This window comes from Gopherus evgoodei, chromosome 1 (assembly GCF_007399415.2).
Source record: "Gopherus evgoodei ecotype Sinaloan lineage chromosome 1, rGopEvg1_v1.p, whole genome shotgun sequence".
Taxonomy (NCBI): domain Eukaryota; kingdom Metazoa; phylum Chordata; order Testudines; family Testudinidae; genus Gopherus; species Gopherus evgoodei.
Window position 1 is genome coordinate 41,298,124 of NC_044322.1, and position 71,488 is coordinate 41,369,611.

Genomic DNA, 71,488 nt, shown 5'->3' on the forward strand with positions numbered 1-71,488 from the left:
AGTGAGTTTTTTTTATTGTATTTTTTTAAGTGGGTAGGCATACCCCTGACTCAATGGCAGAACCTGTTCCAGGAAGATACAGGCTAAACCTGCAGCTGCTGAAGAGATAGGGATTATCAGAGGGGACAGTTTATACTATACACAGTAACTCCTCACTTAAAGTTGTCCTGGTTAACGTTGTTTCCTTGTTACATTGCTGATCAATTAGGGAAAATGCTCGTTTAAAGTTTCCCAATGCTCCCTTATAACATTGTTTGGCAGCCGCCTGCTTTGTCCGCTGCTTGCAGGAAAAGCAGCCCATTGCACCTAGCTGGCGAGGGCTTGGAACCAGGGTGGACCGGCAGTCCCCCTATCAGCTCCCTTATCAGCTTCCTGCTCCCCTAAATTCCCTCTGCAGCAGCCACCCAGCAGGCTATCAATTTCAGCAGTTCAGCTGTCCCTCCCTCACTGCCATGTGCAGTTCCTGCCCTCTGCCTTGGAGTTGCTCCTGGGAGCCTCCTGCTTGCTGTGCAGGGGAGGGGGGAAGAGGAGGGCTAATATCAGGGTGTCCCCCTCCCCTCTACTCCTGCCCCCCGCTTACCCCTTCGCCATATAGAACAAGGTGGGGACAGGACAGGCCTCAGGATGGAGAGAGCTTGCTGGCTGCAGCTGCTATCTCAACTTCCTGATGTTTTTAAAGGCAATGTACTTAGAACGGTGTCAGCATACTTAAAGGGACAATGCGCATCTCTCTCCCACACACACAGGATGTGTCTCTTTGTCTGCCATGCTGTCTCCCCTCCCTTCACTCATGCTGCCTTGTAGCATGAGGCTACATTAACAACAATCTGTTAACCCTTGAGGGCTCAACCGAGTGCTATTTCATCATTTAGCAGTAAGGCATTCCCTGAGAAATATCCCTCTCTCTTCTACCCTCTAACTTCACCACCTCAATGAAGCTTCACAATCATCATTGCTGTGTACGGTATTACATTGTTTGTTTAAAACTTATACTGTGTGTATATATATAAAATATTGTTTTTTGTCTGGTGAAAAAAAATTCCCTGAAACCTAATCCCTTCATTTACATTAATTCTTATGGGGAAATTGGATTTGCTTAACATCGTATCATTTAAAGTCACATTTTTCAGGAACATAACTACAACGTTAAGCGAGGAGTTACTGTATTTTTCAAACAACAAATCTAGAACTAGAACTAACAAGACCTGTGTCCATTCATCTTAATCACTTTATATGAGACTCCCTTTCCTCCATCCTTTGTCCTTTTAGATAACAATGTCTTTGAGGAAGTGACTGTCTCTTCCTACACATATAGAAAGTGCTGAGCACATTTTAATAAATAATAATAAATACATAAATAAACTGTGTTTAGAAACAGGTGGCCAAAACTCATAAGAGCTTTTTTTTCCACTGTGAAAACCATAGATTTTTGAGTCTTTACTATATAAACAATTATGATTCTTCACTTCTGAAGGTCATTAGAAAAATCCTACTAAACAAGAACATTAGACCCAAAAAATGCAGCTCAATAGCTCTTTCAACTAAAAATTGGAGGACAGAGGTGTATGTTCAAAATGAGCATTATAGTAGAACTATTTGTTGCAATCTTAATTTTGGAGTTGTGAGCACTCCATAATATTAACTACTTGATGGATCATTAGATGATTACCTGTTCTGTTCATTACCTCTGAAGCACCTGGCATTAACTACTGTTGGAAGACAGGATACTGGGCTAGACGGACATTTGTTCTGACCCAGTATGGCTGCTCTTATGTACTCTTCCCTGGCTCTGCAGATCATAGAGATTCTTGCCTATTCTCACAATTTTCCCCCACCTGTTTCTGTCAAGAGCATATTTTTCCCACTGATATCACATTAAGACCTCTTAGGCCGTGCTCAGTATTATCCCTCCATCTCCTCCTTGGTCAACCACAAGGTTAAGCATCATAAGGATGTCTATCCAAAAGACACTCAGCTCATCTGTCTTTCATCATTCTAACAACATGCCCTGCCCACTGAAGACAAGTTTTGACCGCTAGGCAAGGTCAACACTATACCTTCTAACTGCAGTTGACCTCATCTACCCACATTGCAGTAAAATATATAGAACCTAGTCTTCACTAGGATTTTACAGCAAGATAACTAATATGCATTAGCTATCTCACTGTAAAAACACACCTCTTTTGGCAGTGAAGACATAGGCACAGGTGGGAGTGCATTTGTGTTGTACGCTCATTGCACTATTGGTCAGGTGTGTGTCCCTGAATGGAGGAACAGAGGGTATATACTGTTGGTTTCCTTAAATTTAAATTTCTTTGATTTTTAGGTTCTGTGTTAAGTCTATTATTGGTAAATCTACTTTACCTGACACCAGGCACAGTGTTTTTGTGTTATCATTTTATATATAGTACATTGGGATTAGTCCAAAGGCAGCAACTCTGTACCTAGCTCCTAATTCATCAGGAGTCATTCAAGTACAATTCTAAGTCAGTTTTATCTCCATAATCTTAACACCTGAAGGAGAAGAAAATTAAAATAGTTTATAAATATTTACAGTAGTTATAGGAGCAGGGGGGAATAATCAGATACTTTGCCAAATAAAGAAAAACTAGATGAGATTTTAGCAAAGACGGATGTTTTTTAGTGCGGTCTCTCTGTTTAGAGGACAAGAGCCTTTCTTCTTTCCTATACTTTGGAATCTATAAGAGTCTCATTGTTAAAAACTTGTTACTCCTTCTCTTGTTTAAGAGTTCTCAGTTGACATTTAAGAAATGTCATCTCACTATCCTCAATAACTCTCTCTGAATCCTGTAATTGTGCTACTTTATCTTATCCCATTGTGAACCAGCATATACATAGTTAGGTTATTTGATGATTGAAAGAAATATCAGTTAATGGATTTTACAGACTCTTTTATACCACCTGAGGCATTTATTTAAGGTAATTCTCAAACGGTAAACAGTTAATAAGGAGATCCCTCGATTTGAGGAAGATCTCTACCATGGATTTACATATGGGTCCTGAGAGAAAAAGGTTACTGAATATTGAACTGCAAAGAGTATTTCAGCTAACAGTTTTTTGTCAAATATATCAGCAGTAGACAAAAGGCTGAAGAGAAAATGTGTCCAATAAAAAATGAAAATAGGAATTTGGAGTTAAGAATAACGGAACAATAGATTTTAAAATCATTACTGCTTTTTGTCTTTAGACAGCTAAAAGAAGATGGAGAACTGGCTACGAAGGAGATCATATTTCTTGAGGGAGTCAGTGTATGCGTATAAGAATGGATATCATTATGAAAAGAGGTGCTCATATACTACAGTGATAAGAACAATATAAAAACCCAGGCCCTGATCTTGCAATGATCTCTACATGAATGGACCTTGCCTCCCTGTGGAGCCCAGTTTTCTTTAACATGGTTCTGGTCTGCATGGGTGCAGGAGCTTGTGCAGAGCTCATTGGAAAAAGAGGACCCTAGGTACATAGTAAATAATGTTGTCTACTTAAAGTATTAAAAGCACCAGTTTCAGTTACAGTACCCTCTTGTGTTTTATGAAGGGAATTTGGTCCTTATTACGGGTGTCAGATTAACAGCTCTGGAGACCAACATCCTCAGAACAAGCATAGCAGAAGCCAGTGACAGGACATCTTTTCCGCTCAAATCCTTCCAATGAACTTCAGCCCTAATTTAGAAGAACTGCTGCTGGGGAGGAGTGGATGGGATGGGATGATGAAGCCCAGGACTATTTGGCCCTTTTGCTTCCTTCCAGAACAGCAAACAAAGGTGTCAATTGTAATGGTTTTTGTGGTGTGGGTTCTGCTCTGTAAGAACTAGAGTAACAACTCATTTCAAATAGGCTACCAAACAACTATCATGTAATAACTTCCAGTCATTACGTTTGAACTGGCAACCTATATGTAAGATGTTTTTTACACTATTCCAGTCCCTTGAGGCAACCAATTCCCTTCAACAGTTAGGTCTAAAGGAAGTGGAATAGAAATTAGCAAAGTACCATGCAAAATAGTAAGCATTTATACACTGGTAAATTGATCAATGGGAGCATAGAAAATATTGGAAAGAACTTCGCAAGTAAAGTAATTAAAAATGCTTACCATTGACTTCTGATATGTCTCACACGTGCTAATGTTTATTATTTTTGCTGTGATTGAAACATATTCACTGTTAGCCATATTTTGTTCTTTGGCTGATTGTAAAGCAATCAGTTCTTAAACACTGCTGTCTTTGTTGTCAACAAAAAAGTACAATCATTTTGATTCACTCTCTCAGAAGATTTCTACCCTGGAAAATTAGTAGCTTCCCTGATGTACTTGCAGATGGCCAGCTGATTTAATAGCCCCATCTAGCTATACTTATAATTTTGTTTTTTTAAATAGCCACATACATGTCTGATAACTATGAACTCACCACTAAGGAGTAAATTCACTGAGAACAGTGTTGCTGAGACCCAGGGCGCATGTGTGAGAGAAGGGGCAAATCTTGAAATTCTTGCTTAGGTTTTATTGAGTCCTTATTTAGACCAAAGTCATTATGCCAGCTCTCATGATCTTCTTGCTAGTCTCAATATTTGTTGCTTTTCTTAAAGCCTCCAGTTTAATTCTTAGAATTATTTGAGAATCTCCACTTTAATTTAAAAAAACACAAATATGCTTCTAGCCCTCCTGGTTGCTGAGAAAAGCTTGAGAATGTGAACCCTGAAGGCAATGACACTAGAAAACAAAACAAAAGAACCTACACATTTTTTTTTTTAATTACATGATTTTTAAGCCAGTCTCATGGTTTCTAGTGACCGGATTCTTGATTTTTAAAGGCTTGGGATTGGCAATACTGTTAATGACAATGTGGTGTAAGGGCTTCAGGATTAGGACAGACATTTCATAATAACATTTACATTAGAATGCCTTTCATTACACATAGAAAAACTGAGGCACACAGGGCTCAAGGGACAGATCACTGTCCTTTATTGATTTTCACTTTTGCTTCTTTTTAATCCACCATTATTATTTTTTCTCTTTCTCTCAGCCCTACATCTTTGTGTAGAGCAACTGTCGTAGCAAAAAGAAGTGGCATGTCAGAGTGTGGCCAATTCTCACTGTTTTACTGCAAGTCTTCTGATAACTGATGTTTTACTTAAGGCCCCAGTTACTAGATACAAGTGATTATTATCTGAGAATTTCATCTTTCATTCATTTTTTTAAAATAAGTTTCTAGATCATATTGTTGCAGTCCAAAGCTTGAAAACATAGTCTGAGCACACCCTAAGGTTTCAAAAAACTAGAAGACAAATAAAAATAACTCAATGTATTTTAAGATATAAGTATTGTAAAGCCAATCTTATGATATTTTGAAATCTGGTTTATGATCTTTTAATAATTCAAGTTGTCAATACTGGGTATAGCTTCAGAGACCAAAAGTCACCCTTTGTTTTGGAAGGTGAGACTCTGGACTATGTCTGCATAGCACATTAAGCCCAGGCTCTTACTCAGATTTAAGTCCAAGCCCTCCCACCTGTCCACACAGAAGTAAATTTCTAAGGACTCAGGTGTGCAAACCCTGGTAGGAGTGTGGGTCAGAGCCACATTGTGACTGCAGAGTAATGCACACTGGAAAACTTAATCTCAACTATACATACAAAATAATGGGGCCTAATTAGCTGTTACCACTCAAGAAAGAGATATTGTGGACAGTTCTCTGAAAACATCTGCTCAATGAGCAGTGGCAGTCAAAAAAGCTAACAATGTTAGGAACTATTAGGAAAGGGATAGATAAAACAGAAAATATCATAATGCCGCTATATAAATCCCTGGTACACCCACACCTTGAATACTGTGCACAGTTCAGGTCACCCCATCTCAAAAAAGATACTTAGAATTGGAAAAAGTACAGAGAAAGGCAACAAAAATAATTAAGTGTATGGAACAGTGTCCACATGAGCAGAGTTTAAAAAGACTGGGACTTTTCAGTTTGGAAAAGATATGACTAAAAGAGGATATGATAGAGGTTTATAAAATCGTGAACGGTGTGGAGAAAGTGAATAAGGGAGTGTTATTTACTCTGTCACATAACACAAGAACCAGGGGTTACCCAATGAAATTAATAGGCAGCAGGTTTAAAACAAACAAAAGGAAGAACTTTTTCACACAATACACAGTCAACCTGTGGAACTCATTGCCAGGGGATGTTGTGAAAGCCAAAAGTATAACGGGGTTCAAAAAAGAACTAGATCAATTCATGGAGGATAGGTCCATTAATGGTTTTTAGCCAAGATGGTCAAGGATGCAACCCCTTGTTCTGGGTATCCATAATCTCTAACTGCCAAGAAGCTGGGAGTGGATAATAGGGGATAGATCACTCAATGATTGCCTGTTCTGTTCATTCCCTCTGAAGCACCTGACATTAGCCACTGTTGGAAGACAGGATATTGGGCTAGATGGACCATTGGTCTGACCCCGTACGGCCATTCTTATGTTTACATTCTTAAATGATGCAGGTGAAAGCCCAGGCATTTTGCAACATGGATGCAGCTCAAGTTTGGGTCTCCAGACTCAGGACTGGCAAGTCCAGCAACATTATCTCACAGTACCCTGGGCTTTGTTTCTCAGTCCTTCCATCCCAAAACTTCCCACTCACTTCCCAGGAACCACAAGCAATTTCCTGGTTCAAATGCAGCTGCTCAGCATTTATCCCTTCATGTCCATGGAGACTGCTCAACTGGAATAACAGTTAACCCTCATGTGTATTAATGTGACCAGCACTAAGAAGTCATCCTGAATCAAGTGTGCTGCTAGCTGGCCAGAGGAACACAACAGAATTCTGATTAACCTCTGGTGCAAGGTGAGCAAGACATTCAACTTAATCAAGAGCACCTAGGACAGTAGTTCTTAAACTTTTGTACTGGTGACCCCTTTCATGTAGCAAGCCTCTGAGTGCATTCCCCCCAATAAATTAAAACCACTTTTTTATATATTTAACACCATTATAAATGCTGGAGGCAAACCGGGTTTGGGGTGGATGCTGACAGCTCCCAACCCCTCCCAGACAATAACCTTGTGACCTCCTGAGGGGTCCTGACCCCTAGTTTGAGAACCCCTGACCTAGAAGGTACTTGGGAGGCCTTTTGAAGTTATACCCTGGGGAGAGACCCATTGTCTCCTAATTACCTGCTCCTGCAAATTCCAGATCAAAGGCCCCTGAACTACATAAAGGGTGGACTAAATATGCCATACGTGTGCTTGTTCAGAGATGAAGCTGTAATGATCTTGAAACCACGCGCAGACCTACTCGTTAGGGTTATGAAGGACTGCTCCTACCAGAGCTCATGTTAGGGCTGGGTGATCTCTGGTATGTTTATTAGCATCTGTGTAGATTCTTTTGTTGTTTTACATGTTTTCTCTGTAGTGCTTTTTCCTTCAGACTAAAATAGGATTGTATAGGAAGTGCTGTGTGGTAATTTACAACTGTTGGCAATCACTCTGTTAGCATCTGAAGAGAAGGCAAGAGAAGCTTGCCTAGGTAGCTTGTCTTTTGCTGGGAATAACACAGTGAAGGCAGGGAACTGTTTAGCCTGGAGATACCCTGGCCAGGAGGAAGAGACACATGGGTCTCCACCCAAGAAACTGCTAGGGAGCTAGAAACGTGAAAGTGGGTGTCAGACTGTTTTGAGTGGTTCACAAACAAGCGTGCCAATCTCAGGGCAGACTGTCAACAAGCAAGGGAGAAACCCCAAACTGGTTGCATGACCTATAATTAGATTTTACCAAACCAGTAACAAGTGTGAACTGCTAAAGCTCTAGAACAATCTTACCATGGAGTCACAAACAGTCCCCTTGGACGTTTGGATCTTACTCCCCAGGCAATCTTGATTCTGTGATTGCAAAGTAAGCAAAATAAGCTGTCATAGGATAAGAGGGAAGGTCCTCTCATGGACTGGTAACTGGTTAAGAGACTGGAAATAAAGGGTAGGAATCATAGGCGCTGACTTCTTCTGGCACTGGTGGGTGCTCAACCTCCCTCTGCCGCTGGCCCTGCCCTGACTCCACCCCCCATTCTAACCCCTTCCCCCAGTGTCCCTGCCCCACCTCCGCCCCCTCCCTGCCCCTATTGGACTCCTTTCCCAAATCCCTGCCCCAGGCCCACCTCCTCCCCTGAGCACACCACGTTCCCGCTCCTCCCCCTCCCTCCCAGCTGTTTGGCAGCAGCAAGCCAGGGCCACCCAGAGGATTCAGGGGGTCTGGGGTCTTCTTGCCGCTGAAAACCTGGCACTTCAGTGGCAGGTCCCAGGGCAGAAAGACCCCTCGCCGTGGGTCTTCAGGGCACTTCGGTGGCGGGTCCCAGAGGGGAAGGACTCCCCGCAGCCGAATTGGCACCGAAGACCCGACACTTTGGGGGCGGGTCCTAGGGAGGAAGGACCCCCCGCCACCGAATTGCCGATGACGACCTGGATCGGAAGAAGCTCCAGGGGCCTGGGAGAGTTTTCTGGGGCCTCCGGAGCAAGTGAAGGACCCCGCTCCAGGGCCCCCAAAAAACTCTTGTGGGGGCCCCTGCGGGGCCCGGGGCAAATTGCTCCTCTTGCCCCCCCGGGCAGCCCTGCAGCAAGCACTGGGAGGGACAGGGAGGGAGGAGCAGAGACGCAGCACGCTGGGAGGAGGCGGGGAGCTTCGCTGCTGGTGGATGCAGAGCTGGTGGGAGCTGGCGCCTATGGTAGGAATAAATTGTGAGTTTACAGAATGGAGACAGGCAAATAGTGGTGTTCCCCATAGGTCTGTACTGGGATCAGTATTATTCAACATATTCAAAAATGATCTGGAAAAAGGGGTAAACAGTGAGGTGGCAAAATTTGCAGATGATACAAAACTACTCAAGATAGTTAAGCCCAAAGCAGAGTGCAAAGAGCTACAAAGGGATCTCACAAACTGGGTGACTGGGCTACAAAATGGCAGATGAAATTCAATGTTGATAAATGCAAAGTAATGCACATTGGAAAACATAATCCCAACTATACATATACAATGATGGGGTCTAAATTAGCTGTTACCATTCAAGAAAGATATCTTCGAGCCATTGTGGGTAGTTCTCTGAATACATCCAGTCAATGTGCAGCTGCAGTCAAAAAAGCTAGCAATGTTGGGAATCATTACAAAGGAATAGATAATAAGACAGAAAATATCATATTGCCTCTGTATAAATCTATGGTTTGCCCACATCTTGAGTACTGTATGCAGATGTGGTCACCCCATCTCAAAAAAGATATATTGGACTTGGAAAAGGTTCAGAAAAGGGCAACAAAAATGAATAGGGACTTGCGGGGCCGGTGACCCGGCAGTTGGGGAAGGCTAGCCCCTGACCCCACCTCTTATGCCTGAGGCTACTCCCCTCCCTCCCATCTAACGCCCCTCCACCTCAGGAGTGCAGAGCACCCCCACGGGGGCCCCTGGCTCCAGCACTGGGCGGCGCAGCTGCAGAATCCCCAGTGGTGTGGTCACAGCACCCCAAGCCCCAGTGCATCAGATGGCCAGCCTCAGTGTGCTGGATGGCCAGGCGCACAGGCTCAGTGCTCCCAGCTCTGGTGTGCCAGGCAGCCGCCTGCACTCCTGGTGCCCCAGGTGGCAGAAGGCACAGCCGCAGCACCTCCAGCCCCAGTGTGCTGGCCAGCACAGTCTGAGCCCCAGGCGGGCAGCGCGGCCTCAATGCCAGCAGCCCTGAGTCCCTGCAGGAGACAGGCTGGCCAGCTCCAGCCAACCAGCCTGGGCCAAGGCAGAGCACTGGGAATTGCAGGCCTCAGAGTGGGCTTGAGGGCAGAATCTGGGAAGGGCCATGCCAGGCTGTTTGGGGAGGCACAGCCTCCCCTGAGCCTACAATAGCTGATGTCCATGATTAGGGGTGTATGGAACACCTTCCATATGAGGAGAGATTAATAAGACTGTGTGATAAATGAAGGGGGGAAGGTAGCTCTCTTTTACGGACACGCAGCCAGCCAGTTAGCTATAAAATCCCTGTTAGTAGCTGTTCTCTACTTGCCTTACCTGTAAAGGTTAAAAAGTCCTTAGGTAAAAGGAAGGGAGTGGGCACCTGACCAAAAGAGCCAATGGGAAGACTAGAACTTTTTACAATTGGGAAAAAAATTTCCCTTTATCAGAGAGCAGGGACAGGGCTGGAACTATGCTGTAAAAGCTCGTGCCAGGTATGAAAATCATTAGACAATACCTAGAAACCACTCATTTGAAACCCCAGATATGTAAGTAGATCAGGAAATGTCTAGGAAGACGTGAATAGGTTTCTCTCTTATTTCTTTATGGCTTGTGGACTCCTCTATGCTAACCCCAGGTGCTTTTGTTTTGCTTGTAACCTTTAAGGTGGACTTCAAGAGAGCTATCTTGATGCTTAATTTTGTAATTTATTTTAATCTAGCCAAAAGCCTACGTTCCAAATGTATTTCCTTTCTTTCTGTTTTTAATAAAATTTACTTTTTTTTTTTTAAAAAGAACAGGATTGGATTTTTGTGTCCTAAGAGGTTTGTGCACATGTTGTTTAATTAGCTAGTGGCAACAGCTGATTTCCTTTGTTTTCTTTCTCAGCTCTTCCCCAGGGCAGGATGTATGTGAAAGGGTTTGAGGGTACCCCACAGGAATTCCCAAGTGTGCCCTCCTGGGTTTTAAAAGGAGTTTCTTGCACTTGGGTGGTGGCAGCATCTACCCATTCAAGGTCAGAGAAAAGCTGTAACCTTGGGAGTTTAATACAAGGCTGGAGTGGCCAGTATTAATTTTTAGAATCTTCTCAAGCCCCCATCTTCTGCTCTCAAAGTGCCAGAATGGGCAATCAGCCTTGACAGACTGGGACTTTTCAGCTTGCAAAAGAAATGGCTAAGGGGGTATATGATAGAGGTCTATAAAATCCTGAGTGGTGTGGAGAAAGTAAATAAGGAAGTGTTAATTACTCCTTCTCCTAACACAAGAACTAGGGGTCACCAAATGAAATTAATAGGCATCTGGGTGAAAACAAAAAGGAAGTATTTCTTCACACAATACACAGTCAACCTGTGGAACTCTTTGCCAGAGGAAGGCCAAGACTACAACAGAGTTCAAAATAGAACTAGATAAATTTGTGGAGGATAGGTCCATCAATGGCTATTAGTTAAGATGGGAAGGGATGGTATCCCTAGCCTCTGTTTGCCAGAAGCTGGGATGGATACTTGATGATTACCTGTTTTGTTCATTCCCACTGAAGCAACTGGCATTGGCCAGTGTCGGAAGACAGGATACTGGGCTAGATGGACCTTTGGTCTGACCCAGTGTGGCCGTTCTTATGTTCTTATTGATGTTTGTTATAAGGCAACCATCTCAGTAATATTCAGCTTACTTCTAGTCCCAGTGGATCAGTCACTTACCCCAGCATCACATATCTCATCAGGATTATCCACTGAGCCACCTGGGGAAGTCTCATACTCCTATTTTATAACTTCTCCCTACCTAAGGTCTAACTGACTCAGTTCTCAAATTATGAATATTTTTGGCTCCATCCACCATGGAAACTTACTCTCCCAGCTCATAGAAAAACATTGATCTGCACAGTACCTACCAGTCCTTGCTTCCGGGCACTTAAAGTAAACGGCCTTGCTCTGTCTCCTTGCGTGAGCACACAGACAGAGATTAAAATAAACAGAAATCCATTAATTCCTCAACTGCCTTCCTCTGTCTCCAAACAAACAAATTACTGCAGCACAAAAGACATGTGGGTGACATGAGCAGAAGCCTTGCCCTCTTGGTTCTTTTGTTTTTCTGAGGATAGCAGGGAAAGTTATGTAACAACGGAGAAGGAGTGGCCATGTCTAAACAATTTGGATCAACTGGGTAGTAAACTTATTTTTGCACCTTTCTTATAGGCTGCCTACCATGTTTTACTATGCTAGTAAATGATAACAGATTATTGTCATAAATTTGTGTTTTGGGTGGATTACTTAGGAATGTCAAAATGTTTCTGATCAAAATATAATTTTTTTTTTTACTGTTACTGCTGGACTTCCGAGATTATTTTTTATAGTTAAATATTATCAAAAATAGTTGGTGAAGATTTCCTGTTTAAAAAGTAAAATTTTATTAGGCATTTATGAACTTGTACATTTCAAAAGTGATTTTGTTTACAATCTGTTCTGGTATCACACTAGAGAAAGGTTTAAATAGATTTAGATAATCCTTAAGATTATTTTTCCTATAAAATTAGGTTTAGAATAATTGTCATTTAAATAGTGGTAAAAACAGCAGCAACAGGAGGAATAGTTCATTAACAATCTCATTTTTTTTAAAGCAGTGGATGAGTAAGTCAGTGAGTTAAAGAGTGACATTTTTAACCATTTTGTTTCAGAGTCCAGCTTAGATATAAGGAGTTTTGAACATCCATCATCTGCAATGTCTACAACTTCAGAGTCATCTGCTGGTACCACTAGCAGTGCTGCAACTAACATACATTATGAAGTAAATTACCTGTATCAAAAAACAAAAACTAACAGACTTTCTTCCTTATCCAGTAAAACCATAGATGAGTTTGTAATCAGGACTAGCAAATTCTTGTGAGATTCTAAAGATGAAAAGATTGCATGGATCCTTTATGCAACAAATTTTGCATTTCATCTTGTTCAGAACAAACATTTCATTGACACAGCTACACTCCACCCAGCAGAGTGGACATTGCTGGAAGGTTGGTAGATACTTGTAGATGAGCTCTTTTCATGCTTGTGGTCAGGTCCAGCTCTAGTTTTTTTGCTGCCCCAAGCAAAAAAAAAAAAAAAATACATTGACTCCCCCCTGCACTGCCCTGCTGCCCCAGCCCTGGGTTCTCTCCCCTCCCCCCCCCGCCACCCCAGTCCTGGGCTCCTCCCTTTCCCCCCCACCAGTGTCCTACCCCCACCTCCCTGCCACCCCAGCCCTGGGCTCTCCCCCCAACCTGCACCCTCCTACTGTCCCAGCCCTGGGTCACTGGTAACTCGCTCCCAGGGTGGGTCATTCAGCAGGAATTTTGGATGTGCACAGAACACAGACAGAATTGGTTCCCATATGGTTACAGAACTGCAGTAAAGTGGAACCATTTTCAGCTTGTGTGATTGGAGGATATCTGGATGCACATTATAAGACTGTCCTATATAAATGAGGAAAAGTTGAGGTGCCTTTATTATTCTTTTGTTCCACTCTTTCTTTCTGTGGGGAATTTGCCAATGCAATATCACGGTCTTCCTTTTAAACAAATACAACTAAAAAAAAAAAGGCAATGGCTGTTGAAAATAGCAACTCCAGGCCTAAAAACCACTGGGAAGCATTTCTTGCTCAATTTTCTCTTACCTTTTCTACAACAAGTTACAGTGGATCAGTATTTTGATTTGGAAGAAATGAAATAACAGCTGCCCAAATTGAGCTTGAGCACTCCTGATTTTGAGGGTGTTCAAATCTGGAAGGCAGGTGCTAGATTCCCTTTCTGAATATTAGCTATATCTGGAAAGGAAAAGTTAATTTCTGCTTCCATGGCTCAGAAGTGGAAAGCCTCCTATGTGCCTGGTACTGTATCTAAAGCTGCCCAGGTCCAGAGCCTCCCCTCCCCACTAGAATTTAAAATGAAAAGTAAGGATCCACATACCTCCCTTGCTAGGCTTCAGATAGAAAGGGGCATTGTCCATTTAGTCCACCCAGTTCCTTCTTTGGGGGCTGCAAGGTGAGGTCACACCAGTATCCTTAATCCAGTCTGTGGAAGTTTTCTGAAAGGGATATCTGGGACAAAGCCTTCTACTCCTTGGGCACACTTGTTCCCCATTCACAGTGCCACTCCTTTCCACTCACAGCAAGCTGCAGCATGGCTCAGCTACCTCACTCCCTGACCCCCTCCCCTTCCTGTTGATAGCTACCAAGGGATTGCTGGGAAATGTAGTTCTTTCCCTGCTCCAGGACTGGCTCTATAGGCAGGGAGCTAGGCAAGGAACTACAGTTCCCAGGGTCCTGTGGGTTCTCAGCTCACATGGTGGATCCCTAGCTGCTCCATGGCTCTGCTTCTGCAGGGTTGCGAGAGGGGAGGAAGTGAGCTTTTTTAATAAAAAGATGGCCAAATGCTACCCCCTGCAAATGTGCCACCCCCAAGCACCTGCTTGTTTTGCTGGTGCCTAGAGCCAGCCCTGCTTGTGATACAAATCAGGCAGAGACCAGTCTTTTGCAAATCCCAGTACCTTCTATTTCCCTTCATACATTTCCTCCACCACCTATGCGCAGTTCTATACACTTCAATGCTACCCAGGTAGCTACCTGGGAAACAGCTAGCTCCTGTAGCTAAGTGAGAACAGCAATCCCTACCTCCTCCCTTTCCTGTTCCTTCCTGCTAGCTTTATAGGCCTTCTCCCCCATAAAGCTCACAAGTGATTACCTTGCAGTCCTTTAATGAGCCACACCCTGCTACCTCCAATTACTTCACCTTAATGGGAGCTGAACTAACAGGGGCTGGTTCAGTGCCTCTTAGGCCAGTACCCTGTTACAATACCATGTATGAGAAGGAAATTGAATAGTGTGTAAAAAAAAAACCTAAAAAACAAAAAAACCTCATTGAGAAGAAATCCATTAATCTATGTCTTGATAGGCAGTGCAATGTACACAATGATCCAGTAATATGTGCTCCTGTGACAACAGAAGATGGGGTTGTTTATCTTACAGAAACAATTGATACATTGGAAAATACTCATACGACAGAATACTTAGAAGTAGCAGTAAAAGCTATAACAAAACATGAACAAAAATTCATGTGTCAAGTGCATAGTTTTGTCACAGGCAAAGCTGCAAATATTATAAAGATGAGAAGAAATCTAGGAGATAGGGAAGGGAACCTGAAACTTACAACATATGGGTAAAGTGCTCATTTGATTAATGTTTTAACCAAAGACTTAAGTGCTACCCCAGGAATAAAGCAAAATGTTGACATTGAAAAATGCTGCCATAACTATCACTTTGCTTCAGCTTCAATGAAGAGAGCAGAAGGATCCAAACTAATTCTCCCTAAAGATGAATGATGGAATTCAGCAATTGACTGTTTTGAAATATTTACTTAGAACTGGCCAGTTCTGATGACAATTTGTGAAGAAAAATCATGACAAAATACAGGCAGTCCTCGGACTTACGACACAATTGGTTCCTGAAAACTGCGTTGTAAGTCGAAATGTCGTAACTTGGAATGGCAATACACTTCATTATGGGACTGAGTGTTCTAAAGTCAAAGCCAATTGTCTTAAGTAGAAACAGGGTGTCATGTCAGTTCAAAAACATTGTAAGTGCCATTCAGCGTAAGTCGAACGTTGTAAAGTCAAGGACTGCCTGTAGATGGAACTATCATAGCCAAAGCAGAGGAGCCAACTCTCTGGTTTCCCTGGGGGTGCTCAACCCCTGGTACACTCCAGGCTCTGCCCACTCTCCACCCCTTTCCCTAAGGCCCCACCCCTGCTCCACCCCCTCCCTCGAGCACCCTGTTCTTTCTCTTTCTCTCTCCCTTCCTTTTCCCCCCAGTGCCTCCTGCACACCACTAAACAGCTGATCACCGGCAGGTAGGAGACACTGGGGGGCAGAGGAGCTGATCTGCAGTGCTGCCACTGTGTACCAAGCACCCACTATTTTTTTCCCCGTGGGTGCTCAAGCTGTCATGGAGTCAGCGCCTATGAGCCAAAGTATTCAACACTGGACTAAAGAGAAATATAGAAGATATACTAATATAATGAAACCTCTTTTTATAGCTTTTCTGACAAACTTTGGGGAGATTCAATAATACAGTAGCAAGCTATTTAAATTTGGAAAGAACTTCAAGAGACACTGAAGAAAGAATGCTTTCTGCCTACAAAGTTAAACTGTAGGCAATAAAGAAGCATATGGATCAAGCACTTACTCCACCTTATTTTCTTGCTAATATTCTCAACCTAAAGTTCCAGAATAGATGCCTAACTGCTGAAGATGCTGCTGCTATGACTTGGATGTCTAATAATCATCCATCCATCATGCCTACCATAATAAATTTCAGAGTTGGAGGTGAACCATTCAAAGAATATGTTTGCTGATAATGTTTTAAAGAAATTCACACCATTGAACTGGTAGAAATCACTAGCTAAGCACCTGGGACCAGATTTTGTTAAAGTGCCAAACCAGCTTTTGACAGCAGTAGCCTCTTCCACAGGCACAGAAAGAATATTTTCTTTATTTTGACTAATTAATTCAAAGCTGAGAAATTGACTGAGAGTTGTAAAAAGCAGATAGACTTGTCTTACTCTTCCAGTCCATGATAAAAAACACAGAAGGAGGGCATGAAATCTACTAGTTTTTAAAATTTGAAGGACAGCATAATAATTTAGCAGACAGTTTCATTTGCAAGAGAATTGGGCCAGGATCTACATTCACAAGTTAAATCAACCCAGCTATGTTGCTCAGAGGTTGAAAAATCCACATCCCTGAGCACCATAGTTAAGCCAATTTCACTCCTGGTGCAGATAGCATTAGATTGACAGAATTCTTCTGTTGACCAGTCTACTACCTCTTGGAGACATAGATTAGCTACTGATGGGAGAACCCCTCCTCACTGCTGTAGTGAATGTCTACACTGAAGCAAGAAGCACTACAGAGGCATAGACAAGCCTAGAGGCAAGTGCAGCCTTAAACTCTACCCACTTTCACTTTGGCATATTTGAAAATTTTCTCAGACTAATCTGAAATAATCCCTTTAATTCTGACTACAGTTAGCCCATCTATTTAATACATCTTTTAGCTATAAATATGAAACATGTCTTGATAAGAGAAGTTTATGTACCCAAAACATTTTACATACTGTTATGAATATTTAATTAAATTCAAAGTTACCATCCTAATGCAGCTTGACACAACTCATGAGCAAAATGTTAATTATTTAGTAAATGAGCAATATCATTTACCATTCTCTAATATACTAAAAATATACAATAATCATCTACAAATATTAACCTATGCATTTATTTAAGTAATTGTATATAGTGTACCCTTCTAGCTAGCAAAGACATACCAAATCTCATGTAGTCAAGTATCAGAGGGGTAGCCGTGTTAGTCTGGATCAGAAAAAAGTGAGGAAGAGTCCTGTGGCACCTTAGAGACTAACAGACGTATTGGGGCATGAGCTTTCGTGGGTGAATACCCACTTCGTCAAACGCATGGGTACGTTATGTGTCTCACAAAGTGGGTATTCACTCATGAAAGCTTATGCCCCAATATGTCTGTTAGTCTATAAGGTGCCACAGGACTTTTCGTCACCATTTACAAATCCCAGTGTAATGGCTCTATTTAGTTGTAAATCAATACAGTTTAATGGTTACATTGACTAATGAGAATACACTTTAAAGATGTGAAATATAAATAGAAAAGTTGATTACAACTGATTATTTAAATCGAGGCTTTTCCACTTGGCGATATGACTCACAGGCTTCTCTGGAGCCACCCTGACAAGGTTTACAGAGCACAGAGCCTGCCCTGACTTTTAACACAGCGACTAATAACGAACAGTCCACACAGGGCGACAGGAGCATGTTGTTTCCCGCCACGGGGGCTAGCGCGCCAGGAGTCTAACCACAACAGAACACGCTCCCCTCAGAAGACGGACTGAAACCCCTTCCCCCAAGCGCTCCGCCATGTCACGTGGCCCTCCAAAGCCCTCTTCCTGGGCTGTCCACACAGTTGCCTGTTTTCAATCGATAGCGAGGCCCACAGTCGGGTACTGTATGGCAAGTGTCTCACACAGGGCACGACCCGGTAAATCCTTAGCCGCTGTTATTTTCTTGTCCCCACCGCGCCGCCCTCGATTGCTTTATAGTCAGGCAATTCGCGGACAGCCCCTGAGGTCCCCCGTTAAGATCGCCCTGGAGGCCCCTCCTCCTTCCTTTCGGCCTGAGCCGCCATTTTGTAGGTATGTGTGAGATCTAGTGCTCTTGTCACGCTGCTGTAACACCGGCTAGGGAGGTCCGCGGCTGCGGTACCGATGGGCGCTGGGGAGGGCAGCGGGTGGAGGCCTGGCGGGGCTGGGGGCGGGGGCGGCGGCAGCAGCAGCAGCGCGGGGAGGGTGGCTGCATGGGCCGGAGAGGCCGCTGCATGTGCTTGCTACGAGCCGGGACAGAAAAGCGAGGCGGCTGTACGGGCCCGGGCTGGGGGGAGTTGGCGCGAGAGAGGGGAGGCCGCTGCACAGGCCTGGGAGGGGCCCGGAGGTGGCTGCATGGGGAAGGGGGCCCCCAAGTGGAGGTGCGGGGGAGCTGCCTGCGGCCAGGGAGCGGCATTGCCGCCTCCTGCACCCCTGTTCGGGCGCCCCGTTCTCGCTCGGCGGGGGGAGGGGGGCAAGTTTCCAGCTTGCGTCCTAGTAGGTCCGCCCCGGGCTGCGTGGTATCTCTTGTCTGCTAAGGGGCTACATGCCTGTACAGTCCCTTCATCCAGCTGTTAACGTGACGCCAGGGCAAGCTGCCTGCACTGTGTGAAGTCTCTCTCAGAGATCTGCTAGCGAACGTACCTCTCCCTCCGCCATCTTTGTGCTTAGGTTAAAATATTTTTTTCTGACCTAGTTCATCTAGACAAAACTGTCACTTTTTTCTCTGGTGACTTTTATGAAGCTTTTATTGGAAGTATTAAGCAACAAGCAGGTTTTGTCAGGGGTTTCTACAGTAATTTGGAGTATGGTTTGAAACTAACACTACCTCCAAGCATGCTGCAAGACCTGATTAGCACTGGGGGCAAATACACGTGGATAACCTGAGTTGTCTCTTTTTTCTTAATAGCCATTTGCCAGAATGACAAACACAAAGGGGAAAAGGAGAGGGACACGTTATATGTTCTCGAGGCCATTTCGCAAACATGGTAAGTACAGCTTGTCTTAGGGATACCTGCATTCATAGCAGTAATGGGTTTAGCCATTCCTAATACATTTAAGTATTGTTAACCATTTCTCATCAACGTTGTATTAAGAACAATGTATTTAAGAATCAGAGAGGTAGCCGTGTTAGTCTGGATCTGTAAAAAGCAACACAGAGTCCCGTGGCACCTTATAGACTAATAGAAGTATTGGAGCGCAAGCTTTTGTTGGTGAATACCCGCTTTGTCAGACATAATCTTAGTTGTATTTAAGGTGACAACTAAAAATGCAGAACAAAATGGTATCATATCCACTGCTTTTATAGAATAAATTTTTTTTAATGTAGTAGCTGTCTTTATCTTGTGGTTCCTGAGATTTTGATTACCTCCTCTTTTGACTTCTTGAAAATACCCTGCTATGATGCGATCCAATATAACATGGGTTCATATATAGCATGGTAGCAGTGGGGCTCCGGTGGCGCTTTAAAGGATCCGCGGCTCTGGCTGCTGCGGGGAGCCCGTGGCCCTTTAAATCGCCGTTGGAGCCCTGCCGTCACTACCCCAGGGCTGTGGCAGCAGGGCTTGCTGGTGATTTAAAGGGCCTGGGGCTCCCCGTGGCTGGAGCCCTGGACTCTTTAAATCACCACTGCAGCACTGCCACCGCTACACCGATATAACGGGGTTTCACCTATAATGCAGAAGGAAGATTTGGCTCCCCCGACCACGTTATATCGGGGTAGAGGAGTAGGTTACAGTATGAATACAGTACTTGTCATCTTTACTAAAGATAGGATAACTGCTTTGAAGAGGAACGTGAGAAATAGTTATATGTATTGAGAGCACTGACTTAAAACTAGAATTAATTAACAAGTTCAAACTGCACTTGCCAAAAGGCAATGGCAACAGCAGTTACACAGCTGACAGTAGGGGGTGGAAAGCTTACAATGTAGTATTGTCTTGTAACTTCTACATTGATCAGGTTAAAACTGAACTTGAATAAGCCATAGTATCTTAAATTGCACTTTTTTTAAATGTGAGAAGATGGATGGCTTCTCCGTTTCTAGTCACTTAAACTTTTTCAGATGAGTTTGAGAAATACCACTTTTTAGTAAAATTGATTCTTATGAAATGACTTGTATTTTTCCCTCACCAGGAGTTGTCCCTCTGGCCACCTATATGCGAATCTACAAGAAGGGTGATATTGTGGACATCAAGGTATCTTCTAACAGTGTAGCATAATTTAAAGATGAAATAAGGTGGTCTAAAACATATTCAGTGCCAAAACAATGTAGTATACATTTTAAAAACATGGCTGAGACTGTAAATGCTAATTAGTGGACTGTTTTGGTTGCTGTAACAGCTGTCTCTTCAATTGTGCCTGTTCACTGGGAATTGATGTCTGAAAGCTGGACATCTTGAGATTTTACTCTTTGTACAGTGCCTGACACAATGGACCCAGATTCATCATTGGGGCTCCCCTGGATGTTGTTGATACACAATAAACTAAGGGATGTACTTGATTACATATATAATAGGCGCAGTGTGACAATTTCAGTTGCAGTGAGTACTTTGTATTTTCTGAACTTGTGCTCCGGAATCAACTATAGTGTTGCTTCAAATTAGCTTTTTCACTGGATACTGATTTATTCATAGAAGAATTCTACTTTTATCTTCCAGTATGCAAACTTTTGAGAAGATTTGCCTGTTTGAATAAGCTAAGGATTCAAAGTCTAAGCTTCTTGACATTCTGGAGCTTGATGATGACTGTCTCATGTGATTGCTTTGGTAATAGCAAAATGAGCAAATCATTTCACCGGCACTGAAAGCAAGCCAGGATTGTCAGAGAAGTTTAGTAGATTTCAGATATCTTGTGACCATTTGAGTAGCTCAATGCAAACCTGTAAACATATTCCAAGATATCCATAAAATTAAGAGTGTCAAATTTTTTCTCTATTCTCCACATTAAAGCTGAGTAGAATGGTTTCACTTTATTTTAATGGTCTTACTCTATTATGTTTTTAACAGGGCATGGGTACTATTCAACAAGGTATGCCCCACAAGTGTTACCATGGCAAGACTGGAAGGGTATTTAACATTACTCAGCATGCTGTTGGCATTATCATAAACAAACAGGTTAAGTAAGTGTCTTAACTTTCCTCTGTGTGAAATTTGATTTTTGAAAATAACTATAGTGACACCCCCCTCTTTCACTTTGCCAAGTAGACATTTCTTGTCTTCCTTGGTCATTCAGTTGGGGTAAAATAAGTCCTTTAAAAACCCAAGCAAACGACATTTGTTTGGCTTGGATCCTGTCAGGGGAAACACTGGTCTCTGAGTGGCACTCTAAACAAGTTTATGAAGAGTTCAGCTGGCTAGCATATTTATACTAAGTATGTTTTTAAAGGTCATTATGTTTTCTTAATTTTACTGAACTGGGCATAATGCAGTGTAGTCACTACAACAAGGTACGTAGCCTACTTATCCCTAGACCTACTGACTGTGGATTGAACTACAATAGTGGTAGATGATACAACTATTTGTCCCTGTATTACAGAGGAGACAATCATTTGTCTTCAAGAGTATTAGTCCTGAGATGATACAACACTTAACCATGTGCTAATGCATCTTGTTGTAGAAACTGATAAAACTCTGACTACAGTTCTGTGTGTTTTGAGCAACAACCCTTAAGAAAAATGCTTCTGTGACTTTAACATGAGCTTCAATATTTGTTTTAAGTACAATAGATTCAAAACAGGTTTTTTCCCTTAGGGGCAAGATTCTCGCAAAGAGAATAAATGTGCGTATTGAGCATATAAAGCATTCTAAGAGCAGAGACAGCTTTCTGCAGCGTGTGAAAGAAAATGAAAGGAAGAAAAAGGAAGCGAAGGAAAAAGGCACTTGGTTTGAACTGAAACGCCAGGTACTGTTTTTTTTTATTAACTGAACTAATGATACACCCATGACACTTAAGACTCAAACTGCTTGACCATGTAAATGAGCATTTGGTCCTCAGACACTAGTGAAGGAGGGGGCCAATCAACTAATGGTTTTTATGTCAATACTAGACCAGGCCTAAGTGGGAGAAATATTGATAAACACTGAATATTTATTTAAGGTAGGTCTGTACTGGAAAAAGTTAGGTTAATCCAGCTGCATTGCTTTGAGGTATGAAAAATCTGTAACCCCCTGAGGGATGATGTTGAGGTGACCTAATGCCCAGTGTAGACACCAGTAGGTTGACAGAAGAATTCTTCTATTGACTTGGCTACTCCCACTCTCTACAATGTGGGAGCCCTTCCCATAACTACTACTCAGTAGCACTGAGACTATTTTAAAGCAGTCAGATTGGAAATACGTTTAGTTTAATAGAATCATATGAAAAGACAAACTTCACATTACACATGATGGAATTGGTTTACACATTGCAAATGTGACTGCAAACTAAATGTTTTAAAAAATATAGCAAATCAGGTTTACTTTGAGTGTTTGTCACATTAATGATTATTGCTATTTTTGCTTTCAGCCTGCTCCACCCAGAGAGGCACACTTTGTGAGAACCAATGGCAAAGAGCCAGAGCTGCTGGAGCCAATTCCCTATGAATTCATGGCATAGTGTAACTTAAAAAAATAAAGGCGTCTCTTTAGGACAAAATGTGAGTGATGGTTGATTGCTTTCAAGGCTGCTTTCTGAACATATGCTTTAGAAAATTAATCTTCCTTCTATAATCAAAAGTGTAATTTAATCAGTTTTGGGTAACAAAGGTAACAAATTCTGTACATCACGTATACCTTAATTACTATGCTTTGCTTATCCCAATGATTAAGGTTAAGATTTTGTCACAGATGTTTTTAATAAGTCAGGTTGCAAGCAACACACACATTCTGGAAGCCCATGACATGTCCCTGACTTTTTCTAAAAATACAGAGGGGGTAGAAGGGAATAAAAATCAGGGGCCCTACCAGGGCCCCAGCCAAAAGTGAGAGGTCTGTTAAAGTCTGAATTGGTGACCTATGTATCCTTACCAATGATGATTCTCCTTCGACTGCATTCTCATATTGCCTTATTAGACACTGTCAAACAGAATACAGCAAGCAGTATTTAATGTCATATTACAATCTTTAGTTTAATTAAGAAAACAGCTTCAGGTCTCATTTACTTGATTTTTAGCTGGAAGTGGCTCACAGCTCTGTGAGTCTTAGTAGATAGGAACCAGTTTAGGTGTATTTAGCTGACCATTATGGACATTTCAGTCTACTGAGTTGTGTGTAAACTGTTAAGAGTTTCAACGTTTATAATTCTCAAAACAAGATTAGTAAAAAACAAAGCTGTATGCATACTCGAAAGGTGGTTCCAAGAGCAAATCCCTCCTGTAGACTTCACCACACTTAAGGTCTGCCTTTGCTCAATCAAACTAAGGTGCTCCAGAGTCCCTGCTTCAGTGGACTTGAGTGTTCTCAGGGAAGGTTGTCTATAGTATTCAGATATACTAAGGCATAGGAATAGATTTTCATTCCTGTGCACATCAGATCCACAGCACTGAAAAATACCATACTTAAGGTCCCCAGGAGCTAGTGAAATCAAAATGGAGTTTGTATAGGAAATAGGCCTTGCACCTAAAAATCTTCCCCAGTAACCAGCCCCCTTTCTCCTGCAAGCCAGCTTTCAATTTTGGTAGCTGATTTTAGATATCTATAACCTACCTTATACTCCCCCTTTTCCTTGTGTTCTTACATGCCAGTTCCACAGCATGTGAGGGGAGACTCATTGGTCTCTGCTCAGCCTATCCCCAAACATCCACCCCTCAGATTTACAAAGATATAATGAACAAGAAATACGTTATAGCATTAGAACTTCAAACAAGAGTCAGCTTAAAAAAATTGTTGGATGCATTGGGAATTCTTTTGCAAAAACAAAATACTACACCATGGCTTGGATGTGGGGGAGGATATTAGGAAAAACTTTTTTCACTAGGAGGGTGGTGGAGCACTGGAATGGGTTACCTGGGGAGGTGGTAGAATCTCCTTCCTTAGATATTTTTAAGGTCAGATTTGACAAAGCCCTGGCTGGGATGATTTAGTTGGGAATTGATCCTGCTTTGAGCAGGGGTTTGGACTAGATGACCTCCTGAGGTTCCTTCCAACCCTGATATTCTATGATTCTGTACTTACAAGTGCGATAGCACAGCTCCACTACTACTTGCAGCCATGACTAAAGCTTCCCTTGAGTCAATCTAATACTTGTTTCATAAGATCTGGTCTACACTTAAATTAGGCTATGTCTAGACTACCCGCCGTATCGGCGGGTTAAAATCGATTGCTCGGGGATCGATATATCGCATCTCATCTAGACGCGATATATCAATCCCCGAGCGCGCTTATATAGATTCTGGAACTCCACCAACCCCAACGGAGTTGCGGACATCAATCCCGCGCGGTGAGGACGGGTGAGTCATCCGATCTTAGATATTCGACTTCAGCTACGTTATTCATGTAGCTGAAGTTGCATATCTAAGATCAATTTCCCCCCGTAGTGTAGACCAGCCCTTAGATTGATCTAGCCATGTCATTTGGCAGTGAAAAACTTCACGCTGTGTGAGGTAGTTAGGTCAGTGGTTCACACTAACCACTTGTGTGTAGACAGGTTGATGGAGGAATTCTTTATGTAGTTAGAGAAATGGATTAATTACTTTGATAACATTGATGTAGGAAGCATCTACACTATGGTACTACACCTACAGCTGTGCTGCTGTAGTAGACATTAAATACAATTAAAAATAGCTTCTTTAGCAGTCTGCTTCCTGTGGGATCAGCACTGATACTAGAGCTATACTGCTTTAAGGAAAGTGCTGGAGGACTTCTATACTGAAGACTCAAGAGTATCCTGAAGCTCTCTGGTTCTCAAGCAGTATGCCCCCACCCCTCCAGGGGCTGTAGCATATTTCCTCGTGGGGTAAATGGTGATGGCCCTGCTTCCACACCATCTTCATGATTTGCACTGCAGGAGTTGTACAGAGGAATCACAATTGTACAACTAGCACCATGTCATCCCCATGCTTAAGCAGTGCCTAATAGGCAAAACGTTGCTGAAGAGAAACAGCAAGTTTCCGAAGACTTGAATTGGCCTCTGGAACAGCTCACCTTCAATCCCTTTGTCTCCCCACCCCCAACTCTTCATCTGATTGCTTCCTTCCATATCATGTCAGTGCCTTTACCCACACCATTCACAGCCTTGCTTCCCCATATACATACACTACTCTTCCTCTGCACCCCCTTATCCCTACCAGCTCAGCTTCTGCCTCCTTCACTTTGTTCAAATTCCCATCTATCTTTTCCATCTCCTTTTCATGCTCCATTTCAACCTCTCATCCACCATTGCCCCTACGCCCTCTGCCCTCTTACCTGTTCTTCCTATCCCTGCATCCCTTTCCTCTCTCAATCATTCTTCCTTTTTCCTCTCCCACATTTGTCTCCATCCACTGACTGAGTACAAATCACTCGGCTCAAAATACAGTGGCCTTGGCTACACTGGCACTTTACGGTGCTGCAACTTTCTCGCTCGGGTGTGAAAAAACACACCCTCGAGCGCAGCAAGTTGCAGCGGTGCAAAGCGCCAGTGTGAGTGCGTCTCCCAGCGCTGCAAGCTAATCCCCACGGGGAGGTGGAGTACCTGCAGTGCTGGGAGAGCTCTCTCCCAGCGCTGGCACCGCAACCACACTCGCACTTCAAAGCGGTTCCGCGGCAGCGCTTTGGAGTTTCGAGTGTAGCCAAGCCCAGTGATAAGAGTCCTAGTGCAGTGCTTCTCAAACTGGGTCAGGACCCCAAAGTGAGTCCTAACCTCATTTTAATGGTGTCACCAGAGCTGGCTTAAACTTGCTGTGGCCTAAGGCCAAAGCGTGAGGTTTCAGCCCTACATGTTGGGACTTGGGTTACGAGCCCCGTGTTAGGGGCTGAAGCCCTGGAGCTTCAGCTTTGCTCCTACCCGCAGGTCAGTGGGGCTCAGGCTGTGGTCTCCCAGCCTGAGGTCATGAACTAATTTTTGTCAGAAGGGGGTCATGGTGCAATGAAGTTTGAGAATCCCTATCCAAGTGTATTATACAGTTGTGTATTGCATAGGTTAATTCCATCCAACTCTGGATTTTTTTATTTATTTTTTATACACATAGCTTATAGATTTCAAAGCTAAGGCTGACAAGGGCTTCTTTTAAGTCATGCTTCTATTTTCTGGTCTCCACTTGTCTAGATACATCACCTCACTTTCAATTAAAAAAAGATAGCATGATGCACATTTGCACTGGTGGAAGGACCCGATCTTAAAATATCAGTGCATGCCAGAATAAGTACAGTGGCTTGATTATATTTGTAATCAAATGCAACTATAAAAGTCACACTTCCAAGCCAGTGGAGAGTGGAGTATGACTTGATTATATTGTTATGCATGTGTCAGTACCTGTAACAAATGTTCACGGGCCTAGTTTCTCCCCTCCTTTGTACCTATAGCATTAATATCAAAGAAATTAACAGGTGTAAATAAGTAGAATTTGGCCCATTAAAGGGAATGCTGATCACTGAAATTTTTCTTCATAAGTAGGACATATATATAGTCCTCAAATTTTATTTGTCAGCTAAATATCAAGACTGTTGTTAAGTAGGTATCAAAGACAATAAAAAAGTGCTAGTACTCCATTTGAAAGAATGAACAAAATATATACATACCTTTAAGCTTTTGCTAATAGGTGACTAACTTTTGCAGTATAATCGACAACTTGATAGCCAAATATTAACCTATAAAGTATATTTATTATATGTCAATGTAGTTTTCTCTGATAGTGCTGGTCCCTAAGTCTAATAGAACTAACCAAACCCACAAATCTGAACATCCCCAACTCAGGAAGTTTAGATATTACACAAGCTGCAGGGGTGAGAAGATTGGCATATGTAGAAAATACAAACTTTTATTTATGATCAAGTTGATCATCCTTTTCCACCATATGCCCTTCAGTCTAGTGAGATATATCATAGTACTACAACAGAACCGGCTTATTGTACCTATGGTACTAGTAGTAGTTAGCTTCCAGACCAATGCCAACTCCAGTTTGCCTCTGATAGGTTCCATAAGCATCTTATCCTTGAAAGAATCAGACAAAATAAAATGAAAAAAAAATCAGTAAAGTGGGGTAAAGCCCTTTTGCCCCACTTTTTTTTTTTTAAATAGTGCAGATCGCATGTTAAAAGTAATTGCCTCATAGATGCCTCCCTTCCCATTCTCATTTGCACAGAGTCCTTCATCTCCCTTTGGGGACCAAACAGTCCCAAGGCAACTGCAGGGATTGCATTAAAAGACAGCTGCTAAATACCATGTGAAATACTTCCTTAATTTACTTTTCCATATAAGCAGTTTAATAGATGGAGATAAGGAAGGGAAACAAAGCATCTGGAATAGTGATACCACAGTTTGGGAACCACTGCACTCTGAAAATTGATTAAAGATATCAGATTATTTTCATTTTAACATAAGGAAAACAATTCTTAAGCAGGATATTGCACCCAGGGCTGGCTCCAGGCCCCAGCACGCCAAGCGTGTGCTTGGGGTGGCAAGCCGCGGGGGGCGCTCTCCCAGCACCACGAAGGCGGTAGGCAGGCTGCCTTTGGCAGCTGGCCTGCGCAGGGTCCGCTGGTCCCATGGCTTCGGCGGACCTCCCACAGGCATATGCTTGCGAGTGGTCCGCTGAAGCCGCGGGACCAGCGGACACTCCGCAGGCAAGCCGCCGAAGGCAGCCTGCCTGCCGTGCTTGGTGTGGCAAAATGCCTAGAGCCACCCCTGACTGCACCTGTTCATTTGGTACAAAATAGTGCAGTTTTCACTAAACAATGTGAAGAGAACACAACTTGCTTAAGTCATTTTGACTCATTTATAAACACTATTACAAAGTAAATGTTATTTTAAAAGTCTGAAGAGTTAGGATAGCAGCAGATGGATCTCTGGCTCAAAGGAGCTTGCATGCTAATTTTGAATGTGTCATAGTGGGGTGAACAAGACTGTAAGGGGAAAATGGCTAACATCAGTAAAATAACATGGTTATTCAACAACTTAATTAAAAAGAAAAAGAAAAAGAAATGGACCCATGACTAGGGAGAATGCCAATTGGCAGGGTTTTGTAGGCACTGCAGAGAGGTGGAACATGAGGAATACATTTTGAAGGGAAGAAAATAAGAAATACTGACAATTATCTTCACTTACAATCACAATTGTTTTGATAAGAATCCTCAGATTCTGAACTGATCATGAAAAGAAGTCGTTAAAATTTAGACCCAATATCCTCCAGAGTATACTCAGATCTATGTAGATGCAGAGCCTTGAAAGCTAAGATCATAAACTGACCATTTCTGCTAAGTCAAAAGAGGCAAAGGTTTGCTCAAGAGCTTTCTTTTTCTATATACAAAAATACCTTGAGTATGCTGTTGTGCGTTAAGTATAGTCCATTAAAAGCAGCAAAATGCTTCAGGAAGTACACAATCTTTTATGTCTGTTCATATCAGTCTTATGTGTAAGGAATTTTCTTCTCTGTAATGAAGATTATATATGTTTGTGACCAATGTGAATTGAATTCAGGTAATGGTGTAGTTGTGTGAAACTAAAATATGTGCAAAAGGAAAGATGGGTTTTTGCCTCTAGGAATCCACTCTTGACAGGAGGGTAAAGAAATGTATGACAATCTGATTCTGCATAGAGAGTGCTGCAGTGTGGCTATAAAGTTAGTGCAGACTAATAGTAGGACTACAGCCAGTGATGGGAATGCCTAAATAAAAACCTCATTTGCAATCTGAGAATAGCATTTAAACCCATAACTGCTTGCTCAGATTTGACCATTTCCCCATATTCTGCTCCTTTTTTGCCTCATGATATTGAGAAGGGAGAAGGCACACAACGGAGTTAACACATGTTTTTGCTCAGTGCAGAAGACTATGTCCAAAGTTTAACCTTGCCTGCCCCCCGCCAAGCCTGTGCTTATCCTCATGCCAGAGTGCAGCAACTGTACTCACCCTGACACAGCTTGCAAATACTTGCAAGATTAAGGCTTGAGTGACAGCAGACTACGCTATTGCAACAATTGTGTCCCTCCTGCATAGGCTTCCCTTGTTTCCCATGTCTCCTTCCTGGATATAGCTGCTCCCTTGTACATGCTGTCAGACTGCCTCATTTCTCCTGAGAGGCAAGGGGACTGGGATTGACACAGCTATAACTACATTCCATTCCTCTTCTGCAGGTGGCTGGCAGCTCCAGTCCCCATGACTCCAGTCACTGAGGGGACTTCTGTTTCCCCTATTCTTAAGTGACAGCACTCTGTAATAAAAGAGAGTTCAACAGTCAACTGCCTCTGCCTCACTTCCAGCTTCTTAAACCTCCGAGCCTGGAAACAAAAGCTCACGCCATCTAATCAGCTGTCTTTCCATGGACCTCCAGTGGGCCACAAGCCACAGTTCAGGAACCATTGCTGTGTCACTTAACAGCCATGACAGGCATTTAGAGCTCATAGTGTTTCCTATTTAGGCTGGGTGAAGCGTTACTTCTCTTTCACAGAATGCCTCTGTAGATAGAAACAGACAGGATGACTAGCTCAACACAGCAATACAAACTCCCCCAGTTGGTATAAAACAAGGGGAGTCAAAGTCCTGGGGCTGCAATTTATTAACTCTCCTATTTATCAGGCATGCAATGGACACGTTTTGATAATCTTCTGTCAAGGGGCACTTTGAATGAACACCCTTAAATAGCACGTTTAAAGAAGGTGATAGAAAAATAGTGCAAACAAATGCTATGTGCAAGGCCAAAGACAAAAGATGGAATATGACAATAGAAGTGGATGACAACAACATGAATTCCTGGAAACTAACTAAAAAGCTTTAGCAATAGAACAGAAATCTTGGTACAAAAGGAGAAGGTCTGCTTGGGTGATTGTACTTAGCATCATTATTGTTATTTTTCTCTGGAGTCTGGACCTTGACCAAGAAATTTGGACCTTGATCAAAAACAATTGACTACCCCTGTCTTGAGGAAATGGCTCTGCACTGTGGGGGGGGGAGGTAGCATGGAACAATGGAGGCAACATGACAGACACACAAAGCCTCCCAGAGCTGTCAGGGTACAGGAGGAAACAAAACAGATACTCTTGAAGGGGTGCAGAATCCTCATCCGTGTGCAGCTGACACATTCTGCTGGCTGGTGCATGGACACATAGCCAGGGCTCTGCCAACTCTCTTCCCCACCCTGCCCCTTTTGGGGACCATACATTCCCTGGGGAGTAGTTAGAGAACAGCCCCTGGGTGCAACAGCAGCAATGCTGCCCAGCCCTGACCCTATAGTGCCTGAGCATTCTCCTACACAGGGAATCTTCCACTGCTTTGGTAATCGATTGTAGGACAACTTTCCACTGGTTGAATGGTATTAAGTTCCCCCACCACCCGAGGACTGTGACCATGGCCCCTCTGAAACCTCCTCTACACCTCTATGCATCTGAACTCTTGGATGGAGAGAAAAGGTAGAGAGAAAACAACATGAGTTCATGCACTCTTCATGCTCTTCCATTCTCTGAGAATCTCCATGCAACTCAGCCGACACTGTTCTCACTTCCCATACTAGTTTAAATTTAAAATTACTTCTATTCTGGATCCATTCGATTGGGTACTTGGTATGTTTTGGTTAGATTAAAAGGCAGTTTGTCTACTCACTGCTGGGAGTCAAACAACCCTTTGTTCGAGAACTGCAATATTAATCTTGTCTGACTGCCACTGCATTTGTAACATTGTCATCACTGCAGCCTCTAGGCCTATTATTGGTATATTATATTTTTGTAAAGTGGCAACAGTATGCTTGGCATTGTACAAGACAGAATGATACAGTGCTACCCTCCCCTCACCCCAAGAAGTTTATAATCTAAATAGACAGTGCAAATTAGAAGCAAAATTAATTGAGAGTCCCAGCTAAAGTATCTGCCTTTCTGATGTAATAGGGGTGACTGAATTTTGATATATATTAGCTTTATCACCAATTGACTTTCCACACCACATTGTGGGTCATTAGCCTGACTTAGCCAGGGTCTGACTTTTTGCAAACTGTTAGTTGCACACAAAGCCCTTACTCATTCAAGCAATGTTATTGACTCCAAAGAGGAATAACTTGGAGTAATGGGATATTATTAAGAAAGGGAAAATTTGTCCTGAATAAAGATAATTTTCCCAACAGTGGAACAGTGAAACAAGCAAAGCAAAAGCCCCATGTCTTAAGTTATTTAAAATTACCCTAGGTAAAGGATGAGAACATATAGTGTAGAGAATAATCCTGCTTTGGCATAAGGAAGGACTAGAGGAGTTAATAGGGTTCCCTCTTAACTTCTACAAGTGCCATTCAATGTGGAAGTCTTGTTGGGTATCACTTCGCCTGTCTTTATGGACCTTCTTGTCATTCCTCCAGTCCCCTTTCCTACAAAACAGGTGGACATATTTTCGACAGCCAACAAGGCGAAGAGACAACTCAAAGATATGGTATTGGCAAGAGAGAAATATAATTTTTTTATCTCATTCTGCAACAGAATGTAAATTGGTTACACAGTGTGGTGTTTCTGTAATGTGTTTATTTCTGGGGTCTCAAACTCAAATCACCATGAGGGCCACGTGAGGACTAGTACATTGACCCGAGGGCTGCATCACTGACACCTTTTCATACAAAGATACAAAAGCGCCCCCCTTTGCCCCTGGCCCCGCCCCCACTCCACCCCTTCCATGAAGCCCTGCCCGCCACACTTCTTCCCACCCCTTCCCTGCTCCCATTCCACCCCCTTCCCTAAAGGCCCTGCCCCAACTCCGCCCCCTTCCTGCCCCTATTTCAACTCCTTCCCCAAATCCCCACCCCGGCCCCGCCTCTTCTCCACCTCCTCCTGATTGCGCCGCATCCCTGCTCCTCCCCCCTTCCTCCTGGAAAGTCCTAAGTGCTGGGACGTAGGCGGAGAAGTGGGGACGTGGTGCGCTCGGGAGGGCAGGGGGTGAGAGGAGCTATGGCGGGCCGCAGGAAATAACTGTGGGCCGCATGTTTGAGACCCCTGGTTTATTACAACAAAGCAATACAGTCCAATACACTTCCATAATGTATCTCATTCAAGGAATGAGTCAATGACTATTACATTGCATATGTATAAATAAAAAGATACAAGCTATACAGTATATACTTACATGGCTATGAGTGGAAGGCTAAAGATAAAATAATAATGGAGCTAGAGGAGCATGAACCAAAACCTTGCTCTCAACATCTCCTGAACTCTGGGAATGTATACATCCAGATTTGATCTTGGACCAATCTCCAGTTTTGTAATAAAATAATAGTATTCAGAAATACTTTGCCTTGAGATAGCATTTTATCTGTTTGCCTTGACCTGACATTTGCACAAAAAAAGATTTACACTGTGTGACAAGGCTATATAGTTGAGACAGAATTTCCTGCAATATCCTAGACAAACCTTGAAGTAAGTTTAAGTATCTTAGGAGTTCATTGTATTAACAATGTAAATGTCTATGTATTATTGTGGGATTATATTAAACGTCTAAAACCATGGGAAGTGTCATGAGCTTCAAAGGACTGTTTGAAGCAGTGGGTCAAGACAAGAATGAACTTTTCAAGTTAAGAAGGTGTCACAGACCCTCAGGATCTGTACTATGCTCAAGCTTTTAAATAGCCCCTTAGAGGAACACCTTCTGTGTGGCATCCCTCCTTCCCAAGTGGTTTCACTCTTCCCTAAAGATAGGCCATTTGGTCTTAATACCGAGACTGAGGGCTGGTCTTCACTGTGGTGTGTTGACAGGAGAGACTCTCCCATTGATTCCCCTTGCACGTCTCATTGAGGTGGAGTACAGGAGTCAATGCTAGAGCAATCAGTGGTCAATTTATTGCATCTATACTAGACACAATAAATTGATCCCTGCTGGATCGATCACTGTCCGTCGATCCGCCTGGCAGTGTAGATAAGCCCTGAGCCTCTCAGCTCTAGCCTGCCTGCTTCACACGGTGATCTCTGCCCAGCAAGTCCAACTAATCTAAACTCCTGGTCAGAGACATCTACAATCTTCAGGGACCAATGCTCTTCAGCAAGTATTTGCAGTGACACCAGGTTGCCTTTTCAAAATAGAGTAGGATTTGTGTCAACTGGGACACAGCATCAGGAAGTCCTTAGGTAAACAGAAACAAAGGTTAAGACATATTTCATTCTGGCCAAGCCAGTGCAGTTAGCCAGCCAAGTTGCTATGAAATCTAGTTCTGGCTCTGGCTCTCCATCTCTCTGTCAGTCCCATGTGAGAGCTGCTGTCTCTTCCAAAAGCCAACCCTTTCTCCAGCCACCTGACGCCTTTCCCCTTTGTTCTTGAGCTGGAGCCCTTGCTCTGCTTCCTTGCCTTTCTCAGGATGGTTGCCAGGTATGAATGTCCTGGTTACTAGGGTTCCCAATGTCTTTGCAGATACTCTATTGATATGGGTTGGTTTCAGCCAGTCCTTTAATGATCCATTCATTCTATCCCAGACAGCTATGTGACCCAACACCTCATGTCTCTTGCTGTGCCCTAAAAACAGATTCAACCATTTTCCAATCACTGAGTAACATTGCAAAGTAGAACAGGAAGCTGAAGCACATATACAAATCATAAAAATATTACAGAAAATCCACCCTTCATCACAGTAGGTTTCCCAGGAAATCCTGGGGATGCGTTATGCAAACACACTTAACTCCAGTTATGCAAGAACTCAGCCTTTTAAAGCTTCACTCCGAGAGGGGGACCTATTATAACAAGTGACCAGCAGACAGGAAGACAGATAAAAAGACCCAAACCGTCTAATGAAGGGACAATCAAAGTCATGCAGGAGGAGGGGCTTGTTCTGAGCAAAGATAGTTATGAACTTGTGACCATAGAGAACCCTTTGTGTGGGGTTTGACGGTCCATTCACCAGCCAGAGCCTTTACTGAAGTCAGAGTGATCTCTCGTAAGCTTATAGATTCTTTTATTGCTTTTAATATGTTTTCTCTTTAATGCTTTCATCCATAGGTGCTGGAAGTATGGGTCCTGGGGGTGCTGCCACCCCCTGTCTTGAAGTGGTTTCCACCATATGATGGGCGATCACTCGTTATTGAGTATGATCATCTTCAATGGGAGTTATGGATCCTCAGGTGGCTAATAAGGTCAATCCTTGAACCAAAAGTTCTATTACAATGAGGGCAGATGTTTTCAGACTCAGCAGGAGGCTTCTGACCATGACTGGAAGCCAGTCTCCTTCCTCCTGCACCTCTTGTCTTCTTCAGCTTGTCGTCGAGCAAGTTCAAAATGCAGGGAACCATCACGTAGAACTTCACTCCATCTTAAGCAATCCTGGGCAAGTGCCTCCCAAGTGTCAATGTCAATATTACACTTTTTAAAGTTGTCTTCCAGCAAGTCCTTATAATGCCTCCGCTGTCCATCCACGTTACAGTACCCTTCTTTCAGCTGAGAGAATAGGACCTGTTTTGGGAGGTGATGGTCTGGCATCCGGACAACGTGACCAGTCAAGTAGAATTGCTGATGGATTATCATTGTCTCGATACTGGTAGTCTTTGCCTCTTCCAGAACACTAATATTGGTGTGCCTGTCTTCCCATTTGATCTTCAGAATCTTATAAAGACAGCGTTGATGGTGCCTCTCAAGGACTTTCAAGTGGTGTCTATAGGTTATCCAAGTTTCAGACCCACACAACAGTGTTGGGAGAATAACGGCTTGATAAACAAGAAGCTTGGTGTCTGTTCAAATGTTGTGATCTTCAAAAACCCTGTACCATAAATGTGAAAAAGCTACACTGGCACAGCTCAGGCAGTGTTGAATTTCTGCATCAATATCTGCTTTGGATGAAAGATGACTTCCAGGGTAGAGAAACTGATCGACATTGTCCAGTGCCATTCCATTGATTTTGATAGATGGGACATGTAATACTTCATTTGGAGAAGGCTGATAGAGCACTTTAGTCTTCTTGATATTAAGAGTGAAACCAAGATGTGTGTAAGCATTGGCAAACACATTCAAGATAGTTTGAAGATCTTTCTCAGAGTGGGCAAAGACTGTGTTGTCATCAGCATACTGAAGTTGCACAATAGATGTTGTGGATATCTTACTCTTGGTTTTCAGCCTCTAAGTCTGAACAGCTTTCTGTCCATTCTGTAAATGAATAAACTTCCCAGCACCTAGGCTAAAAATACTGCAATATGGCAATAAATACTGCAAACATGGTTGGAGCAATGATACATACAGGAGTCAAATAGGGCTGTATTTTGAAAGGTTCACTCTGGGAGCTCGTGCTCAGAACAGTCACTTTCATGTTATCATGAAGCAATTTTAGGACATTGATATATTTATCAGGACATTCAATCTTAGAAAGTACAGTCTAGAGAGCACAGCGGTTCACTGAATCAAAGGCTTTAGTTAGATCAATAAAAGCCATGTACAGTTGTTGGTTTTGCTCCCGACACATTTCTTGCAGTTGCCGTGCTGTGAAGATCATATCCACAGTTCCATGACATGGTCGGAAACCACTCTGTGATTCCGGTAAAATTTCTTCTGGCAAGGGCAAAAGGTGGGTTGCAAGGATCTGCACCAGAACTTTGCCTGCAATGGTTAGGAGGGAGATACTACAATAATTTCCACAATCCACTTTATCTCCTTTCTTGAAAAGGGTGACAATCAGGTTATCCCTTGTTTCACTGGGTATCTCCTCCTTTATCTAGTTTTTAAGGATAAACAGGTAAAGCTGCCAAATTAGCTCTGATCCAGCGTCTTTAAAGATTTCAGAGGGGATCCCATCTAGACCTGCTGCCTTGTTGTTCTTCATCTGCTTGGTGGCATTATGTACCTCATACAAATTGGGAGGGTCTCTGAGCTCAAAGAGTTCATCTGCAACCATAGAATTATGTTAAAGGAGATCTTCAAAATGTTATTTCAAGCGAGAATTGATGGCTTCGTTGTCCTTCAGAAGTGTGGTTCCATCCTTAGAGCAAAGAAGATTCATGCCATGGCAAATTGGCCCATAAACAGCTTTGGTGGCACTAAAGAAACCACATGTATTGTGGATGTCTGCAAGATGTTGGAGTTCTTTCACTTTCTCAGTCCACCATTTGTTCTTGAGTTCTCTGGTTTTATGTTGGACTTCTGCCCTCGCCATAGGCGCTGATTCCATGGGTACTCTGAGGCTGGAGAACCCATGGGGAAAAATTGGTGGGTGCTCTGCACCCACTGGCAGCTCCCCGCCCCAGCTCACCTCCGCTCCGCCTCCTCCCCTTAGTATGCCGTGTCCTCGTTTCTCCCCTAGCTCCCAGAACTTGCCATCATGAAACAGCTGTTTCACAGTGGCAAGTGCTGGGAGGGGATTTGGAGAAGGAGTCCAATAGGGGCAGGGAGGGGGCGGAGTTGGGGTGAGGACTTTGGGGAAGGGGTTGGAATGGGGACTGGGCAGGGGCGGGAGAGGGTGGGGCTGAGGGCAAGCAACCACTGGTGCCAGGAAAATTTGGTGCCTATGGCCCTTGCTTAGGCATGGGCTTTACTCTTTACATTACAAAATATGTCATTCTGCCAAGCACAAAATGCCATTCTCTTCTCATTGATGAGTTTCTCAATTTCAGAATCATTCTTGTCAAACCAGTCCTGATGTTTTCTGGTTTGGTAGCCTATGGTTTCCTCACAAGCAATGATGATTACTGCTTTCAACTGGCTCCAATGTTCCTCAATTTCTTCCAGAAACTCTGATGGGAACTTTTCTTCTAAGACTACTTGGAAGTGGTCACGCTTAACAGGGTCCTTCAAATCTTGAACCTTCAACTTGTGCCTGACCTACTTCTTTTGCAGCCTCTATTTGGGAGCGATCTTAATTTTCATTGTGGATCAAATAAGGCAATGATCAGTCTAACAGTCATCAGCACTTGTCATTGCTCTTTTGAGAAGGACGCCACTATGATCTCAGGCACAAACTATGACGTAGTCGAGAAGATGCCAGTGCTTTGACCGTGGGTGTCTCCAAGATGTTTTGAACTTTTCCTTTTGTCGGAAAAGAGTGTTCGTAATAATAAGTTCATGTTCAGCATACTTGGTCAGGAGAAGAATTCCATTTGAATTGTTTTTGCCAACTCCTTTCCCAATTGTTCCTTTCCACAGGTCTGAGTCTTGTCCACCACGTGCATTGAAATCCCTCAGAAGGATGATCTTGTCTTCTGTAGAGGTCTCCAATAAAATGGTTTCCAACTGAGAATAAAAATCTTCCTTCAGGTTCTCATCGAGATCCAGTGTTGCACAAGCGCTCACAATAGTTGCCTGTTGATTTTTGGTGTGCCTCAATCGGAGTGTCATAAACCACTCATTGAAGCGAATTGGTACCTTGTAATGGTGGAGAGATTTGCGTGTCTCAATGACCCCGAGAGCAAGGCTGCCTGAAGTCATGTACTCCTTTAGGGCTACCCATGGCAGAATGGTCAAGGGTGAGGTTCGAGACAAAGTGTGATCCAAGAAGTCCCTAACGGCAAAGCAGAAGGAGGATAACTTCACAATGGAGGAGAAACTGTTGTGTAATGTTACAACAGCTGTGAAGGTGGATGAAAGCTGCAGCAGATAGAGGATCTCCAATTGCCATTGTGTCAAGTATCAGAGGGGTGGCCGTGTTAGTCTGGATCTGTAAAAAGCAACAAAGAGTCCTATGGCACCTTATAGACTAACAGATGTATTGGAGCATAAGCTTTCATGGGTGAATAGCCACTTCATCAGACGCGTGTAAGGGAAATTTCCAGAGGCAGGTACAAATATGCATGAAGGACTGAGGTTATAACAGGGACCCGCAGTAGTGCCGCATGAAACTTAAAGAGCTCAGGCAAGCCTACCAAAGAACCAGAGAGGCAAACAGCTGCTCCGGGTCAGAGCCCCAGGCATGCTGCTTCTATGATGAGCTGCATGCCATTCTAGGGGGTTCCCCTACAACAACCCCACCCCTGTGCGTCCCTTTTCCCCCACCCCTCCCAGGCTACCTTGGCAGTTATCCCCCCATTTGTGTGACAAATTAATAAAGAATGCATGAATTTGAAACAACGATTTTATTGCCTCTGCAAGTGGAGATCAAAGGGAGAAGGGTAGGACGGTTGGCTTACAGGGAAGTAGAGTTAACCAAGGGGGTGGATTTTCATCAAGGAGAAACAAACAGAATTTTCACACCAAAGCCTAGCCCTCATGAAAATGGTTTTCAAAGCTTCTCTGATGCGCAGCGTGCCCTGCTGTGCTCTTCTAACCACGCTGGTGTCTGGCTGCGCGTAATCAGCGGCCAGGCGATTTGCCTCAACCTCCCACCCCGCCATAAACGTCTACTCCTTACTCTCACAGATATTGTGGAGCACACAGCAAGCGGTAATAACAATGGGAATATTGGTTTCGCTGAGGTCTAACCAAGTCAGTAAACTGCACCAGCGAGCTTTTAAACGTCCAGAGGCACATTGTGCCACCATTATGCACATGCTCAGTCTATAGTTGAACTGCTCCTTACTACTGTCCAGGCTTCATGAGCCATGGGAGCAAGGGCTAGGCTGGGGTAGGTGCGACTGCGCGGTGCTGCCGACTGGGAGAGTAGCCTGAGGCAGAAGCCTCCAGCTAGCATGATATTCCAGGCAGGACTGAATCTCCATTAGACGAAACTTAGAGAAGAGAATGATCTGGAGTCATTCCCATTTTTGTCCAGGCTCCCCCGACCAACCTCACTGAGGCTGGCCAGGAGCACCCATGTCTGCCCAGGCACCCCTGACCAACCTAACCAAGGTTGGCCAGAAGCATCCACAGGATGACAACAACAGTTAGCAGTTGTATTGCACCATCTGCCATCCGCAACTCAAGGCAAGGGGATGCTGCTGTGCAGCATTGCAGTACCGCGTCTAGGGTGACAAGATGAGAGGAAGAAAATATCAGGACACATTGGGGGGGCCGTTGGTGGAGCAAAAAAACAAAACAAAAAAAATGGAGTGTGAAATATTGGGACAAATTGCCTAAATATCGGGATGTCTGATCACCCTAACCGCGTCTACCAGCAGCATCCAGGAGACACACGGTGACAGTGAGCTGAGCGAGCTCCATGCTTGCTGGTAACCCAGGAAAAAGGCGAGAAACTAGTTTTTGCCGTTGCTTTCACAGAGGGAGGGAAGGAGAGGGGCCTGACGACATGTACCCAGAACCACCCGTTACAATGTTTTTGCCCCATCAGGCACTGGGAGCTCAACCGAGAATTTCAATGGGCGGCGGAGACTGCGGGAACTGTGGGATAGGTACCACAGTGCAATGCTCCGAAAGTCGACGCTAGCCTCGGTACTGTGGACGCACACCGCTGACTTAATGCACTTAGTGGGGATGCACACAATCCACTATCAAATCGTCTTCTAAAAAATGGACTTTATTAAATTGACCTAATTTCGTAGTGTAGACATACTCAAAGACACAAACTTAAAGGGATACTGTCAACTTGATTTTTTAAAATTTCCTACTTTTTAAAAAATCATGTTCTGACAAACCGTCTTCTAACAGTTTAGTTCTACATGTCAGCTTTTGCTGGTTTGTGTCATACTCCTTAACGTTAAAATATATATATTCATCCTTTTATGAATTCTTTAAGGCCCGGATCAGCAAACTCACCTGCTGGCAGATAAGAACATGTATAAGTAATTTCATTGAAGCCAGTGCAACTACTCACATGAATAAAAATGAGCATGTGCACAATTGCTTGCAGGACTGGGGCTTGAGTGTGACAGTAACTGTGTTATCTATTTATTTCATTTTTAATATTTGCCTCACTTTTTAAAAAGTCTAGATTAAACCTGGTTTTTTTCTAAGCACTTTCAAATTCCACCCAGATGAACCTTAATTAATGTGAGCCTGGATTTCCAATATTGATTATTGAATGATGAAAAATAAAAGTATTACTAAATGATAAAAGAAAAGCAAAATAAATTGTTTATAACTTTATATAAAAAATGAAAAAATATAGTATATGATTTACTCTCAGTTACTAAAATAAAGCATGTATCACAATAGAGTAAGGTGTTTGACACTGTCCTACTTTACATTTTCATAAGCAAATTAGGGAAATATGGTCTAGATTGGCAGTTCTCAACTGGGGGTCATGAGCCCCCCACAGCTGAAACCCCAAACCCCAGCATCCCACCATGGGGCTGAAGCTGAAAGTGGCGTGAGGTTGACCTGCTGGACCCTGGTGTTTTTACAGCACGTTGGGGGAGGGGAAGCTCAGAAAAAAAAATAAAAGGTTGAGAACCCCTGGTCTACATGAAATTACTACAAGGTAGGTGCACAACCAGGGGTGGCTCTAGGCATTTTGCAGCCCCAAGCAAGGGCTTGCTGCGGGAGGTCCGCCGAAGCCACAGGACCAGCGGACCCTCAGCAGGCAAGATGCCGAAGGCAGCCTGCCTGCCGCCCTCGTGGAGCCGGCAGAGCACCCCGTGTGGCTTGCCGCCCCAAGCACGTGCTTGGCGTGCTGGGGCCTGGAGCCACCCCTGTGCACAACTGTATTCAAAGAGTAATCATCAATGATTCATGTTAAACTGGAAGAGTGTATCTATTGGGATCCCCCAGGGGTCAGTACTATTCAGTATTTTCAATAATAACTTGGGATAATGAAGTTGAGAGTGTGCTTATAAAATTTGCAGACGACACAAAGCTGGGAGGAATTGCAAGCACTTCAGAGGACAGGATTAGAATCCAACATGACCTTGACAAATTGGAGACTTGGTCTGAATTCAACAAAATTAAATTCACTAAGGACAAATACAAAGTGCTTCACTTAGGAAGCAAAAAAAAAACAAGTGCACAATACAAAATGGGGAATAACTGGCTTGATGGTAGTACTGCTGAAAGGTTCAGAGGGGTATAGTGGATCTCACTGAATACAAGTCAAACAATGTGCTACAGTTGTGAAAAAGGCTAAAATCATTCTGAGGTGCTGTAAAGGACTGGGGCCTCCTACAACATTCTCTTCCAGCTGGACCCAGGCTACTGCCTGTAGAGCCAGCTCCATCCCTGGCGCCCTCTCACAGAATCCAGGGAAGGTAGTTTTCAGTCAGATTAATTGCTGTGGGTTTTATATCAAATCTTCATAACAGAAATCAGAATCAATGCTTCACAACCTCTCCACACAGTCTGTATAGGTTAAGTCCCTTTCTCCCAAGTCTGTTCCTCACCCCACAAGCTCATCAGCCAAAAAGCTCTTATCTCAGAGAGCCTTTTTTGTGACTTTCCCTTCTGTTTCTTGGAGCTGCTCCTCCCAGAATTTGCTCCAGGCTCTAGCAGGTATTAAAGCCCCCTTTTCTATGTAACCCTTCTGCCCCTCTGAGTTGGCAGCAACAAGGGCCGGGTTCAGTATCCAGGGGTTCCGTTTCAATAAGCCAATGCCAAACCAGCTCGAGCCCCCACCCAGTGACCTGGGAAAATCTTACACACACCCCTAGGCGTCTCAAAGAGGCAATGCTTCCCCTCTCGCAAGCACAGAGTCTTGGTGTAGCAGAAAAGGTTGAATACATGAGATAAATAACAAACACTAAATTGGGAAAACACCTCAACTAGAGTTCATTTTAGACCAAATCGTGAGCAAAGACCCACCCCAGGAAATTGGGCTGTGTCCTCTTTCCTGGGCTCTTGAGTCCAGCAACCCCCCAAATCACCCACAGTCCCAAAAGTCCCACAATCCAAAAGTCTCTGTCCTGGGTCAGTGCAGCCTCTCATGCTTTCCAATCAGTGGAGTCTCCTTCTGCTCCTTTCTCTCAGATGTATCATCTAGTCCACTCTCTGCATTAGTATGTGTGGAGAGAACACAAAAATGGTTGCTCACCTGTATCTGCATTGCTGGTACATGGATGCTCGTCTTTCTTCTTCTGGAGGTCACATGCTGCCAAATTTATTCAGCGGCATGCCATTCTAGGGGGTTCCCCTACAACAACCCCACCCCTGTGCGTCCCTTTTCCCCCACCCCAAAGTTCGAGAGTCTATCTGCAGAGGTCCCTCCCCACAGCCTGAGTAGAAAGGGGCACCTTACGTGGTCCGGGGCCAACTGCCCTGCCTCTCCGTTCGTTACCGGGGTTCCATGCGCCCAGGACTCCGACAATCTGCGCGTGAGATTGGACCTCGTAGCCCCTAGCTCTCAGGGTCTCAGCCAGAGGGGCATATTTCTCCAGCTTTCGAGATTGGGCATCATGGAAAGCAGGAGTCCTGTTTTCAAAGGGCACTGTGATGTCCACCTTGGCTTAACCATGAGATCTTGCATGACCTACAAAATAAAAAGGAGTCATACAAAAAATGGAAACTAGGTCAGATTACAAAGGATGAATATAGGCAAATAACACAGGAATGCAGGGGCAAGATTAGAAAGGCAAAGGCACAAAATGAGCTCAAACTAGCTATGGGAATAAAGGGAAACAAGAAGACTTTTTATCAATACATTAGAAGCTAGAGGAAGACCAAGGACAGGGTAGGCCCACTGCTCAGTGAGGAGGGAGAAACAGTAACAGGAAACTTGGAAATGGCAGAGATGCTTAATGACTTCTTTGTTTCGATCTTCACTGAGAAGTCTGAAGGAATGTCTAACATAGTGAATGCTTATGGGAAGGGGGTAGGTTTAGAAGATAAAATAAAAAAAGAGCAAGTTAAAAATCACTTAGAAAAGTTAAATGCCTGCAAGTCACAAGGGCCTGATGAAATGCATCCTAGAATACTTAAGGAGTTAATAGAAGAGGTATCTGAGCCTCTAGCTATTATCTTTGGAAAGTCATGGGAGACGGGAGAGATTCTAGAAGACTGGAAAAGGGCAAATATAGTGCCCATCTATAAAAAGGGAAATAAAAACAACCCAGGAAACTACAGACCAGTTAGTTTAACTTCTGTGCCAGGGAAGATAATAGAGCAAGTAATTAAAGAAATCATCTGCAAACACTTGGAAGGTGGTAAGGTGATAGGGAATAGCCAGCATGGATTTGTAAAGAACAAATCGTGTCAAACCAATCTGATAGCTTTCTTTGATAGGATAACAAGCCTTGTGGATAAGGGAGAAGCGGTGGATGTGGTATACCTAGACTTTAGTAAGGCATTTGATACGGTCTCGCATGATATCCTTATCGATAAACTAGGCAAATACAATTTAGATGGGGCTACTATAAGGTGGGTGCATAACTGGCTGGATAACCGTACTCAGAGAGTAGTTATTAATGGCTCCCAATTCTGCCGGAAAGGCATAACAAGTGGATTCCGCAGGGGTCTGTTTTGGGACCAGCTCTGTTCAATATCTTCATCAACGACTTAGATGTTGGCATAGAAAGTACGCTTATTAAGTTTGCAGACGATATCAAACTGGGAGGGATTGCAACTACTTTGGAGGACAGGGTCAAAATTCAAAATGATCTGGACAAATTGGAGAAATGATCTCAGGTAAACAGGATGAAGTTCAATAAAGACAAATGCAAAGTGCTCCACTTAGGAAGGAACAATCACTTTCACACATACAGAATGAGAAGAGACTGTCTAGGAAGGAGTATGGCAGAAAGAGATCTAGGGGTCATAGTGGACCACAAGCTAAATATGAGTCAACAGTGTGATACTGTTGCAAAAAAAGCAAACGTGATTCTGGAATGCATTAACAGGTGTGTTGTAAACAAGACACGAGAAGTCATTCTTCCGCTCTACTCTGCGCTGGTTAGGCCTCAACTGGAGTATTGTGTCCAGTTCTGGGCACTGCATTTCAAGAAAGATGTGGAGAAATTGGAGAGGTCCAGAGAAGAGCAACAAGAATGATTAAAGGTCTTAAGAACATGACCTATGAAGGAAGGCTGAAAGAATTGGGTTTATTTAGTTTGGAAAAGAGAAGACTGAGAGGGGACATGATAGCAGTTTTCAGGTATCTAAAATGGTGTCATCAGGAGGAGGGAGAAAACTTGTTCACCTTAGCCTCTAATGATAGAACAAGAAGCAATGGGCTTAAACTGCAGCAAGGGAGATTTAGGTTGGACATTAGGAAAAAGTTCCTAACTGTCAGGGCAGTTAAACACTGGAATAAATTGCCTAGGGAGGTTATGGAATCTCCATCTCTGGAGATATTTAAGAGTAGGTTAGATAAATGTCCATCAGGAATGGTCTAGACAGTATTTGGTCCTGCCATGAGGGCAGGGGACTGGACTCGATGACCTCTCGAGGTCCCTTCCAGTCCTAGAGTCTATGAATCTATGAATGATCTTCTTCCGGTCCTCGTTGGTGATGACAATGTCCGGTCGCAGTTGGCTGTCGGTTCCGGGGATGGCAGAGTTCATGGCTATCTTCCCCACAGGTGGCAGAATGGCCAGGGCTGTCCCTAGCTATTTTGGTGCCCTACATAGCCCCCGCCCAGTGGGGGGGGGCAATGGGGGGCTGGCCCCAGGCCTCCGTGGGGGACAGGGGGCAGACCACTTCAGTGGAGTGACCCGGCCCCAGTCTGTTCTGCTCCCCTGGCTCCCAGGCTTGGGGGAAAGGGGAAACCGCCCCCCAGCACTCGCCGGTGGCACGGCTGGGAGCCAGGGGAGCGGAGCAGGCTGGGGCCGGGTCGCTCTACTTACGGGTGAGTACAGGCCCGACTGCTTCTGGAGTCCTCAGGGGAGTGGGAGCAGAGCTGGGGCAGGGAAGAGGTGAGGCAGGGTGGAGCAGAGGTGGGGACTCTGGGGAGGAGCCGGAGCTGCATACTTTGCGTATGCGTATGGGTAAGGATGGCCCTCGGTATGGCTCTGCCCAGGCAATCTTGGATGGCATTGTGTCGCAGCTGCCAGGCTCTGGAATGGGGCTTGCAGCTACACAGGATGTGGGGTAATATCTCATTGGCATAGCTGCACTTCTGGCATCACTTGTCCCAATTCCTGTGAGAATGTGCAGTGTGGTAGGTAAGACACACGGGAGGTCATTGTCTAGCTCTGCTTGGCACTGATGAGGCCTCAGGTGGAATATTGTGTCCAGTTCCAAGAGCCACGCTTTAGGAAAAATATGGACAAATTGGAGAGTGCTGGAAGAAGAGCAACAAAATGATTGGTTTAGAAAACCTGACCCACCAGGAAAGGTTAAAAAAAATGGGGCTGTTTAGTCTTGAGAAAAGAAGATAAGTGACCTGATAGTCTTCAAATACATTCAGGGCTGTTAGAAAGGGGAGGTGATCAATTATTCTTCATAGCCCCTGCAGGCAGGGCAAGATGGAACTGGCTTAGTCCGCAGCAAGGGAGACAGAGGGTGGATATTAGGAAAAAGAATTCTAATTAATAGTGTTGTTAAGCTCTGCAATAGGCTTCCAAAGGAGGCTATGGAGTCCCCAGCATCCAGGATTTTTTAAGAACAGGTTGGATCAGCACCTGTCAGGGATGATCTCTAGGTTTACTTGGTCCTGCCACAGCGCAGGGGGCTGGACTTGAGGACCTCTGAGGTCCCCTTCCAGCCTTATATGTCTAGGGCGCTAAGCTCATTTTGGTGTCTTTCTAACAGTATAAGCAAAGGAACATTTACCCCCCGCCTGCAAACTCGCACGCGAGCAGCCCCCAGCAGTCAGGGGGCTGCGGGTGGCTAAGCTGGCAGAAGAGTTTGCAGGATCCGGGCTTTAACTGGCTCACCTTTTGCTGGTGCACTTTCCCCGCTGGGGCCAATGGGTCACCACCAGCCCCTGACCAGCGGCCCCGGGAAGCAGGCGCCTGAACACAAAGGCGCGCAACCCCGGAGAGCTGCGCCCCACCCAAGGGGGGCGCCACCTCAGCACCCGCCGGGGCAAGGCCCCCGCCGCTGCAGCCAGCCGGTGGCGTGGGCGCTGTGTGCGCACACCCCGCCATGTGCGTACGTAGCGAGGGCCGCCGGGCTCAGCCTCCCTAGCGCTGGGGCTGGGCTGCGTGGGGAGGAGGCGGCTCCTAGCGGCAGCCGGGATCTCTTTAAAAGCTCGAGCTTCAGAGGCGCTCAGGCAGCGGCACCGCAGCTGCAGTAGCACCATCACCACCTGCAGCGGCTGCCCTTCTGCTGCCCGCGGGGCTCCCTCGGTGTTGTGGGGCACACGCTGCTGTTCCCAGCCCGGATCTACCCCTCCCTTTCCATGCGCCTGCCGACCATGTCCACTAACTTCCTGCTCGCGCCCATCCTGGAGTGCCCCTCGGACTTCTTCCAGAGCCGGGACATCAAGCTGGCGGTGCTGGGGGCCGGCAGCGTGGGCAAAAGCGGTGAGTTCAGCTGGGCGCGCCACTGCCTGCCGAGGCGCGGGAGCCGCGATCCAGGGCCGTAGCTGGGGCTGGGAGCGAGAGGCAGCTGGGCTCCATCGCACGTGGAGAGATCCCGGGGGCGAGGGAAGAAATATTCCTGAAAACGGAGGGATGTTGGCTGAGTCTGTCTGGGTTGTTTGTGGACTTGGCACTTGGTCAGGAGAGAAGTGCCAAAGTCAGGGATGCTTCTTGCCTTAGCTGGAGAATTCCTTCACAGTCACAGAGCTTTTCTGGTAGCCAGGCAGACCAAGCCTATTGTCCAATTCTTGTCCATTTGATTGGCTTTGACGTAGCTGTACACCTCTCCAATCCAAATATGATTGATTATTGTTTTAAGGTTCTTTCTGCATTAACATCCATTGATAAACCTGTAGATGTACATGCCTGGGAGTGCCAGGGGGGTTAGAGCATGATTGTACTGTGTTTTGCCATGTGGCTATTAATAAAAGCATCTGGTTCTTTTCAGCTATGATTGTTCGATTCCTAACAAAGAGGTTTATTGGAGATTATGAACCCAATACAGGTGAGGATTTATTTTTTAATGCTTGTTTTCAGAATCTACATACTAGCTACCATGTTTCTTAAGAATTTCTTTCCCTTGCCCCAGAGCAACAGTTTTCATTATCTTTTTATTTATTTCTCAGGAAACTTGTATTCAAGACTTATTCATGTAGAGGGAGACCAAGTTTCCATACAGATCCAAGACACACCAGGATGTATTCAGGTACAGAAATGCTTCTGAGCTAGCAATGGGAGACTTGATCCATACTCCATGGAAAGTCAGTAGAAATGCAGTCTTTCTTTCCTAAACATTAGAACCATTCATGCATCTCTGCCTACAGTTATTTTATGACTAATAGCTGTGATTTAAAGGTACATTAGCAAACGTTTCCATAAATAGAATAGATTTTAAGCCTGTACAAAATAATCTGTAATGGCTGTTTAGAATTCAGTTATAGCAAACTTACTTATGTTGAAAGTTTATTAAGAGATGGTTTAAAAAAATCAAATTTTATTTAAAATACTAAATTTAAGATGTACTAGAATGTGTGCATAATAACATACTTAGGCTACTAATAGAACATGACTAAAACCAGATTTCTCCCCCCTCCTCCTGCAGATTTATTAAATATGCTAGAGTGGCTTGCTTGAAAAATGTGTGCTATAGTGATTTATGTTGTCTAAGTACTAAGATAAATGTACAGCAACTAACTCATTTGATTTTAATTTAAAATATTCAAGATGAAACATTAGTTTTCACAATTATGTTCTTAAGTCTGCATTGAGCAGTTATGCTCTATTAGTGAGGCCTGGTCTACATGGGAGTGGGAAAATCAATCTAAGTCGATGCTCCCCCGTCAACTCTGTCTGCATTTCTCACTCCAGTGTAGTACCAGAGTCGACAGAGTGCTCAGCAGTCAATTTATCCCATCTAGACTAGATAGATGTCTACATTACCTGCAGGATCGATGGGCAACAAGTCCTTAGTAAAGACTCAAAAGTTGAACCATTCCTTAAATAGCCAGACCTGCCTCCTAATTAATGGGAATCAAGTTCATTAGATTGTGCAGCGTGGTCAGATGTCTTGTTGCTTTATTAATCTTTTTGAAAATAGTACAATTTAAGCTTCATCCTTCCATTATCTAACTTCCAATCATTCCTTTACAGGTGCAAGAAGGCTTTGTACAGATGTTGGACTCTCTTTCCAGATGTATGAAGTGGGCAGAGGGCTTTCTCTTGGTCTATTCTATCACAGACTACAGTAGCTATCAGTCTATTCGTCCTCTCTATCAGCACATACGCAAAGTCCATCCAGACTCTAAAATACCCATCCTTATTGTGGGAAACAAAGGGGATCTCCTCCATGCGAGGCAAGTACAGGCCAATGAGGGGATACAGCTGGCTAATGAACTGGGCACTGTGTTTTTAGAAATCTCCACTAGTGAAAACTACCATGGGGTGTGTGATGTTTTTCAGTATCTTTGCAAGGAGGTTAGCAAACTACACCACAGCAGCTGCGGAGACAAAAGGAGATCGTCCATCATCCCTCGACCCAAGTCTCCCAACATGCAAGATCTAAAGAGACGTTTCAAACAGGCATTATCTTCCAAAGTCAAATAAATCCCAGCACTGAGTCATGTGCAACTAAATGGACTTATTTTTATAAACTGTGAATTTCAGAAAAAATATTTATTTTTGTACTCATGCCACTAATGGGTGTGGGGGGCAAGTATGCAATTTTTTGTTTTCTTTTGTAAGAACTACGTGCTGTAACAAACTGGATTTCACTAGTGATTAGAGAAAATGATTGAGCCAGGAGCCGTGGGTTCTAGTCCTGTTTTGGACAGTGACTTAGCTGTTTAACCTAGGCTACGTTGTTGTGTCTGTGCCTCCATTTCCCTATATGTAAAATGGGGAGGATAACATCAAACTTTTTTTTTTGTCAAATGCTGAGAGATCGTTGGCTGACTAGCTTTACATGTGTAAGAAAGTATTATTAAAGGTGAAATGATAAAACTCTTTGGTTGCAATAGTCCTGTTCGTAACAGAACACTTAGCAGGCTTTCCCTCCTTCATCGCTGACAAATTGGAATCTGAGGGTATGGCAACACTGGAGAGATGCAGCGCTGGTGGTGGGTTTACAGTGCTGCAACTTACCATCCACACTTGCATGGCACATACAGCACTGCATCTCCCTGGCTGCAGCGCTGGCTGTACTCCTGCTCTGCCTGGGGAATACCAATTGCAGCGCTGGTGATGCAGCGGTGCTCCAACAGTGTGGCCACCAAAAGCGCTGTAATTAGCCTCCAGAATATTCGGAGGTATCCCAGAATGCCTGTTCAGCCACTCTGCTCATCAGTTCGAACTCTACTGCCCTGGCCGCAGGTGACCTGCCCTTTAAATGCCCTGGGAATTTTAAAAATCCACTTCCTGTTTGCTCAGCCAGGTGTGGAGTGCAATCAGAATCTTTCCAGGTGACCATGCCTCCACATGCCAAATGAGCCCCAGCATGGAGCAATGGCGAGTTGCTGGACCTCATCAGTGTTTGGGTTGAGGAAGCTGTGCAGTCACAGCTGCGCTCCAGCTGTAGGAATTACGATACCTATGGGCAGATCTCAAGGGCCATGCTGGAAAGGGGCCATGACCAGGACGCGGTGCAGTGCAGGGTTAAAGTGAAGGAGCTGCGGAGTGCCTATTGCAAAGCCCAGGAGGGAAATGGCTGCTCCGGTGCTGCCCCCATGACCTGCCATTTTTACAAGGAGCTGGATGCGATACATGGGGGTGACCCCACTACCAATCTGATGACCACAATGGGCACTTCAGAGTTGGGGTGGGGGGGGAGGAAACCGAGAGTGAGGATACTGGGGTGGAGGGAGACACCCCAGAGTCCCAAGAGGCATGCAGCCAGGAGCTCTTCTCAAGCCAGGAGGAAGGTAGCCAGTCGCAGCAGCCGGTACTTGGTGAAGGACAAACAGAGGAACGGGTTCCCGGTAAGCGGCTTCTATTTTCAGGATGGAAGTGTTTTGGGAGAGGAGGGTTGGTTAGGACTGGATGTATGCATGCCTAGATGTGGAATAGCTCATTGATGTGGTCTATCACGTCACATTAATCGGCCTCAGTAATCTTTTCAAAAGTTTCAGCCAGAGTGTGGGCAATGCCCTTGGCCAAATTTACAGGGAGAGCCACTGTGGTCCTTGTCCCAGTCAGGCTAACATGTCCGTGCCACTGTGTCATGAGGGGCGGGGGGGACCATTGCTGCACACAGGCAAGCTGTATAGGGACCAGGACGGAATCAGCATTGCTGTAGAAGACCCTCCTGCTCTTCCTAGGTGACCCGCAGCAGCGAGATATCTTCCCGGATTAACTCCTGTGGAAAATGTTGGGAGACTGTTCAGTGTAGATGCCCCCTGCATCAGTTTGCTTTCCCCAACACACAGAAACCCCTGCACATCCCTGAAGCAATCAGTCCCCCTTATTCACCATTTCGTGGCTCCTATGGATTATGGTTATGTGCGCTCTGTTTGGTATGGGAAAAGTATGCTAAAGTGAAGACTGTAAACTCCTTCACTGTGTGGGAATAACTGTCTGGGTGAGATTATAAACAATGCAGCATCTATTAACTGTTGCCATTTTTGCCTTTCAAAAAGTGTCCTTGACTACTCGACTGCCCGTATCATCCACTGCTCAGAGGCTACAAAACCTCAGGAAGAAGCTGCGAAAAAGCAGAGAAGACATGCTGAAAGCAGTTATGGATCACTCTGCCAGAGAGAGTAAAAAAGTGCAGGACTGGAGGGAAAGGGAAAGCAGGCTCCACCAGAGAAACGCAGCGGCTAAGAAGAAAAGCGCAAAACAGCTGATAAGCATCCTGGCACGCCAAGCGGACTCTATCCAGGCGCTCGTAGCCATGCGGGCAGAGCACTACTGCGCCACCCCCCTCCCCCTCATCCCAAAGCTCTTTCCCTTGTGCCCCAATGTCAGCTCCAAACCCCCTTCCCCAGTATCCAGGTTCTTACCACCACCAGCTGCACCCAACACCTGTACATTCATCAACCAGCCCTGAGAACTACGACCCTTACCCTCTGCACTCAGCCCCCATCACCATGCAATATTTTCATCCTGAAGTGCAGCAGTCATTGCACAGCGCTCCAGACAGGACATATTTAAACCTGTGACTGTTCAGTTCACCACCTCACCCCCCCTGCTCTTTTAGGTTCCCAAAATGTTGTGTGTCTGTCAAGAAAGTTATTTTCTTTTCAATAAATGAATTGTTGGCTTTGAAAATCATCTTTATTATTGCAGAAAGTGAAAGATACCGTAGCCCAGGAAAGAAACAGGCACTGCAAATCATTTTAGGAAAAACAGATTACTACTAACATTGTAACCACTGCACTTCACTCCCGTGCAAGGCACCAAACATTGCTGTTGGTTTTCAGCCTCAAATTCCTCCCTCAAGGCAGCCCTAATCCTTGTAGCCTTGTGCTGGGCCTCTCTAGTAGCCCTGCTCTCGGGCTGTGCAAATTCAGCCTCTGGGCGTTGAACCTCGGAGGTCCATTCCTGACTGAATGTTTCACCCTTCCCTTCACAAATATTATGGAGGGTACAGCACACGGATATAACCACAGGGATGCTGCTTTCCCCCAAGTCTAGCTTCCCATACAGAGATCTCCAGCGCCCTTTTAAATGGCCAAAAGCACACTCCACAGTCATTTGGCACTGGCTCAGCCTGTAGTTGAACGGATCCTTGCTCCTGTCAAGCTTCCCTGTATACGGTTTCATGAGCCAAGGCATTAAGGGGTAAGTGGGGTCTCCAAGGATCACAATGGGCATTTTGACATCCCCTACTGTGATCTTCCGGTCTGGGAAAAAAGTCCCTGCCTGCATCTTCCTGAACAGGCCACTGTTCCGAAAGATGCGTGCATCATGCACCTTTCCAGGCCAGCCTGTGTTAATGTCAATGAAATGCCCATGGTGATCCACAAGCGCCTGGAGAACCACAGAGAAATACCCCTTCCGATTAATGTACTCAGATGGTAGGTGGGGTGGTGCCAGAATAGGAATATGCGTCCCATCCATCGCCCCTCCACAGTTAGGGAAACACATTTGTGCAAAGCCATCCACAATGCCCTGCACATTCCCCAGAGTCACGGTTCTTCTTAGCAGGATACGATTAATGGTCCTGCAAACTTGCATCAACATGATTCCAATGGTCGACTTTCACACTCCAAACTGGTTCGCGACCGATCAGTAGCTGTCTGGAGTTGCCAGCTTCCAGATTGCAATAGCCATCTGCTTCTCCACTGGCAGGGCAGCTCTCAATCTCGTGTCCTTGCGCCGCAGGATGGGGGCGAGCTCAGCACACAATCCCATGAAAGTGGCTCTTCTCATCCAAAAGTTCTGCAGCCACTCATTGTCATTCCAGACTTCCATGACGATGTGATCCCACCACTCAGTGCTTATTTCCCAAGCCCCAAAGCGGCATTTCACGGTGCTGAGCATGTCTGTGAATGCCACAAGCAATTTAGTGTCATACGCATTAGGCGACTCGATATCATCATCGGACTCCTCATTGTCACTGTGGAGCTGAAGGAATAGCTCAGCTGCCAAACGTAATGTGCTGGTGACACTCATCAGCAAAGTCCTCAGCAGCTCAGGCTTCATTTCCCACAGAAATTGCGCTGCACAGAAACTGTTCGGAGACTCACAATGGTGCCAAACGTGGATGGAAAAACAGTGACTGCTGGGATGTGAAGCGATGCATAACGGGGCGTTGGGACAGGAAGCGGAACGACCTGCACCCTTCCATCCCCTTCCCACAACCCATGGCCCCAAAATAAGAAGATGTGCTCTGTGGGATAGCTGCCCATAATGCACCACTCTCAACAGCGCTGCAAATGCTGCAAATGTGGCCACACTGCAGCGCTTTCCCTACACAGCTATACGAAGACAGCTGTAACTCCCAGCGCTGTACAGCTGCAAGTGTAGCCATACCCTGCTAGTGTACCTAGGATTTGGGTTATTTTGCCAGCATCTGTAGAGAGGCACCAAGTCATTTTGGCTAACTTGGCATTTTTGTTGTACTGTGCTGTTCAAAATATGAATTATATTATACAAGCATTACCACACACCTTGCACTAGGAGATCACTTGTGTATATCCATTGGCGTCCATGTATTTTCAGCAGGGATGAATATTTCCTTGCAAGTCACAAAGTGCTGGTTTTGGAGGTTCTGTGAAGTTCACAAGTGGGAGGCATAGCTGTCATACTGCTCTTTGAGTAGTATAGCAGTAAATCTACTGAGAACAAAATTGATTGACATACATTCTATTTATAGAGAAGTGGTTGTATTTAAAGAAATGTCTTTTTTTTTTCTCCAAGGCTTTTTTCACAGATATGCAAAAGCAGTAGTTTTTTGTGGCAATTTTTCGAGTGTAAACTATGCTGTATCAGAATGGTTGTAATAACTGTTTTTAAGAATTACTATAACATAATATATATTATCTTAGTTAATGGAACATGCCTCTAAAGCAAGCCATCATTTTGGCAAGCTACAGCTATACTCTCCCAGCCATATATATAAAATGCTCACTCAGGCATAACTTCTGGTAGACTTCAATAGAAGTTATAGCTAGTAGTGTTTGCAGGTTTGGGACCAAAAATTATTAGACAGGTGGTTCTTGTGGGTTGGTGTGTTGTTTTTGTTTTGTTTTTTTTTCAGTTGCTTGGTTTGTTCTTTTTTTCCCATCTTCTCCTTGCTATTTTTACAAATATTTTACTTTCACAACCTATCCTCTACTGGTGCTACAATGAAATCCATAATTTTGTCTGTAGCAGCCATTGTTATGGCATCAGACTTATCACAGTTTTAACAATATGCTTCCTCCCCACACCCACCAGCCTTGATTTATAGATGGAAATCCTATTGACATCAGTGGAATTGCACATGTAGATCTGGGGTAGAGTAAAGACTACAGCATTAAGAGGAGATACTCTGCAAATGAATGCCATTTTTAAAATCCCACAGGGCCCAAATCCTGCAGCCTTTACTCAGGGCTGAATTTATCCACCATATACGTCTTGCAACCCCTTTGGCAACTGCACCACTGTTTTTCCCTTTTATGGTCTAACAAAAGCACCCTCTCCCAGGGTTCTGGTTCTGTAGCCATCAGCTCTCTTAGACAGAGACATGCATCTCTGTCCTCTTCTGACTGCACTGTTTTCAGGCTGCACAGTTCCCTGTCTATATTGTGTGAATTCCCCAGCAATTCAGACTGCCTAAGCAGGCCTGCTTTGTGGTAGTTTTTTTTTCTTCTCCTCAGAGGCTGTGAACAGTGTAACTACTCACAGTTATAAAGGCACTGAACAGCTTTTCCTGAGTAAGCACATCTATTCCTAAGGTTCAAGCATTATGAGAAACTCTAATAAAACAAGAACCATGCATGCTAATACACTTATCTGAAATCACCCAACTCCAGCAAGGGCTCTGGTAGGAGTCAGTGCTTCAAAACCCAGCAAAGGGGGTTTTGTGTGGTTACAAGTTTATAACTGCCTTGGTTGAGAAGAAGCACATCTGTGAGTCACTCCTCTACACACTTTGGGCTTCTGATCTTGTCCTCATGTAACAGGCAAGCAACAGACAATGGTTCCCTCCTCAGAGTGAGGCTTCAAAAAGCAGAGTTCTTGCATAATAGAGGGGCTATGTCTGTATACACCTTCCCCAAGATTGTTCCTGGGAAACCCACTTAACTACAGTATCCGAGGGGTAGCCGTGTTAGTCTGTATCCACAGAAACAACGAGGAGTCTGGTGGCACCTTAAAGACTAACCGATTTATTTGGGAATAAGCTTTCATGGGTAAAAAACCCACTTCTTCAGTCACTCCAGGCATCTGAAGAAGTGGGGTTTTTACCAATGAAAGCTTATGCCCAAATAAATCGGTTAGTCTTTAAGGTGCCACCAGACTCCTCACCACTTAACTACATTCATTGTTGTCTGGCACATTGTTTCAAATAGCCCACTGAAGTTCATAACACATCCCAGGGTTTACATTAGTCATGTCTCCCCCCCGCCCCCGCCTCCCAGAGACATATAAAATAGTACATAAACATTTGCATTTTTAATAGAATAAACTCCTGGTAAGCTTAATTCAATAAGGTTTGTCAAGGAATGTGTCATACCTGTCACAAGGGCATTCAGAGAACATTTAAAAAAAAAAATCAAGGCTGGCTTTGGCCTCAGTGCTTGCTAAATGTCTATTCCTGCGAAATGTCTATTCCTGCGAATGAAGTAGCTTCAAATGAGTTGAAAAGAAGCAGGAGCACGCCCTATGGCAGTCTACCTCTCCCACCTACTTCATTGAAATCCTGAACTAGGATTGCAAATTGGGCACAAATACCTTTGGTTAATTAGCAGCTATAGAAAGGCCCTATAAAAAACCTGACAAAAATAAATGCTACCTGATAACATGCATATGAAAGACTTCCCCAAAATGGAAGTCCCTTATTAAGGTATATTATAAGTATCTACTGTTTTGTGTTTGTAAATAGTTTTAGTGCAATGAAAGACAAACTACAAATACAGATATAGTTCAGAGGAAAAGGTTGTACTAAGAGTGTTGTTATTGTTTAAGACCTTTGACTTTATTTTTGGAAACATAACTGAACCCACTGTGGTATACTAGATTTGATTTGTGAAATTCTCTCCCCACCCACTTCTCACAAAGTTTAACTAAATAAGTTGTTTCTTGCGGCACCTTAGAGACTCAAGGACTCCTTGTTGTTTTTGCTGATACAGATTAACACGGCTACCCCTCTGAAACAAGTTGCTTCTGTTATTCAGTTTGTACGTATGCATCAAACAAAAAAATGACAGACAATATGTCTAGAACATATTTCTAACTTGTTGGAATCATTCAGTGAGCTGTATTTACATGGAACAAAACTTTTAGAACTAAGCCACTTACAACTAGTATGTAAAGTACTGAGTAAAACAAATTAGAACCTTTAAAGAAACATATCAGACAGTTTTAAACAGGCATGATCTCAGATTCTGGATTGACTGCAAGACAAAGGAGATGTATTCTCAGCCAGAGAAAGATAGAAAGATATTTCTGAATTGATAATGATTGATCCAAAATTATACCCATTTGGTCACTAATTAATAATAATAATGCGGCAAACAGTGGAGGCTAACAGAAGGAGTTTACCTGGGATCTGTTGGAGAGGAGGTACGCTAAGTGCTGCATTAAGGGGGCTGTGTTGGTGAGTATCTGAGTGTCTGTTGCGGGGACGGTTTGTCAGTTTGACTGTGTGCTTGATTGTTTGAAAAGTGTGAATTGGGAGTGCTTTGTTCCAGGTGGGCCTTGAGTAGGCCTGACAGTTATAAAAAGGCAGTCAGCAGCGAACTGCAGAGGCTAACAGAGGGAGTTCGCCTTGAGAGCGCGCACGAAGGCTTTCATCTTGCAGGCTTCTCTGAACAGTTACTGCAACAGCTGAGGAAGTTCTTAGAAGGAAGGAAATATGGATGATGAGCATTCAGCTGTTGTTACTTGCACAGGATGTGCCATGTTTGTCTTTCTTCCACAGGACAGAAGCAACTTTGTCTGTATGAAGTGCAAACTGGTCTCCATATTGGAAGAGAAGATTTGAGGTCTGGAGAAATAAGTATCGACCCTGCGTTGCATAAGAGAAAATGAAGATTTCCTGGACAGATGTCAAGATATGCTTCTATGGACACAACATTCTGAAGAATCAGAGCAGGCTGCACAGTGGGGACAGAAGGATAGTGAATAAATTTGGCAGCATGTGACCTCCAGAAGAAGAAAGACGAGCATCCATGTACCAGCAATGCAGATACAGGTGAGCAACCACTTCTGTGTTCTCTCCACACGTACTAATGCAGAGAGTGGACTAGATGATACATCTGAGAGAAAGGAGCAGAAGGAGACTCCACTGATTGGAAAGCATGAGATGCCCTGTTCTAGGGGTAAGGGTTCCATTACCACTGCTCCCAAGAGAAGGAGGCAGGTGGTGGTGGTTGGGGACTCCCTCCTCAGGGGGACTTAGTTATCTATCTGCTGCCCCAACTGGGAAAACCAAGAGGTCTTCTGTTTGCCAGAAGCTAGGATTCACAACATGATAGAGAGACTGCCGAGACTCATCAAGCCCTTGAATCGCTACCCCGCCACATGGGCACCAATGATACTGTCAAGAATGACCTTGAATGGATCGCTGCAGACTACATGGTTCTGGGAAGAAGGATAAAGGAGTTTAGGCACAAGTGGTGTTCTCGTCCATCCTCCCTGTGGAAGGAAAAGGCCTGGGTAGGGATCATCGAATCATGGAAGTCAATGAATGGCTATGCAGGTGGTGTCGGAGAGAAGGCTTTGGATTCTTTGACCATGGGATGGTGTTCCAAGAAGGAGGAGTGCTAGGCAGAGATGGGCTCCACCTAATGAAGAGAGGGAAGAGCATCTTCGCAAGCAGGCTGGCTAACCTAGTGAGAAGGGCTTTAAACTAGGTTCACCGGGTGAAGGAGACCAAAGCCCTGAGATAAGTGGGGAAATGGGATACCGAAGGAAACACAAGGAGGAAGGTGCAAGAGGGGAGGACTCCTGTCTCACACTGAGAAAGCAGGATGATCAGTGAGTCATCTTAAGTGCCTTTACACAAATGCAAGAAACCTGGGAAACAAGCAGGGAGAACTGAAGTCTTGGCACAGTCAAGGAACTATGATGTGACTGGAATAACAGAGACTTGGTGGGATAACTCGCATGACTGGAGCACTGTCATGGATGGATATAAACTGTTCAGGAAGGATAAGCAAGGCAGAAAACCTGGGGGAGTTGCATTGTATGTAAGAGAGCAGTATAAATGCTCAGAGCTCCGGTATGAAACTGCAGAAAAACCGGAGAGTCTCTGTATTAAGTTTAGAAGTGTGAGCAACAAGGATGATGTCGTGGTGGGAGTCTGCTATAGACCACCGGAACAGGGGGATGAGGTGGATGAGGCTTTCTTCTGGCAATTAACAGAAGTTACTAGATCACAGGCCCTGGTTCTTGTGGGAGACTTCAATCACCCTGATATCTGCTGGGAGAGCAATACAGTGGTGTACAGACAATCCAGGAAGTTTTTGGAAAGTGTAAGGGACAATTTCCCGGTGCAAGTACTGGAGGAACCAACTAGAGGCAGAGCTCTTCTTGACCTGCTGCTCAAAAACTGGGAAAAATTAGTAGACGAAGCAAAAGTGGATGGGAACCTGGGAGGCAGTGACCATGAGATGGTCGAGTTCAGGATCCTGCCGCAAGGAAGAAAGGAGAGCAGCAGAATATGGACCCTGGACTTCAGAAAAGCAGACTTTGACTCCCTCAGGGAGCTGGTGAGCAGGATCCCCTGGGAGAATAACATGAGGGGGAAAGGAGTCCAGGAGAGCTGGCTGTATTTTAAAGAATCCTTATTGAGGTTGCAGGAACAAACCATCCTGATGTGTAGAAAGAATAGTAAATATGGCAGGCAACCAGCTTGGCTTAACGCTGAAATCCTTGCTGATCTTAAACACAAAAAAGAAGCTTACAAGAAATGGAAGATTAGACAAATGACCAGGGAGGAGTATAAAAATATTGCTCAGGCTTGCAGGTGTGAAATCAGGAAGGCTAAATCACACTTGGAGTTGCAGCTAGCAAGGGATGTTAAGAGTAACAAGAAGGGTTTCTTCAAGTATGTTAGCAACAAGAAGAAAGTAAGGAAAGTGTGAGCCCCTTACTGAATGAGGGAGGCAACCTAGTGACAGAGGATGTGGAAAAAGCTAATGTACTCAATGCTTTTTTGCCTCTGTCTTCATGAACAAGGTCAGCTCCCAGACTGCTGCACTGGGCAACACAATATGGGGAGGAGGTGACCAGCCCTCTTTGGAGAAAGAAGTGGTTTGGGACTATTTAGAAAAGCTGGATGAGCACAAGTCCATGGGGCCAGATGCACTGCGTCTGAGGGTGCTAAAGGAGTTGGTGGATGTGATTGCAGAGCCATTGGCCATTATCTTTGAAGACTCATGGCGACTGGGGGAAGTCCCAGATGACTGGAAAAAGGTTAATGTAGTGCCCATCTTTAAAAAAGGGAAGAAGGAGGGTCCAGGGAACTACAGGCCAGTCAGCCTCACCTCAATCCCTGGAAAAATCATGAAGCAGGTCCTCAAGGAATCAATTCTGAAGCACTTAGACGAGAGGAAAGTGATCAGGAACAGTCAGCATGGATTCACCAAGGGCAAGTCAAGCCTGACTAACCTAATTGCCTTCTATGAGGAGATAACTGGGTCTGTGGATGAGGGGAAAGCAATGGACATGTTATTCTTTGACTTTAGCAAAGCTTTTGATACCGTCTCCCCAAGTATTTTTGCTGGCAAGTTAAAGTATGGGCTGGATGAATGGCCTATAAGGTGGATGTAAAGCTGGCTAAATCGTTGGGCTCAACGGGTAGTGACCAATGGCTCCATGTCTAGTTGGCAGCCGGTATCAAGCGGAGTGCCCCAAGGGTCGGTGCTGGAGCTGGTTTTGTTCAATATCTTCATTAATGATCTGGAGAATGGTGTGGCCTGCACCATCAGCAAATTTGCAGATGATACTAAACTGGGAGGAGTGGTAGATATGCTGGAGGGTCGGGATAGCAAACAGAGGGACCTAGACAAATTAGAGGATTGGGCCAAAAGAAATCTGATGAGGTTCAACAAGGACAAGTGCAGAGTCCTGCATTTAGGATGGAAGAATCCCATGCACTGCTACAGACTAGGGACCGAATGGCTAGGCAGCAGTTCTGCAGAAAAGGATCTAGGGGTTACAGTGGACGAGAAGCTGGATATGAGTTGACAGTGTGTGCTTGTTGCCAAGAAGGCTAACGGTATTTTGGGCTGTATAAGTAGGGGCATTGCCAGCAGATAGAGGGACATGATCATTCCCCTCTATTCAACATTGGTGAGGCCTCATCTGGAGTACTGTGTCCAGTTTCGGGCCCCACACTACAAGGATGTGGAAAAATTGGAAAGAGTCCAGCAGAGGGCAACAAAAATGATTAGGGGGCTGGAGCACATGACTTATGAGGAGAGGCTGAGAGAACTGGGATTGTTTAGTCTGCAGAAGAGAAGAATGAGAGAGGATTTGATAGCTCCCCCAACTATGTGAAAGGGGGTTCCAAAGAGGGTGGATCTAGACTGTTCTCAGTGGTGGCAGATGACAGAACAAGGAGTAATGGTCTCAAGTTGCAGGGTGGGAGGTTTAGGTTGGATATTAGGAAAAACTTTTTCTCTAGGCGGGTGATGAAGCGCTGGAATGGGTTACCTAGGGAGGTGGTGGAATCTCCTTCCTTAGAGGTTTTTAAGATCAGGCTTGACAAAGCCCTGGCTGGGATGATTTAGTTGGGATTGGTCCTGCTTTGAGCAGAAGGTTGGACTAGATGACCTCCTGAGGTCCCTTCCAACCCTGATATTGTGTGATTCTACCTAGCTCTTCTAAAGTGCTTTAAGCTCTACTGATGGAAAGCTATATAAGTAGGTCAACAGGGTTGAATTTGAGTAAGTGAGGGCCCAGTTTGGCCCATTAATTTGTATTGGAGGAAGACACATTTGTCTCTCATTCCCTCCCACTACTATGACTAAGCCAAACCAAGGCAATTTCAAAGGATAAGATGAGTGGATTCTCAGCAACAGCACTTTGTGCAGCATTACACACTATTATGACTATTACATTATGATCTCTCCCCTATTGAGCTGTTTTGCTTAGTTATCTCCTAGTATTGAAATCATCCCACTATGCTTTTTAAGACTATGAATCTTAAAATACCAGTTGTCATAAGCTTGTTCTAAGTATTTCAGTTCAAGGCTTACAGGATCCTAAATATATGCCTGGAGCAGTAATTTCAGCTCTTTAGTGATTTTCAGCTCATAATAGGGGAGCCCCAGTTCTAGTGCACCATTAGCCAAAGTGATTTCAGCTCAGTAACCTGTATCTAGATTCTTGAGGGAATAAAAAAAATCAACTCTGATATTCCACAGTGGAGAGTGGAGAAGGTGCAACTGGTGTTTCTGGCTCCACAAAGAGACTGCACCACCAAGCACAGACACCTGTCCCCTGCCTCTCTCAATTCTCTGGGTTTTGGAACCCATGTCCCTTGTCTAGCAAGTACCACCCAACTGAGGGTGAGTCATTTGTCACCAAGCAGTCCCACCGCTCAGCAGTCTGGGACAGGGTGGGCGTGCCTATGCAAATATACTCTCTGAAATTCTTTCCACCAGATGTCAGTGTAGAGCTTATCCTGACACTGCTTACATAGGGATCCAATCTTTATCCAGGGCTGGCTTCTCCACTGCCTTGCACCATGTGTCATCATTCACACCTGTGCAAACTGCTAAACAATCAGAGTAGTAATGATGCATGCCCAAGATGCATAAGACAATGGGAAACTAGTTCTTCAGTCTTTATTCACACAAAACTCCGATTGAGTTCAAAACATATTTTATCACAGTAACAATCTCAAGACAAGGACCATAAATAAGGCCAGAACTTATTAGAAAAGCATCAGTACTAAAATATTAACCTAAATAGCATATTAGAACCTAAATAGAAAGGCATCAATACTAAAATACCTGGATTTAATTCTTATGTAATTTAAGCCAGTTTTACATGTGTAACTCCACTGACTTTTGATGGAGTCACTCCTTATTTAAAGTTAGTGCAAACATATTTGGAATCAAATCCTAGTGTTACTCCTGATTTATACCAGTGTAAGGGCAGGACCAGGTGCATATCCAGTTACTACTACTATTCTCATCGGTTTGAAGTTATTTCCACATTTGTCACTTCTAGAGAACAATACTTTGGGGGATGACTATACAAGATAGTGATTCAACCATGCTGCTGACGTAGTTCTAAAAAGTAACATTTTCTGGAGGTAGCAGTTCAGAATGACACACTGATAAACTTGATGTGTAGTAGAACAGAGTTCACAAAGTACTACCTCATCCTGTTTTTCTGATAAATTAGTTACAATTCTGTGCTAACGCCACCCTCGCCACCCACCCAGTATTTAAAAAAACAAAAACAAAACTATTTTTTGATGGGAAAAGCTTTCTGGGTAATTCATTTAAGTGACTTTCCACTATTGATGCTGTCGTCCAAGAAAAAATTGGATCAGAAATCTAAACCCAGATTCTGACTTTTTATGCCAGTGGGTATTTGGAATAAATCCATTATATTCTCTTATTACAGTCATAAAAGGCCAGTCAGGGTGCAGTCAGAAATGAAGCACACATTTCCTTGGACATCTGCAAAGCTTTCATAGTGAAATTTGCATGTTACACAGCTCAATAGATGGTTCACTTGTGATTTAAAAAAAAACCTATTTGTTTGCCATTCAGAGTTTGATTTCTTGACAGCAAGTGGCAATTCACATGGCAACACCTCAGATGCAAAGCCCCCAAGCTGTTCTGTGGGGCAGACCTCTGAGGCAGAGCCCCATTGACTTCAGTGACCCTTTAAATGGACAGAAGGATCCGTCTGCATGCAGCAGCTTGCAGGGTTGGGACCCTGAGAGCCATATCATGCTCTAGATCTGTGCCCAGAACTTACATTAAAATTACATACATATTTTACCAGGAAACTGTCCCATGCGGTTTGTTTAATAGTTTTAGTCCTCATTGTTGGTAAATGGTAAATTTATTCTTAGAAGCAGAAATATTTCCCTTACAGGCTAGTTGGACCTTTTCCCAGTATTAAAATTGATTCCTTTCCCCATGTTTCAAATGAACTGTGAAATGGTTTCTCTTCCCCCGGCCTTGGTTATGAGCCAATACCATCAAGTACAGGTAATCAGCACAGATCTGGGAATGGGGAACTAAATTCTCCCCTCCCATAGTGGGAAATGAAGTGATCTAAACACTCCCTAGGCCACTTTCTGTCAAGAAAATAAAATCTTATTCAAACTGATACTTAACCCTCATTCAGGCAAAGACTCCCACTGAGGGCAAGTCAGTGGGATTTTTGCTTGAGAAAGGATTGCATGCTTGGGCCCAAAGGTAACTGAAAGCTCTGTGGAAACATTTTAAAGAGAATGCTGTTGGCCTATGGGGAGCTTGATAGGAGCCTGCTTATTTGGTATACTTCAGAACAGATATTGGTTCATTTTAATATTAATACTTGCTAAGCACAATGGGATGACTTCAATGCTGGGAGATAACTAGGCGAAAGCACACAATAAGGGAGAGATCATCAGGAACTAACAGCAATAACAAGTGTGTTATGTCACTGAAACCCCCCTCATCTTCCTAGGATTTGAAATCGCTGTATAGCAATTTGCTGCTGTTGGTGCAAGGGAAGGAAAGGTTTTGCAGACACATAGAGAAGATATGATCTTGCAACAGTTTGGAGCCTGAGGATGTTGGGACATCAGTTTTCAACACTATAACCATTGGGGCAGCTACATAGAGAGCTTATCTCTCTGCATAAAGCCAGCCTTAGGCAGATTCTCCCAATTCCCCAGAATCAGGCTCCATGCCTAAGAGGGCCCTGCACCTTAGGCGTCTTTTTAAATTTTTTTATTCACCCTGCGGCGGTCTGGGTCAGTGGCAGGGGGGTCCTTCACTCGCTCCAGGTCTTTGGTGGCATTTCGGCAGCAGGGGATCCATGGAAGACCTGGAGCGAGTGAAGGACACCGCTCCCCCCGTCACCGAAGTGCCACCAAAGACTCGAACTGTCGCCGGGTATTCAAATCAGGCCCCGCAGTTCCTAAAGCCATTCCTGTCTCTGCGTACCCTCATCAAATCAGCCTGGCTCACACAATAATCAGACTGCAATGCCATCTGCTCCCTCACTGAGGCTGCTCACTAGTCTCTCTGAGGCAATGTGCACTACAAACTTTTACCAATGCAAGTTACACTGGCGTCCAGCCGCCACAGTTAGTGCATTGCTTGTGGGTGTGCATACTTAGCTCTTTGCATTGGTGCTGTGAGTACTCACCAAGAGTGCTTGCATCAGTGCATTGTGGGATGCACCATGGATAGGGTCAGGTTCTATCATGCAACTTTATCCACTCCATAATGCCATCTCTATCCCAGAATTTTCATGCCTATTTTGAAAAGCCCATGAACCCACATGGGACTTGTTGCTGTCCGCCACCCCGACAGATGTGTCCCAGCGCTGCTCTATTGTTATGAGCATTGCAAGAACAGGACCCATAATTCTCTGGTATTTGCAGAGCCACAAGAAGAGCTGCAGGGAACATAATGATTTCCTGGAGGGCAGATTGCTGTGGGACATAGCGAGAACCAATTCAAGGTTGTTGGTGGCGTTCACAGAGCAGCTGCAAATGGTAGTGTGGCACTGCTGGGCCTGAGAAACGAGCACTGACTGGTGGGATCACATCATAATGCAGGCTTGGGATTGGGCTGCTGGAACTAGTGGTACTGGGCCTGTGGCAGCACCCCCGGCTTGAAGTGGTTTCCATCATATAGAGGGTTTACAGTTTGGTTCAATGGCTCTCAGCACCCCCACTGTACAAACTGTTCCAATGCCACTGCTTGGGAGGATGAGCAGTTGCTGTGGAAGTTTCAGAAGTTCAAGACTAAATCCCTGGATCTGTATGCTGAGTTCACCGAACCCTCCAGCGCAGGGACACCTGAATGAGAGCTGTGCTGAGAGTGGAAAAGCTAGTGATGATTTCACTGTGGAAACATTCAATACTGGATTCTGCCAGTCAGTGGGAAATCATTTTGGAATTGGAAAATCCACTGCGGGTGCTGCCATCATGCAAGCGTGCAAGACCATTAATGGACTCCTGCTATGCAGGATTGACTCAGCAATGTGCACAACATAGTAGATGGATTTGCAGCAGTGGGGTTCCCGAACTATGGTGGAGCAATAGACAGCTCACATATCCCTATTTTGGCACCAGACCACCTTACCACAGAGTACATCTGCAAAAGGGCTACTTTTCTATGGTTCTGTGAGCACTGGTCAGAGGTGGATTACAGTCTCCTGGGGTCTTGGGCTGGAGCAAGTGGGGGGGCCCCGGCATGGGAACCATGGCTCCACCCCACACCTTCTGCCTTATGGCCCCATCACATTCTGCCCCTTCCCATGTGGCCCTGCCCCTCTTCCACCCACGGCCCTGTCCCTGTTCCGCTCACCTCACTGCTGTGGCCCTGAGATTGGAGAAGGTCTGTGCCCCTGCCATGGCCCCGAGGCTGCAGTGAGGAGTGAGGGCTCTTCCAGGCTTCGGGCTGTGGCAAGGGGAGATTTTTCCAGGGGCCTTAAATTGGCTGGGACCCCTGGATACAGGCCCTATGGGCCCATGTGGTAATCTGCCACTGGTGCTTGTGGATCACTGGGGATGCTTCATCAACATCAGTGTTAAGTGATCAGGGAAGGTGCATGACACTTGCACCTTTAAGAACACAGGACTGTTCAGAAAGCTACAAGTAGGGACTTTCTTTCACAACCAGTGGATTACTGTTTGTGATGTTGAAATGCCAACAGTGATCCTCGGGGATCTAGCCTACCCGTTAGTCCCCTGGCTTAGGAAACTGAAGGGATGTTGGCATTGTTTTCTCAGAAAATTAGACCTCAGTGAGTAAAATATCCCAATGGTTATAGCTGCCTGCTGTGTTCTGCATAATATCTGAGAAGCGAACGGGTAAAAGTTTCTACTGGGGTGGAGGTGGAGTGCCTGTCTGCTGAGTTTGAACAGCGAGACACAAAGGTTATCAGAAGAGTTCAATGTGGAGCTACATAGCTCAGGGAGGCTTTGAAAGAGCCCTTTAACAACGAGCCACAGTAATACATTGCTATGTACTGTGCTCTGCCTGGTCCTGCAGTTTAGGGGCCTGTTAGGAATTGATGCACATCTATGAATATAACACTGACAATGCACCTAGTAACACTGCGGTGCTTGCTGTACATTTATGATTATTACACTGCGTTTGTCACTGATCCTACGAGTGGTGTCACAGAGTACAATATCAAGTAAGTGGGTGCTTTTGCTACCGCCAAGTATTATGCAGGATGGGAACTATTATTTTCCAAACAACAACAGTGTTATTGACTAACAAAAACACATAAAAAAATCTGTGGAATTTAAAAGCAAACTGAGTGGAACAGAGTGTAAAGAAGAGGAAGGAACAGTCATATCCATTTTAGATACATTGCCCTGTGAGAACCACAGGGGATGTATATGTTGGTGAAGCTGTGTTTGTCTTTAATGTCCCCCATTATGGAGGGGTAGGGATAGGGATATGGCCCCTGGTGCCACATGGAAAGTTGAGGCAGTGAGTGCTATACTGGAGTTCTCCGTGGACTACAAAGGGAGGTGAACTTGGGATTGTTGTACCTGTAGGTCCTCAAGAGTCTGCTGTATCTCTGTTTGCTGCCAGAGCAGCCCCATTATGTCCTGGTGCATCTCCCTCTCTCCTTTTCCTGCTGGGACTTTCTCCTGTCTGCTCTTTCCCTCTCTATACAGGCCTCCTCTTCATCCTCCAGGCCCTTTGCTCATGGTCTGATACAGCACTGGCTTGCAGGAAATGAATGTGTCACCCTGAGTCCTCTTCTTTCTCCTCCTCTGGCTTCTGCATCCTGTGGTTGTGGAGGGGGAACCCCTCAAGTGTTCAACAGCAGCAACTGCAGATAAAACCCACAGAGGTACCATTGTCAGTACAGTCACAATGGAAAGTGAAAGTTAAGATTCAGAACTCCCTTCTCTTACTCCCCTAAAGTTTTAAACAAGACAGGCTTATTGACTCTTCTGCTTGGAATTGCTTGTGCATGTCACCATGCAAAGGACCAGCCATTGTGAGTGTGGCCTGGCTAGGGTGAGGGAAATGAGGAGGGAAAGTGCTTGGTTGCATGAATCTATGAGTATAGAGCAATGTCACTGAATATTGGCACCATTTTCCACAGGCAGTGGTGATTTTAGCTGATATCCCACTCCTGAGGGCAACAAAGCCACAGAGAGCACAGCTGATGCTGGAATCTTGAAGCCACTCAGGCCTGTATGCTGCAAGCCTGTGTACTGCAATGGGGCCTGCCGAAGTTATTGCTGGCTGGTGTGGGAAAGTGTCCTATCAGGGAGGAAGAAATAGGACTGCCATCCCTAGAAATGTTCAGGAAAGGACTGCAGATTATCTCTCTGGAAGTTTCATTAAGATCTCTCAGGAAGATTCAAGAGACATCCTTGCGGCTTGGCATTGTATCGACCTTCCTGGCCTCCTAATATGCCTGACACAATTCCTTCGCTTTCACATGGCACTGCTGCTGGTCCCTATTGTACCCCTTTTCTTGCATTCCCCGAGCAATCTGCTCTTAGATGTCCACGCTTCTGTGGCTGTTCCATAGTTGGGCCTGCACAGCCTCTTCTCTCCACAGGTCCAGGAGATCCAATATCTCTTGTCTATTCCAACCCACAGTGCGCCTGGAGTATGTAGCTGGCATGGTCTGCTGGGTGATTGCACACAACAGTGGAGAGCTGCTGGGTGGGCTCACCATGCTGGACAATGAGGAAAACGAATTTCAAAAATTTGCTGAGTTTTAAAGGGCAGGGGCTTCCAGTCTCCATGACCCTGGGCAGTGGAGTTCACAATTCTGACCAGAGAGATCAGTGTCGGGCAGTGTGAGACAGCTGGTGGAGGACTGTTAAGGTTGATATAGGTAACGCAGTGTCTACAGTCAGGGCTTGGCTACACTGGAGAGTTGCAGTGCTGGTGGTGGCTTTACAGCACTGTAACTCGCTCACTGTCCACACTGACAAGGCACATACAGCGCTGTATCTCCCTGGCTACAGAGCTGGATGTACTCCACTTTGACAAGAGGAATAAAGACTATAGCGCTGCTGATACAGCGCTGCCCCGCCAGTGTGGCCACCAAAAGCACTGTTATTGGCCTCCAGAAGTGTTCGGAGGTATCCCAGAATGCCTGTTCTAGCCACTCTGCTCATCAGTTCGAACTCGACTGCCCTGGCCTCAGGTGACCAACCATCCAACCCGCCCTTTAAATTCCCTGGGTATTTTAAAAATCTCCTTCCTGTTTGCTCAGCCAGGTGTGGAGTGCAATCAGTGAATCTCTCCAGGTCCATGCCTTCACGCGCCAAACGAGCCTCAGCATGGAGCAATGGCGAGTTGCTGGACCTCATCAGTGTTTTGGGGGAAGTAGCTTTCCAGTCCCAGCTGCGCTCCAGCCATAGGAATTACGATACCTTTGGGCAGGTATCAAGGGCCATGATGGAAAGGGGCCATGACCGGGACACGCTGCAGTGCAGGGTTAAAGTGAAGGAGCTGCGGAGTGCCTACTGCAAAGCCTGCGAGGGAAACCGCCGCTCCGGTGCTGCCCCCGCGACCTGCCATTTCTACAAAGAGCTGGACGCAATACTTGGGGGTGACCCCACCTCCACTCCGAGGACCATGATGGACACTTCAGAGTTGGTGGAGGAGGAGGAGGAGGAAAGCGAGAGTGAGGGTACTGGGGTGGGAGGAGACATCCCGGAGTCCCAGGAGGCATGCAACCAGGAGCTCTTCTCAAGCCAGGAGGAAGGTAGCCAGTCGCAGCAGCCGGTACTTGGTGGAGGACAAACAGAGGAGCGGGTTCCCGGTAAGCAGCTTCTATTTTCAGGATGGAAATTTTTTGGGAGGGGAGGGAGGGTTAGGGCTGCATGCATGCCTAGATGCGGAATAGCACATTGATGTGGTCTATCATGTCACGGTAATCAGCCTCGGTAATCTCTTTAAAAGTCTCATCCAGAGCGTGGGCAATGTGCTTGTGCAAGTTTATAGGGAGAGCCACTGTGGTCCTTGTCCCAGTCAGGCTAACGTGTCCACGCCACTTTGCCACGAGGGGTGGGGGGACCATTGCTGCACACAGACAAGCTGCATAGGGGCCAGGGCGGAATCTACATTGCAGTAGAAGACCCTCCCTTGCGTCCCAGGTGACCCGCAGCAGCGAAATATCTTCCAGGATAAACTCCTGTGGAAAATGTTGGGAGAGTGTTCAGTGTAGGTGCCCCCTGCAGCTGTTGGCTCTCCCCAATGCACAGAAACCCAGAGGACAGTACAGCCCTGAAACAATCAGTCCCCCTTACTCACCATTTCGGGGCTCCCTTGGGTTATGTGCGCTCTCTTTGGGATGGGAAAATTATGCTATTGTGAAGATTGTATGTGCCCTCCTTAAGTGCGGGGGAATTACTCTGTCTGGTATAAACAATGCTGCCTCTGTTAAGTGTTGCATTTTGCATTTACAGATGCAACCTTGAGATCTCAGCTGTCCGTGTTATCACCAGCTGAGACACTGCAAAACCTTCGGAAGAGACCTCAAGAAAGCAAAGAAAACATGCTGCATGAAGTGATGCACCAATATCTCACAGAGAATCAAAAAGCTCAGGAGTGGAGGGAGAGGGAAAGCAGGATCCACAAGTAAAACGCAGTGCACAGGAAGCAAAGCCCAGAGCGACTGATAAGCATCCTGGAGCGCCAAGCGGACACTATCCAGGCGCTTGTAGCCATTCAGGCAGAGAACTACTGCCCCTGAATCCCCTGCACCTCTTGTCTCAAAGCTCTTTCCCTTGTGCCCCCATGTCAGCTCCAACCCCCCTTTCCCAACATCCAGGTTCTTACCACCGCCAGCTGCCTCCAACACCTATATGTTCACCAACCAGCCCTGAGAACTACGACCCTTACCCTCTGCACTCAACCCCCATCACCATGCAGTATAGCCATCCTAAAGTGCAGCACTCATTGCACGGCACTCCAGACAGGACATATGCAAATCTGTGATTGCACAGTTACCGACCACCCCCTTGCCCTTTCAGATTCCCAAAAAGTTGTGTTTCTTTCAATAAAGTGTTTCTTTTCAGTAAATGAATTTTTGGCTTTGAAAACAGTCTTTATTATTGCATAAAGTTAAAGATACCTTAGCCCAGGAAAGAAATAGGCACTGCAAATCAGCTTAGCAAACACAGATTCCTACTAACATTGTAACCACTGCACTCCACTCCTGTGCAAGGCACCAGACATTACTGTTGGTTTTCAGCCTCAAATTCCTCCCTCAGGGCATCCCTAAACTTTGCAGCCGTGTGCTGGGCCTCTCTAGTAGCCCTGCTCTCTGGCTGTGCAAATTCAGTCTCCAGGCGTTGAACCTCGGAGGTCCATGCCTGACTGAATCTTTCACCCTTCCCTTCACAAATATTATGGAGGGTACAGCACGCGGATATAACAGCAGGGATGCTGTTTTCCCCCAAAGTCCAGCTTCCCATGCAGAGATCACCAGCGGCCCTTTAAATGGCCAAAAGCACACTCCACAGTCATTCGGCACTGGCTCAGTCTGTAGTTGAACCATTCCTTGCTGTTGTCAAGGCTCTCTGTGTACGGTTTCATGAGCCACGGCATTAATGGGTAAGCGGGGTCTCCAAGGATCACAATGCGCATTTCGACATCCCCTACTGTGATCTTCCGGTCTAGGAAAAACGTCCCAGCCTGCAGCTTCCTGAACAGGCCAGTTTTCAGAAAGATGAGTGCATCATGCACCTTTCCGGGCCAGCCTGTGTTAATGTCAATGAAATGCCCACGGTGATCCACAAGAACCTGGAGAATCATAGAGAAATACCCTTCCGATTAACGTACTCAGATGCTAGCTGGGGTGGTGCCAGAATAGGAATATGTGTCCCATCTATCGCCCCTCCACAGTTAGGGAAACCCATTTGTGCAAAGCCATCCACAATGTCCTGCACATTCCCCAGAATCACGGTTTTTCTTAGCAGGATGCGATTAATGGCCCTGCAAACTTGCATCAACAGGATTGCAACGGTTGACTTTCCCACTCCAAACTGGTTCGCGACCGATTGGTAGCTGTCTGGAGTTGCCAGCTTCCAGACTGCAATAGCCACCTGCTTCTCCACTGGCAGGGCAGCTCTCAATCTCGTGTCCTTGTGCCGCAGGGTGGGGGCGAGCTCCTCACACAGTCCCATGAAAGTGGCTTTTCTCATCCGAAAGTTCTGCAGCCACTGCTCATCATCCCAGACTTCCATTATGATGTGATCCCACCATTCAGTGCTTGTTTCCCAAGCCCAAAAGCGGTGTTGTACAGTGCTGAGCATGTCTGTGAATGCCACAAGCAATTTCGTGTCATACGCATTACGTGACTAGCTATCATTGTCGGACTCCTCACTGTCACTTTGGATCTTAGGGAATAACTCAACTGCCAAACGTGATGTGCTGGCGAGACTCGTCAGCATACTCCTCAGCAGTTTGGGCTCCATTTCCCGCAGACCGAAACAGAACACAGAATTGCGCTGCACAGAAACGGTGGTAAGATGGCTCCAAATGTGGACGGAAACACAGTGACTGCTGGGATGTGAAGTGATGCCTCACTGGGTGTTAGGACAGGAACCAGAATGATCTGCCCCTTCCAGCCCCTTCCCACAACCCATGGCACCAAAATGAGACAAGGTGTTCTGTGGGATAGCTGCCCATAATGCACCATTCCCAACACCACTGCAAATGCTGCAAATGTGGCCACACTGCAGCGCTGGTATCTGTCAGTGTGGCCACACTGCAGTGCTTTCCCTACACAGCTGTACGAAGACAGGTTTAATTCCCAGCGCTGTACAGCTACAAGTGTAGCCCTACCCTCAGGCTGTGTCGACCTCAGTACATCAGCTGTGGCTGAACACCACTCTGGGAGGTGCTGTTACATAATGGAGAGTTCACATTGGTGGGAAAGCAACAAAGAGTTCTGTGGCACCTTAAAGACTGTATTGGAGCATAAGCTTTCATGGGTGA

The 71,488-nt window shown here is 44.9% G+C and overlaps 2 protein-coding genes and 2 non-coding genes across 6 annotated transcripts; all 4 read left to right on the plus strand.

The window, feature by feature from the left end:
* Positions 1–17,910: 17,910 nt before the first annotated feature.
* RPL21 (ribosomal protein L21) lies at positions 17,911–22,528 on the plus strand. Of its 3 annotated transcripts, none has more exons than XM_030562517.1 (6): positions 17,911–17,947; positions 18,804–18,882; positions 20,030–20,091; positions 20,902–21,014; positions 21,646–21,796; positions 22,400–22,528. In XM_030562517.1, the coding sequence occupies exons 2-6, from the start codon at positions 18,816–18,818 to the stop codon at positions 22,487–22,489; spliced, it is 483 nt and encodes a 160-aa protein (XP_030418377.1). In that variant the 5' UTR covers positions 17,911–17,947; positions 18,804–18,815; the 3' UTR covers positions 22,490–22,528. The 3 variants fall into 3 exon arrangements, with proteins under 3 accessions (XP_030418377.1, XP_030418393.1, XP_030418385.1); XM_030562533.1 differs by lacking the exon at positions 17,911–17,947 and adding an exon at positions 18,000–18,013; XM_030562525.1 differs by lacking the exon at positions 17,911–17,947 and adding an exon at positions 18,553–18,557.
* On the plus strand, positions 20,628–20,704 carry LOC115644611. The gene has a single exon (XR_003998548.1). It is a non-coding gene; the product is annotated as a small nucleolar RNA SNORD102 (small nucleolar RNA).
* LOC115644625 lies at positions 21,074–21,203 on the plus strand. The gene has a single exon (XR_003998561.1). It is a non-coding gene; the product is annotated as a small nucleolar RNA SNORA27 (small nucleolar RNA).
* A 23,392-nt stretch (positions 22,529–45,920) lies between the features above and the next one.
* On the plus strand, positions 45,921–48,647 carry RASL11A (RAS like family 11 member A). Its single transcript, XM_030562503.1, has 4 exons — positions 45,921–46,157; positions 46,663–46,719; positions 46,841–46,920; positions 47,865–48,647. The coding sequence occupies exons 1-4, from the start codon at positions 46,034–46,036 to the stop codon at positions 48,315–48,317; spliced, it is 714 nt and encodes a 237-aa protein (XP_030418363.1). The 5' UTR covers positions 45,921–46,033; the 3' UTR covers positions 48,318–48,647.
* The last annotated feature ends 22,841 nt before the right edge of the window (positions 48,648–71,488 follow it).

Coding starts and splice junctions, on each gene's coding strand:
- RPL21 (XM_030562517.1), top strand. CDS start 18,816: ATGACAAACACAAAGGGGAAAAGGAGAGGGACACGTTATATGTTCTCG. Junction 20,092..20,901: donor GTGATATTGTGGACATCAAG/GTATCTTCTAAC, acceptor TGTTTTTAACAG/GGCATGGGTACTATTCAACA. Junction 21,015..21,645: donor ATCATAAACAAACAGGTTAA/GTAAGTGTCTTA, acceptor TTTTTCCCTTAG/GGGCAAGATTCTCGCAAAGA.
- RASL11A (XM_030562503.1), top strand. CDS start 46,034: ATGCGCCTGCCGACCATGTCCACTAACTTCCTGCTCGCGCCCATCCTG. Junction 46,158..46,662: donor CGGCAGCGTGGGCAAAAGCG/GTGAGTTCAGCT, acceptor GGTTCTTTTCAG/CTATGATTGTTCGATTCCTA. Junction 46,921..47,864: donor ACACACCAGGATGTATTCAG/GTACAGAAATGC, acceptor ATTCCTTTACAG/GTGCAAGAAGGCTTTGTACA.